We start from the raw sequence: 53342 nt of genomic DNA on the forward strand, positions 1-53342 counted from the left end.
ATGACGGAGAATAAAGGGGGGGATTATAAAGGCAGATTTAGGATCCGTAATGGTGAGAAGAAGGAATCTATGGATAACAATGGTTTGACTAAAATGTTTGTGCCGAAGGAGCTGCGTTTAGCTAAACTCCTTGCAGAATGCTTTTGGGGCAACAAGAATACAATGAAGAAGGATTCAATTGTGTTGGAGGTGAAGGATGGCAACGATGATTGGCGAGATAGAGATACACGGTCACCGCCAGTTTGTGTTGGGACACCTCCACAGATATGGAGCCTTAAAAAGGTGGAAGAAGTGCAAAAGACCAAGGAGGAGGAGGAACAGGAACCATTGTGGGATCAAATGGATATAGCCCTTAGAGAATCAGAAGCTGAATCCATGGTAATTCTGCTCTTTAAGAACATTTAAATTTGAATATTCCATTTTAATTTGTGAACTATAGGACTAGTGCTTAAGGTGATTTTGATTTTTAATTTAAACTGTTTATATTAAACTTTGATCTAAATGATATGTATAAGATAATCAAATCAATGATATTTTTAGGGAGAAATCAGTGATTAACTTAGTGTATTACTATCTGCAGATTGGAAATTTAGGGACAAATGACATGGGAAATCCATCCACTCTTTGTGAACACGACACTCGTTTCGACGATCAGATTGGTGTATACTGCAGATGGTGTGGTGTGGTTGTCACTGAGATCAAATATGTCTCACAACTGGTGGTAAGCACAGTTTCATATTGATTTATGTAAAATAACTTGGTGAATGTTTTGATTATGACATTTATTAGAGAAGTTTGAACAAACCGCTATTGTTCCACAATACGCGATTCAATGCTAAGTGTTGTCTAACTGCGGCTAAAGCGGAGGCATAGCATAATTTGAAGAAATCTCTATTTTTTGCAACCCGCGATTGACAAACTGATTCACATGCATTATTTTGTTTTTCTCAAGATGTGTAAAAACTGAAGAGCAAAATAGTAGTAGTTCAGTATGTTTGATTTTTTCTGTTTTTTCTCAGGTTATTTAAAAATTAATGAGTAAAACAGAAATTGATTTCTATGAGATTCATACAGTTGGCATTAATTTGAGTTTGCTTTGATTTCATTATGGCATCATGCTCTCAATAATTCTCCTGCAGTAGTAGAGAAGTATCTTAGTTATTACTATGTTAGCTGTGATTTGACGCTGCAATATTTTGATAAGAGGCACTAACTTTTGCATACTCATGTTGTTCATGACATAGATGGATAGATTTCCCTCTGAAGGTTCTGGAAAAAAGGCTTCATTTGATGATTCAGTAAATGTTTCACACTTTGATGGCTCTCAGTTCAATGTTTCTGATGGTGAATCAGAGACTAATTTCTCTCATAATGACGGCACTGTTTGGGACCTAATTCCTGATGATGTGAAAGAATCCTTGTATCCTCATCAAAAAGAAGGCTTTGAGTTCATTTGGAAAAACTTGACAGGACACGTCGATCTTCACAAGTTGAGTAAAACCGGTCCGCGCAGGGAGGGTGGCTGCATTATCTCCCATGCTCCCGGAACCGGGAAGACAAGGTTGACTATAATGTTTCTCATGTCATATCTGAAAGTGTTTCCTAAATGCTTGCCAGTTATTGTTGCTCCCGCGAGTTTGTTACTTACTTGGGAAGATGAGTTTAAGAAATGGGACGTTGGAGTTCCATTTCACAATTTGAACAATCTCAAATTATCCGGTAAAGAGCATGATGATGCTGTTGATTTTGTTAATTGGTCTAATAAGCGGCTGAGTAAGGATACAACACGGATGGTGAAACTGATTTCGTGGTACAAAGAAAAGAGCATTCTGGGAATCAGTTACAATTTGTACGAGAAGCTAGCCGGAGAAGGGAGATCTAGACGCAGGAAAAAGAGAAAACATGCAAATGTGGAGAAGAGGAAAGAAAATGGTGATATGAGAAATGCTTTACTTGAATCTCCTGGTTTGTTAGTGCTAGATGAAGGACACATACCGAGAAATGAAAGAAGTCTTATTTGGAAGGTGTTGTCGAAAATTCAAACCCGCAAGCGGATCATCCTTTCCGGAACTCCTTTCCAGAACAATTTCTTGGAACTGTACAACATTTTGAGCTTAGTGAAACCTTCGTTTCCTAACACGATACCGCATGAGCTGAAAAAGTTTTGCCTGAAGCAGGAATATAAAAAAGCATCTGAAGAATGGAGTTGGGAAGCCGATATTTCAACAGGTAACCCTTCTGATGATAAGATCAAACAATTAAAATTGCTTATGGATCCCTTTGTTCATGTTCACAAAGGTGCGATCCTTCAAAAGAAGCTCCCGGGGATAAGAAGTTGTAAGCTGACTTTGAAGCCGGACAGTTTGCAGAAGCAAATTCTTGACAGCATTCAAAGTCGTCAGAACGCGTTGATCTTTGAGCGTAAGCTGACAATGACATCAATCCATCCGTCTCTTTTCCTCGAATGTGATCTTTTGAAAGAAGAGGAATCTGTTGTCGACAAGGACCAGCTAGAAAAGCTTCGATTGAATCCATATGTAGGTGTGAAAACCAAATTTCTGGTTGAATTTGTTAGACTTTGTGATGCTGTTAAAGAGAAAGTTCTTGTGTTCAGCCAATTAATCCGTCCCTTATGCTTAATCATAGACCAATTATTGCACACGTCTTTAAACTGGACAATGGGGAAGGAAATCCTCTTCATGCATGGAGAGGTTGGTCTGAAAGACAGACAATCCTTAATCCATGGCTTCAATGATGCTAACAGCCAAGCAAAGATTCTCCTTGCATCGACGAATGCTTGTTCCGAAGGAATTAGCTTGGTTGGAGCTTCAAGGGTTGTACTACTTGATGTCGTTTGGAATCCATCAGTCGATCGACAGGCTATCAGTAGAGCATATAGGATTGGCCAGAAAAAGGTTGTATACACTTACCATCTGCTCACTGAAGGGACTGCCGAGAAAATAAAACATCGCAAACAGGCCGAAAAGCACAGGTTATCTGAACTGGTTTTTTCGGCTAAAAATGCTGATAAAGATAAGTCAAAGAGTTGTGCTGTTAACTTTGAAGATAGAATTCTTGATCAGTTGAAACAGCACGAAACATTCAAAGACGTGTTTGTTACAGTTCAGTCGAAGGAGCGAGATTTGGTTGAGAGTTTCGGCTCTTGATTAAACTTTAGATGATAAAAAAAACAGCGAAATTTGACTCATGAATTATAACTTTTCTATCTTAACCTACAAACAGTGGTTAAATGTTTGAATACCAATCTATGTAAGAATTAGGCAGTGTCAAATGTCCATGTATGCCATGTTAGGAGACATTTTGAAGGTTGTAGCTCATATCAAGTCCCTACTGCACTGTAATGTTTCTTATGTTATTTATTAATGAAATGGTCTTTCACTTCAAAAACAAAAAAAAAAAAAAAAAAAGGACAGTTCTGATGAATCATGTAAACAAAAAATACAGTTTATCTTATACCATTTTGATTAGCTTTAATTGTCATTATTTTGTTATATTCAGTTCATGCTTCTAATGCATCTTTTTATTTGGTTACTCAGATTCTTCAACATTCATCACTATGCAAGTTTTAAAGCAGGCTAGTTAAATTAAAGAAAAATGGTTACATAATTAAACAGATTGTAATTTCTTTTGGTCTCACTGCTTACATTTATTACTTACCTGCAAATAATGTGATTTTCTTGCTAGGACTTGTGACTTAGGAAATAGATTTATGTGACAGTAACATCAAAATATTGTCATTGTTCCTAATGCACGTCAGTTATGCTTTGATTAAAAATTTCTTAACTATAGTTGGAGTTTAATTGGTTTACACTTTGGGGTAGTATGGCGCATTAAAACTCCCGCATATGTATGGTCTGGGAAGGGGTCTCATCAATTAATAATTATACTTTGAGGTAAATTGGTTTACACTTTGAAGAAAGAAAATTGATAATTACTAAATTATTTTTAAAATTATGTTTACTAGTTGAATAGAAATTCACTCTTGAAGTGTTTAGATAGAAAATTCATGGTGGCTAAAATTTTATTGGAACACTTAACTTATGATCTGAAATCTTATAGTAAATTGGAACAATCACAGATTCACAGTCCTTTTTCTCTACTTTTATCAATTTATACAATTTAATCTTTAGAATAAGCATAAATTGTTTCAAAAATTTTAACATACCCTCCTTGCAACCAACATTAATTGAAAATTGTTAAATAATGTAAATGTTGAACTTTAGTGAAAAGTTTCAATTAAAGAACCTCTCAAAAAAAATTCAATTAAAGAAATACATATATTAATGCTTGTACCAAGTAATTATCTGAACTACTCTAGTAATGAAGGTAGCTAGTAGCTAGTAGCTAGTGATTGTGATGCATTGACAATTTGGCTTAATGAGCATAAGTGCCTATTTGGTAGAGTTAGAATTTCAATGGAAATCCATTTTGAGGGGATTTGCTGCTACATTCATTTTGTTTGTATTTCAGTATGGTGTTGATATTGATATGAGAGGACTCTCTTTCTATCACACCAAATATAGGTAGCAATTGAGTGGATTTGGATAGTGTAAATTGTGATTTGTGAAGGCAATCCCATCAGTCAGTTTTAGTACATCAATCAATAGTATTTTCACTATTAGGGGGATCAACTTTATATAAAATCAGTTTAATGGATGTTGGTACCGTACAATACAAATATGTTGATACATAAACTTTTTAAAATTTAGGATGCAACAAGGTTAAAATAGGTTATCGAAATTTTATGCATGTAAAATATTTGAAAAAAAATATATTGATTATTCCTCATTACTATATAATCATAAAAATTACAATTTACAAAAAATAATACATGTGATAAAATAAAAAATTGAAGTTTTCGTATAAATTATATTTTATTTTCATTCATATATTATGATATTAACAAATGCATCTTCTCTAAAAAAAAATACATCTATAAGTTAGAATTTCTCCTATAAAGGAACTCAAACCAAAACAAATATAGTTTAATGTCGATTGATTGAATTTTCTCTCTTGTTATTTTCACCCACAAAAAAACATAATTTTTAATTGGTTAATCGAAAAACAATTATAATGATTCATATCTTAAATTGAATCATTCCTGGATAGTATCATATAAGTATTTGTGTATCTGTCGAGTATCCTATAAATATCCGATAAAATATACTTTTTAAAAGTAAATAATTAATTTCGATACTTTATGGGTACGTATCCATAAGTATCAATAGAATATCGGTATCCATACATATCCGATACGAGTACGTCTCCATATTTAAAGTATCCGAGCTTCATAGATATGAATCATATTGGCAATGTAAAATAGTTTTACAACCATTGTATTGTCATGTAAGCCTATTTTATAATCAATTTAAATTTATAAATAATCTATTTTTATTGGATGTTAGTGTAAAACTAGTTACACTTACAATGTTCATTCTTGATATGTGCAGCCACGAAGTTGTGGCTATACACAATCCAAATGCAAATTGAGATCATGCCTTGTCATTAGGAGTTTTTTTTATTTATTTATTCCTAAAGTGGCCTTGACATTAGAAGTTGATTGCGGGGTAAATGACGGGAACCACTTTGGTGCCATTAATGGCACCAATGTCACCATACCATTACATCTCCACCACACACACACACATCACACACACATTCCCACACACATTCACACACATCAACGGCCATGATTTCTCCAATGGCACCTAAGCTAAGTCACTGAAGTATTTCCCGTAAATGATAGAATACCGTTTTATTATCCCTGTAAGTTTAGCTCAGTTGGAAGGAGAATGCATAATATATGCAAGGTGCAGGGTTTGAACCCGGACACCACCAAAAAAAAAAAGAATACCGTTTTATTTAGTTGATTTACATTTTAGGCAATATTACATCCGTTGTCATTTTAAGTCCAGTTTTTTTTTTTTGGATTAGTCCTTCAAGTTTTTATTTTTTTCGAATTGATCATTTATGTTACATTATACTTTTGCTGCTAGCCTTTTTAACAAGTTTCGTTGAAATAAAACATGTGTGACATTTTAATATCGAGAAAACTTTCATAAACATGTCATATATGTTCATATCCTTTCTCCTATCACATCTGATTTAAATCTAAATTTTCAAATCCAAAAACTTAATAATCAAAGTATCTCATTCTTCGCAAAAATATATTCGCTTGGCATGAATCATTAAAATTTACGAACTTAAAACAATAAGTCATTTATTTCTGATATAAGATGTGATGAATGAACACCTAAATGTTGTTCATATCTAATTGTGCCAGAAAACTTATGGTTCACACAATCATAAAACATAACATCAAAACTACTAGACAAAAAAAAAGATAGCTAAAGGCTAACATTGCAAACAAAATGTATCATAAAAGATTAATTTGGGACAAATAAAACTTAAAGGATAAATCATAAATAAGTGTTAAAACTTTTTTAGGTTAAATATGTTTTTGGTCCTATAAATATGTTAACTTTTCGTTTTAATCCTTCTAAATTTTTTCTTCAAATTTTAGTCCCTCAAAAGTTTTTCATCTTCACTTTTGGTCCCTCTTTTAAAGTAAACTCATATATAGAATTCATATTTTTTAATAAAATTTTGCAGAAAATGCATAATATTATAAGAATCTATCCAAAAAATTTTTTTTTTTAACAAAACATGAATTAAATATGAATTTTTATATTTTTGACAGTTAAAAATTCATATTTAATTTATGTTTTGTTAAAAAATTCTAATTTTTTTTGGGAGAGATTTTTACATTATTTTACACGTTTATGCACAATTTCATTAAAAAAATATATAAATTAACTTAAAAATAGGAACCAAAAGTAACGATTGAAATTTTTTTAGAGACTTAGGCTTTGTTTGGAAGAGAAGAGAAAGTTTAAGGACAGAAAGTAAGAGGAAAGAATGTTTAAGGAATGAAAGTGAATAGAAAGTAAGTGGAAAGTGAGATGATTATTTAGTTGTTTGTTATAAAAGAAAGTGGAAAGAATGTTAAAGGAAAGATGCATCTATATTTTTTAAATGACATAAATACCCCTACATTGAAAATTGATGTTATATTTTTTTTGGTTGGTGTGATATTATAGGCCAAATACCTCCCTGGGTCCTTTAAGTTTCATGTTTGTAACAGATAGGTCCTTTAAGTTTTTTAGGTAACAGCTAGGTCCTTTAAGTTTCTAAAGTTTCAGATAGGTCCTTAACGGAGTTGATATGAAGGACCTATCTGAAACAAACTCGAAACTTAAAGGACCTATCTGAAACCTTAGAAACTTAAAGGACCTATCTGTTACCTAAAAAACTTAAAGGACCTATCTGTTACAAACGTGAAACTTAAAGGACCCAGGGAGGTATTTGGCCGATATTATATAAAGTAACATATATAAATAAAAAAACTAATAATAAATTTTATTTACGGTAGTGTACTGTATATAAATTATTTATAAATAATAGAAATTTGAAGAAACATGTGAGTCGTGACAAGCAAATTAATGAAGGGACAGAACAAGCACATGCCACTGTAATTTTTAATTTCAACTGATGGCCATTTTGTAATTTTACAACTTGCAAACTAGTCACCCAACTTTCTTCGCTGTCATGAGCGGAAAGTTTTGGCACGTGGGCCCCATCAAAATTAAACTTTGTTTCCATTCTAACAATGCAACCATGCAAGGGAAAGAATGTTTTTCTACAACCTTTCTTTCTTCTTTGCTTTCTTTCCTTATTGTTTCTGCAGTTCCAAACATACCCTTAGGGTCTATTTGGATGTGGAGAGAAAGTAAAAGGAAAGATAGTATAGGGAATGAAAAGTAAAGGAAAGAAAGTGAGTTGAAAGTGAATAGAAAGTGAGATGATTTGTTGGGTTGTTTGGTAAAAGTGAAAGTGAGAGGAAAGTTAGAAGAAAGAAAGATGTATATTTGTTAAATGACAAAACTATCCCTGTAAAAACATGGAATATGCGAATATAGATTTCATTATTGATTAAATAATATAATATTTTTATTAATATACCTATTACATAAATAAATGAATATATTAATAAATAGAAATAAATATATAATTTATACATGTTTTTGATTTGCCATTTAAAAACATAATGCTTTTGATTTGCTGTTAGCAAAGTATGGTCATATTCATTAAAAAAAATAGAAAATGGTAAGGCTATGTTAGACTTTCGGCCTTTCTGTACCTTTCCATAACATATGGTGCGGAAACAAATTTGTGCATGGACCCCACCAAAAACAATTTTTCCTTGTATAATGCATCCAAACTATGGAAGCCCGAATTTCAAAAAACTTTTGGTCCTTGCATCTATCTTTCCCTCTTCTTTCTTTGGTTCCAAACATACCCTTAAAGTTGAAGGAAAATTTTAAAAAGTCTAAAATGAAAAATTGATATATTTATAAAGACCAAAAACATATTTAACCCAACTTTTTTTATTGAACAAGATATATGTTAAACTTGTAGGATTGCGTGTGTAATTTTACCAACATATATGTCTCATCAAATCTTTTATTAAATAATAATATTCACGGATTTAACTTGTTTGTATTCTCAATATAAAATATTTTACCTATATATGTGTTATCATATTCTTGTATAAAAATATCTTTTTTTTCGACAAATTGTATGAAAATACATAACGTGTCACATTGTTAATATTCACTAGTTCACTAGAAACCAAAAGATCAATAATTATGTGTCCAATCTGCTCCTATCATATATCATTTTGGGTTAACATTTTCTTATAAATAAATCAAAAATACCCTCTCAAATAAAAATATGAGCATACCAAAAGACAATGAAAACATTAGTCAATTAAATATGTAGTGATGCGTACGCGCAGAAGAAATCACAATGATTAAAGTCAATGATATAACTTCTTGTTAAATTCATCTGCAACTTATCAAATCTCATGAAAAAAAAGGTAAACGAAGACTCTCTTGGACCCATTTATACACTTTCTTTGCAATTTCAATTATAATGACACTACTATAACGAAGTTTCCTAGAACAATATCTTGGACCCATTTGTTCATAAATTAACATCAATATTATTTAATTGTTGTTGTTCTTTTCAACAAGTAATCTCAAAGGGTCTCTTTCTTTCTCAAACCTCTTCTTCTTTGAGCTCTCTGATTCAAAAATATTTGTATTTCTATATTTTCTTCTTTGTTCATACAAACATGCTTCCTTTATAGCTATTTCGTTTCTGCTCTCTTCAACCATTTCATGCTATTCAGAGTAGTAAAGTAGTTGGCTTTCGATCATTACATACAGGTTAGTTGAAATCTTATCTTAATCATTTTATATATTATTTCTATGTTGTTCTTTCAATAATATTTTATATTTAGGGTGACGAATGAGAGAATATCTTCCTTGAACACAAGCGTAACACATCATCCTTGGACACAACAAATAAAAACCTAACATATGTCATGTATAATAAGGAAAAGGCAAAACACCGATAGAAAAATGTTCTACATGCTACATATGTTTTAGGATATGAACCTATAGAATCAGACATTAGTTCTAATGACGAACTTTATGAATATTGCACTGAGACAAATTCAGATGTCGAAGAAAATACTTGGTAAAGGAAATCCGAGTGCCACATTCATAAAAATAGTGTTAGGAAATAAAAAAATCCTGGCCTATATAGATACAGGTGCAACTCTTTGCTTTGGTAAAAAAATTATCTCTAGAAATTGGGAAAGATTAGCAAAATCGAAGGAAATTATAGTTGCAGACAGGTCAAAACATCAAATATGGTTTAACCTTAGAGATGTTTCTATAGAAATTGAAGGGTATAAGTTTTTTATTCCAACAATTTATCTCCATGATTCAGGACTAGATTTAATCATAGGAAATAACTTTTTAAAAGTAATATGAACCATTTACTCAAAGAAGAGATACTATATCATTTCATTGGAAAGACTTATGAAATCCTAAGAATAGTAAAATAGTAACCACTAAAATGGTTACTAGAAACGAAATCCTAAATCTTATCAAGGGAAACCTTAAGGAATTAAGAATTATTTGGGAAGAAAGAAATTTCCATATTAGCATAGATGAAAGATTAGATGAAGTCTGTTCAGATAACCCTCTAGACAGCCTTAAAAACACTAATCATGAATTAATAGTTATTAAACTTAAAAATCATAACGATGAAATAAATGTTCCAAATAGAATTCCATATTCTATTAGAGATGTTGAAGAATTTCAACAAGAATGTAAAGATTTACTTGATAAGGAACTTATCAGACCATCATCAAGTCCACACTCTGCACCAGCTTTTTATGTCGAAAATCACAACGAGATAAAAAGGGGTAAGAGGAGAATGATGATCAATTATAAGAAGCTTAACTCAGCAACAGTTGGAGATTCTTATAAGTTACCAAGAAAAGATTTTATTTTAGAAAAAATAAAAGGATGTAATTGGTTTTCTTCCTTGGATGCAAAGTCTGGTTATTACCAGCTCAGACTAGCTGAAGAAACAAAACCATTAACAGCTTTTTCATGCCCTCAAGGTCATTATGAATGGAATGTTCTTCCAATTGGTTTAAAGCAAGCACCTTCAATATATCAAAGATTTATGGATAATTCTCTTAGAGGACTCGAACACATATGTCTTGCATATAGTGATGACATTTTAATTTTTACTAAGGGAAATAAAGAAAAACATTTGAAAGATGTTGAAACTGTTTTAAACAGAATCAAAGAAAAAGGTATAGTAATTTCTAAAAAGAAGTCTAAACTTTTACAAAAAGGAGTTGAGTACTTAGGCCTAATTTTAAAAGAAAATGGCGAACTCAATTTAGCTCCACATACTTAAGAAAAGATCCAAGTTTTTCCTGATCAATTAGTGGACAGAAAACAAATTCAAAGATTCTTATGATGTTTGAATTACATTGCTAATGAAGGATTTTTCAAAGATTTAGCAAAAGAAAGATTTTACAGAAAAAGATATCTGAAAAGGTCTTTTGGAAATGGACTGAGGCAGATACTGAAGTTGTTAAAACTATAAAAGAAAAAACAAAAGTTTTACCCAGCCTATACAATCCAACAGAAAAAGATTTTCTAGTTGTTGAGATTGATGCTGATAAAACCACTTGGGGTGGATGTATGAGAGCTTTACCAAATGGTAAAAAAAACTAGGTCTTAATGACTATGGTTACGTTGTCAGCGAAACCTGGCAGCAAAAGTCTGATATCTCGAAAGAACAATCAGATATATCTGATTCATCAGATAATAAATTGGTTTCGATAGATTCCAAACTAGATTATTCTAGTATAAAAATCCACATTGTGGATAAAAAGTTATTGCTCTGTAAATACATTTCAGGATCTTTTACAGATACTGAGACAAGATACCATATTTCTGAACTGGAAACACTATCTTGTGTTAAAGTCTTAGAAAAACATCAAATTGAATTACTTCCATCAAGATTTTTATTACGAACAGATTCCAAGTATCTTACAGGTTTCTGGAAATACAAAATTAAAGCTGACCATAGACAAGGTAGACTAATTAGATGGCAAATGAAGTTACAACCATTCCAACCATACACTCAATACATAAAATCTGAACAAAACAGTTTTGCAGATACACTCACTCGAGAATGGAGCAAACAATAAGGATGCTTCAAAACAACTTAAAACAGAAGGACGAACAGATCCTGGCTGCAGCTTTAAAGCTCAAAACTCTCACTGCTGAGAGGGGGGGATATGGTAAAAATGATCGAAATCTGACAAAGATCATGAAAAATGAAACTTCATCAGAAGAAACAACTGATTCCAATTTATTGAAATCCTGGGCAGATAAAGTAGAAGAAGATGATTCAAAAAAACGAATCAGAAGTTCAAAACGTTGTCGTCGATCCTATTGATGAACAACTTGGTAAAAGGGTATATGTTATCTTTGATGGTCCAATGGCAGGTATCTACCAAAAATGGGCAATATCAAAAACTTTCATTGAAGGCAAGAAAGTTAGACACAAATCCTACTCAACAATGGAGGAAGCAAAGGCAGCATTCAGCGCAGCCTACAAAGAAGTTACAATGGCCAAAAATATTCAAGAATCATCCAACATGAAAACAAAGAAAAAAGTATCAGTTGAAACAATTCTCAGCCTAGAACGGATGAGAAAGAAAGAAAGAACATTTGCTGACTTCATCAACAAATGGAAATGGCTAAACAACTATTCCGAAGAATTTGCTAAGGAATGTTTTTACCCAGTAAACAACAACTAGTTTACAAAGAAAAATTTCTTGTTAGTTATATCCGTCTCAGATTGAAGAAGTGATGATGGTTGCAGAGAAAAAGGAACGGTTACTTAACAAGGAAGAATTATGTGAACAAAAGGGGAAGAAGGTATTTCTATTTGGTAAAAAAAAAGTGAAAAGATGGACAAAAATAAAAAATCAAAGTCGACATCAGTTCTTTTTTTTCAATAACTCGTATTTGTCAATTGTGTCAGTTGAACTTTTAATTGTTGTGTTATTTATTTGGATAACTCAGTGTACCCCCTGTTATGTAATTGAATCTAAACTTGTTTATTGTTGATGAATTTGCTTGTTTATTGACTTTTTCCAGTTTAGTAACAATTGTGTAGTCAAGCGGTATTCCAAAAGTTCATAAGGAGGTAGTGACTTGAAATTCAAAGGCGAAGTGTACGGCATATGTGATAGGTAGTCACAACTCCCAGAAATCCAACACTGTAAGGTTCATAGCCAAATTTTATTTTTCAATTTACTTATATAGAGTGTTCCGTGCAACTACATTTCTAGAATTTGCATTGTTTCTTTATTGTTGATTGGTCTTTGTCATTTACACACTGAGGCGAAAGTGTTTGGTCCTGTGAGCCTTTTCAAGCCTACCATGATATTATATTGATTGAATTTATTCTTTTTGAAAACCAATTTGAGCCGGTAGGTTTAAATCTTTTTGTTCGGTGACAAGCTACATATTGAGCCTAGAGACTTTTAGGATTTGACCCAAAATTGTTATATTTGAGTTAGGCTATGTAGGGTGTTGCTAAACAATAAGTTTGGGGTTGATATTCGAATTTGCAACCAACTAAGTTTGGGGTGGAGGTACTAGAGAAAAAAGAACAAAGCATTAAAAATACACACAAAAAATGGTGTATCAAAAAAAAAAGAGAAAAAAATAGAATGAAAAGAAAAAGGGGACAAACAATGAAAAATCTGAGTAATTTCAAACTCGATTGTCCCGATATATACAAATAATCTCTAGTACCTATACAATTGTTGTTTCAAAGGGTGAATGAGGGATTGAATCTTTGCTTTAATTTCTGTAGGAGTGCCTAACTCAAATTTTATGTAGCCTACTTATCAAAATATTATCACACCTTTACCTAAGCCCCGTTTTAACCCTGAAAGACCTCAAAGTGTGTAATGACATTGATTTTGATTGACATTTAGAAACTTTTCAAGCGTATGGTAAGATGTAGACCTGCACGTTGATTGAGTGTGAACCCTTGTCATATTGTTGCGTGGAGTTGTGAATGGTGGATGCATGAAAGTCAAACTAGCTCATCATTGGCTAGAGGGAGATGAACTTTTGGGTACTACTACTTGATTAGGTAATTGTTATTTAACTGTCAATTGTCAATGTTACAAGTGAATTCCTTGAGGACAAGGAATGATTCAAGTTTGGGGTTGTGATGACAGTCCGTCATATCAGTGATAATGCATTTTCTTTTTCTTTGCGTGTAATAATTGTTTTCTCTTTTTAGCTGGCATAAGACAGAGACATGTGAACTACTTGTAGTCTCGTCTGCCTATAAATAAGAGCATTTAGCTCATTTGTAAGATAAGAGTTAATGAATTGAAGTATTCTCTTCGTAGAAAGTTTATATTCTTTCTCTTCCTAAGTTTAATTACTTAGTAGGATTCTCGAGCTTCGCTATGGAGGAATCAGATTCTTGAGGTAATACTCTGGAAGGATCACTCAAATCAAAATATAATCATTCAGAAGATTATATCTAACTACAACAAAACCAAAAATATCAACAAAATCTCAAAGAAGATCAAATCAGGTATGAATATATCTTTATTAAATTTTAAATTTATTTTTTGACATAATAAACATTATAGAATATGACTGAGGTTTCGTACTTTGAAGGAACATCTAGTTATTATGCTGATGGCATAATAGACAATAAGATAGAATAAGCAGATTTATCTTTAACTGCCGAAGAAAACTTCAAAAGAAAGTTTAGTAAATTCAAAGAACTTTTTTCAAGAAAAAATATTTTGAAATTTGAAATAATGATCAGAGAAGAAACAATTCAAATTGAAACTACTCAAGGAAACATAGTCATATCTACCATAGATAAGACTCAAATTGAAAAAAGACTTGAAACATTTTTTGAAAAAGAAAAAAGAAAAATTGGTTATATTCATATATATTCAAATTTTAATCAAAAGTACTTTTATGAAAGGTATTGATTCACCTCTAGAAATAGCCCTAGAAGACTCTAGGATTTTAGACAAAAAACAAGCAATAATTGCACAAGGAAAGTGTAATTTAAAATTGTAATGCCCCGGATTTTGATCCAAGACATTACGCCTAAATCTTTTTCATTTTTAGAAAATCACTACTACTTTTGTTTCTTTAAGAAAAATAAGACTATATTTTTTTTTCCTTCAATCAATCGGTAATAAATTCTTAATAAAACCTATACGAAATTCTTAACATAATTTAAGTAAAATTCTTAAAATAATTATCCTTCAAAATTTCTTCTAAAGTTCCAATTTAATCGAAAACCCGATTTTTGTCCCCGCGTACGCTTTCATCCCACAACAAACTTCACATATCATCTTTGGTACCTGCAACATTATATTAGTGTAAGGGTCAATTTCCTTATCCAAATTGGTTCATACTCAAAGCACAAGAACAATGCCACAAAATAGATAGTATCAAAACTTCTCAATCAAAAAGAAATAAGAAAAATACATTTAAGTCTTTAAGGTAAGGTTCATACACATTTCTATTGTATATATATAACAGTTTAATCACTTATCAACACACAAATGTATATCAGACCCAATGCAATGCAATGATGTGTAAAATGCATGCTCTTAAATACTACATGATCCGGATATAATTCCCGCCACTAAGGCATCTACACAGAATATAATTGCAATTCCCGCCACTAAGGCATCCACATAGAATATAATTGCAATTCCCGCCACTAAGGCACCACACAGATGCATATGACATGCATGATCATGAAAATGCAAACTAAAACCTGCCACTAAGCAGGGCCGGCCCTAGGGCATAGGCCGCGAGTGCGACGGCCTAGGGCCCTTGCCGGTAGGGGGCCCAAAAAATTTTTTAAGTTGGGGGGTGTATATAGAAATATTTGGATTTTGGGGGGTATATATAGCAAAATTCTCTGAAAAGGCCCAAACTTTGACATGACACAAGAATGGGCTGAAATCTGTTAAATGTTTTTGACCCTTTTAGTGAGCTTTGCTATATATATCCCATGCAGCACAAATTTTTTAATATACACCCACCTATAAAAAAATTTGGTTGTTCTTAATAATATGCTCGAAAATTTATTATCGAAGAAATTGGTGATATTTTTTTGGGCCCTTTGTTCCTAATAATGTGCTTCACTAATATTAAAAATATCGACGCTATTTATTATCCAAGAAATTGGGATAATTTTCATAACAAAGGAAATTCTATTTTAGTTGAAAATAGGGTGTTAAAATTTCAGTCTACTTCGTATGTGCTATTTTTTTCTACTTCTACGATATTTTATTTTGTTTTGGTGTATATAGAGTATTTAATTTATTTTCAGATGTTGTCTAAAAAACATTTATTTGGTAGTGAAAAGCGAAATAAAAAAACGAAATGAAGAGCTAAAAAAACACAACAATGAGTTGAAAAAAATTATGATGTATTATGTAAGGACCCTTTTTTCATATTATGCCTAAGGCCCGTAAAACTCTAGGAACGGCCCTGCCACTAAGGCACCACACAAAATATAATTATAACCCGCCACTAAGGCACCACACAAAATATCCACTAAGGCATCACACAAATATATAATATTAACCCGCCACTAAGGCAATTACAACCAAATATTAACGCATCATCAAACACACAACCAACAGTCAATCATTTCACAAACTCACATTTTCATCTTTCTCTTTCCTTTAATTCATCAAAAATCTAACATTTCTTTTCCAACATCACAAAAACATATAAAGCATAATAATATAAAATATATCAATTCACACCACATTATCATACAAAACTTTCATATAAAACATGATTAAGAATAATCACTCATAATTAATAATAATCACTTTTAAGAAGGATTAATTTTACCATGAAAGTACGTTTTAATTATTTTTCTTTTTAAAAGACAAGAATTGTTACCTCTACTTAATAACACAGCCTAGCACTTAGTATGGACGTATGGGGAAAAAACCCTTACCTTATATAAATCCCTTTCTAGTGCATCTACGAGTTCCAAATTTGTGGCTGCAATACACACGTGATTTCCCTCGCTAGATATATATATATATATATATATATATATATATATATATATATATATATATATATATATATATATATATATATATATGACGATCCAACGGGTGACAACAAGGGATCATGTGTCGTGATGCAACTCCACCAAAGTCAACACAATTTGACAGCCAACAAAAGTGAAATTGCAATTCTACGTATAGAAGCAAGTTTAGGAAGACAAAAATGGAATAAAATTGTACTTTTATGGAATGAGACAATGAATGAAATAGAAGAATAGAAAGTCTTAACAACTTACACGAGTTTGACAACGAAGGAATGATAGGAACTAATTGATGAACATAGGAAATATTTCTAAGGTCCAATAATGAGCAGAGAATGCGATGAAGAAGTGATAATCAAAGGAGACTGCAGGTGGTTTGTAGCCGTGAGAGTTTTGAATTAGACAACCGAACCATGGGGGCAGAGAAGAAAACGTGAGGCAAGTACCAACATAATTATGAAGAAGAGGCAGTAGATACTAGATAGCCATGGAGAACGTGCCAGAGAAAATTAATCTGAGGAACTAAGCCACTAAATAGGGGTAGTTGGTTTTAGAAACCAAAAGGTACTTAGTGATTTGCCAAAAACCATTCACGTGTTGTAAAACACCAAAGAATAATTCAATATTGACTTGGCTCCTCCCACCATCATCTCTAAGTTTAACAAAATAATTTCAAAATCTTATAAATAAATTAAATTAATTAAAATAACTAATACCTTGTCATATACTATAAACAATTGAATAATAAGAAAATTAATATAGAATTAATTCATCAAAGAAATAACCAAACAAATAATGACTATCTTATTATTGTCTCACCAAATTAATTAGTAAAAATGAAATAGATGGAATCAAATTCAATTAATAAACCAAAGTAAGGAATGCCAAGATTTTGTGAAGTTTCTCGCACATAAAATAAACTATTGAACAACTAAGTGTCAACTCAAGAAAATCATTTAAAAAAAAAGTACATATATAAAATATTGGGATGTTACATTATTACCCCCTTAAAATAGTTTCGTCCTCGAAACTAGAAAGTGAAAAGAAAAAAAATAGATTTAAAAAAACATTTGCCGTACAACCATTCAACATTTTTTTAAAAAAAAAAATTAAATTATCAACCAAAATACTTTCAGATGATATTCAAAAGAAAAATAATTAATGTAAAATAGTCATTCATCTAAACATCGACAAGTAAGAAAATTTTAGAATTGAGTAAAATAAAATATCATGTTTCCGCTGCGCACTATGATATCAACTAGTTGGTCAATCTATCATAGGGTACATACTATCCTACCCATACTATTCACTAAGACTAGCACTCAAAGTTCACTGAGTTTCTATTATTCTTTGACACTCTTGGCTTACTCTCATCCAGAAAATAACAAGACTTATAACAACTAAGGTCAATATTTTCACAAACTGATACCTAAAACAGACACTTTTTGATAACGGATGACATTAGGACAAAGTTCAAGTGGTGGTGGAACAAGCACACACCATCTCTTGAAGATGGGAGATGAGTCATCTAAGTCCTACAATTTATTTGAGTCAGAAAAGATATTTGTGGTATAGTCTTAGCTCTAGGATCTTCCAAAAGTAACATCTAACTTGCAATTAATAATGTCATACCAAAAATTTAAGCCACTAATATAAAAGAATCAAACACCTCTCAAAATATAAAAGAATCAAACAATTTATAGCAACACGTTGGATGCATGCAACACACAAGATACACATATTTTTTTAATAGAACCCACAAGTTACACAATCATATCACCTTACTTTTTTTTTTTTAACTCTTTCATTTAAACCACACTCAAAATTAAATCAATTCAGGACATACATTTACACAAAATCACTTTTTTTTCTCAACCAGTCGATACAAAATTTTACTTAATAGGAAAATGAATTAATTTAATTACCTTAACTTCATAAACTTATTTCATCAACCTTACAAAAAAAAAACAACTAGTTCTACGATGACATCTTAAAAATATAGCCAATTTCAAGAGAGAAATAACCAAAACATATAAACAACATTGATAAGAAGATTTCATGACAACAACACTCCAAAAGAAAGCACATTTCTAAAGTCAAGAACAACAACAACATTTCTGACTATAACAACTCTTCTACAGTCCACATCAACTGTTTTTAAGGAACACCAAAACAAGCAACCTCTTAAATGAAAAGGAAAAACATACAAACCCTTCAGTAGGAAAAAAAAAATCATATAGAAACTAGCAAGCTTTAGTGACATTCAAGAGCAGTTGTTTTAAACAAATTCAAAAACACTCATTTACACCAAAATATAAATTCTTACATTTTCATCTCACAAATAAATCTATACAAACTTTAAATTAACAAGAAATGAGTTAATTTAATAATTCTAACTTCATACATTTATTTCACTATCTTTCACAAAAACAAATCCAAAAAGTACCATAAAGAAAAAAATATAGAGAACACGGCATATATTAAAACAGAATGCACGACAATAAAACATAACTAAGAAAAGAAATACATATATCTATTAGAGAGAAGCCATATAATTCTTCCAAAATTCAACCTTAAAACTTCAGCATAAAAATAATAGATACTTTAACATAGATAACAAAATAGAAAATACGACACATTTTAAAACGATAAACAGGAAGAATAACAACAACAATTATCCAGCAAGGGCAACAACTTTCGCCGCAAAAGCAACAATTTTACATTAAACAGAAACAACAAAAACAGAAAAGAGTTTTAGTGATAGACACCAGAAAACAAAAATACACACTAAAATGGTTTTAGTGACAGACAATAAAAACAGAATACATATAGAGCGACAGACAAGAAACAAATTATAATAATAAGAACAAATACAAAGAAAAATTGATAGGCTAATTCTATAAAAATCATTTATAAGGTATCATCATCTAAATCCTCTTTAGTTCATAGATTATGATCATCATTATTTGTAAGAGCTATTTCTACAATAAATTAGTCACTTGTCTATGTTTCATAAAAATTGTTTCTTTTCTACTAAAAACATACTTAGGCACCGAATACCATTGTGGAAGAAAAAAAAAACATGACTTTAAAATTCAAAAGGATGGTATATAATGATTTTTTTTATTTTTTTTATCAATGGAGAAATCAAACATTCACCTTAAGAAATAACTGATGAATCAAAAGAGATTTTGAAATCTCAGAACGAAAAGAGCTAAGTAAATTACAAAGCTCAGTAGAAGGGTTGTCTCTACAGCTCGAAAAATTAGACAAAAGAATTTAAATTTGTCTATGAAAAAAGTCTTACGTACTCTGCTCTCTGCTCAAACTCTGGTATCAGAGCCAACCTCGATCTAAGGATGAATTTTTTAACAGTAAATAGTGATTCTACGTGGCACATTTCTATTAGGCCACATAGACAACTTAAACAAAAAAGTTATATGATTGGCACATGGGTAAATGAATATGTGTTGTTAAATTCCTATTGGTTGTGCCTAAAAAATAGGTGTTGGGTCCGTGCCCAGGCAAGAGTTTCTCGACGAATGATTCTTTTACACTTAATTAAATTACACAATGATATTATTTTATTATATTTTTCTTAACATTTCTATTTCAACAAAACATTTTTCTTAAGAGAAATGATATTTGAACATCTATTTAGTACAACTTTTGTGACAACTTTTTCTCACATACTCACATTACCTTTAACTTTATCTCTCTATTGTTATGGTTTCCGTGCCAATACTACTTTTTTCTTTGTAAATTATAGGTCTCAAATAAGTTGTCACCAAATAGGTTGTTCAAATAGCACTCCTCTTTTCTTAATACATAAATATTTACATGATAACTTATATAATTGTATAACCATCAAGGGTCCATAACCCAGGTGAATTAGGGGCCGTTTGGTGCATAGGATAGGAAGATAGGATATGATAAGACTATCATATCTTGTTTCAATCTGCTGTTTGGTGCACCAACAAGAAAGGATAACTTAAACCTGTTTTTAATCCTACCCTACTCCTCCTTTTTTTATTTTTATCCTTAGTTTTTGGTGGGTTAGCAACCTGATAGCATAAACTATCAAACACGCGTACCATCTATTTTCACAATTAGGGGTGTAACGGTTCGGTTTGGATTGGTTTTCAGTCAAAAAAATGTCCGAACGGATGAAACCTTCACCGGTTTGGATTGGTTCGGTTTTCACTATTTTTCAGAAAAGAAACCGAACCAAACTAATCGGTTTGGTTCGGTTTGGATTGGTTCGGTTGATCGGTTTATTTAAAAATACAATTAAAAAAAATTCATATTTTCCCAAAATATTTCATAGAACTTTATATAATTGTATTTCATATTTTGTATTTTCATGTTCTCTATTTTTCAAACAACTTTTTATAACTAACCTTATTCAATATTTCATACATATGATCCAAGATTCATTCATCCATCATTCTTCAAAAACAACTTCATCAAACTCAAATATTTCACATGATCCATACGTGCATCATTCATCAACAAACACAAAAATCAGTTTAGAATTGACTAGTGTTAATCTCTAATATTTTTAAATCTTTAAAGCTTATAAAATTATTTCTGAACCAACAAATAAAAAGTTATGCATACATGTGTGAAAATTTTCTAGAGATGCACTTTTTATTGAGGTTTTATTTCAATTTTTATCAATACACATCAGTGACATCACACACGATCAAAATTTTACGCAAATCACAAATTGCTTTCTTTTTTGAATGGCTTTTTATAATCTTTACTAAACAATGACATACAACGTAACATGTATAAATCAATGGCATAGAAAATAAACATGGAAAACAATGAAATATAATGAGTATAAATCAATGGTATAAACATGATCAAATTAACCAAGAGATAAACGATCTCAGTGGTGACCGGTGGCGATGAACAATGGGGTTGGTGTGGTTGATGACTAGGGTTTCTTTTTTAGTAGAAATGAGTCTCACTGATGAGATGAGATGAAGATGAGAGAAAGTCAATGGATTAAAAAATAGTTTATGTTTAATTTTGGGCATAACCATAAGTTTGTGTGAGGTGGATAATATTAGTAAAATAAGGAGTGTGATTATCATCGGATTGGTTCATCGGTTTCACGGATCTCAAAATGAAAAACCATGAACCAAACCAAACTAGATCGGTTTCGATTGGTTCGGATCGGTTTCAAACCGAACCAAACAAGGTCGAATATTTTTTCACAATACCCCCTTCGACACCCAGTGCTTCTACTTTTCTTCTACATTATTGTATCCAAGCATAAATCATTTCTCTCAAAATCAATTCTGTCAAAATCAGTTTTGTCAGAATCGCTTCTATTCAAAGTTGAATCAAACACACTAAAGGTTGTTCATATCTAATTGTGCAAGAAAACTTGTGGTTCACACAATCATAAATATAACATAAAAACTACAACACAAAAAAAAGATAACTTAAAGGTTAACATTGCAAACAAAATGTATCATAAAAGATTAATTTAGGACAATAAAACTTAGGATAAATCAGAAATAAATGTTAAACTTTTTTATTGAACAAGATATATGTTAAACTTATATGATTGCGTGTGTAATTTTACCTACATAGATATTACACAGTGATCCTGAGATCACTTAGTTGTCCATTACTTGTTGCGCAAGTTATAGCAGCTAGGGTTTATATGCTCTATTGTATGCACATGATATCTTACTATACTCCTAGCTACTTGTATATATACTAGTTGTAACCCTCATTTTATCAATAACAAATCATTTTACTCTCATTTCTCTTCTTTCCTAATATGGTATCATGCGCCTTTTCTCCATAGGAGAAAGGTTGTTACGATCCAATAACGGTTTTGTAACCGTTTTTCTCCGCTGCACTTTCTTCTCCGATCATCATTTTGATCGTTGATTCTTGTTCTTTCCGGTGTTGATTCTTGTTTTCCATCGTGATTCTTGCTTCTTGTGGTTGTTTCAACCTTGTTACGCCGTTGATTTTCACAGTTGCACCAATTTCTTGCTTTTCTTCATCTTCTTCATTGAAGCTTTTTCATACTCTGTTTTTCTGCAACTTGAATTCTTCTCTGAATTTCCATGGCGCCTCGTAATTCATCTCCTGATACTGAATCTGTCTACTTCGTTCATCCTAGTGAGAATCCTAATTCTCTTTCTATTACTCCTAAGCTTACTAGTTCCAACTACATTGCATGGATCCGCACTGTTGAGCGTTCTTTAGGAACGAAGAACAAATTAGGTTTCATCAATGGTTCAATTCCAATGCCCGATGAAGATGATTTGAACCGTTCAGCTTGGGAACGTTGTAATCATCTGGTTCAATCTTGGCTTATCAATTCGGTGTCAGAATCTATTGCACCAACTATTGTGTTTTGTGACACTGCTCTTGAGGTATGGCTTGATCTGAAAGAAAGATTTTCCAAAGTTGATCGTATTCGTATTGCAAATTTGCGTTCATCAATTAACAACTTGAAGCAAGGTTCTAAGAGCGTTTTAGAGTATTTCACTGAAATGAAATCTCTTTGGGAAGAGTTATCTTCACATAGACCAATCCCTAACTGTGTTTGTGTTCATCCCTGTCGTTGTGTTGCTTCAAGAACTGCTAAGTATCATAGAAATGAAGATCAAATAATGCAGTTTTTAACTGGTTTGAATGATCAGTTTTCTGTGGTGAGAACTCAAGTTCTTCTTCTTGATCCTCTTCCTTCTTTGAACAAGGTTTACTCTTTGGTTGTTCAAGAGGAGAGTAATCATGCTTCTCTCACTTCATTAAGTGTTTCTGAAGATTCCTCTGTTCAAATTAATGCTTCTGAATCAAGGAAACCTCAAGGGCGTGGTAAAGGTTCCTATGGTAATAAACCAACTAGGTTTTGTACTTTCTGCAACCGTACAAATCATACTGTGGATTTTTGCTACATGAAGCATGGTTACCCCAATGTTAACAATAGATCCATGCCTCGTGCCAATGCAAATGCTGCTTGTCAAGAAGATATGGAAACTAGTACTTCATCTTCTTCTGGTTCAGGTGCTTCTGCAAGTTCTTCATCTGCTGGTTTTTCTCAAGAGCAGCTTGCTCAGCTTGTATCCATGCTACAACAATCCAACTTAGTTGTTTCAGCATCTCCTCCTTCACAAGCTACTTCAAATCATGTCACTTCCACCAGTATTGCAACACCTGATGCTTCTGCAGGTATATCTGCTTCTGTTTCTTCTTCCACAAGTAAACCTTCCTTTTGGCTCATTGACTCAGGTGCAAATGAGCATATTTGTTGTGATCTTTCATATTTCAGTTCATTTTATAGAATCAAACCTATGTATGTCTCTTTACCTAATGGTAATTTGGTATTAGCCTATCATGCTGGCACTGTCTCTTTCAATCCCAAGTTTACATTGCATCATGTTCTTTATTCACCTCATTTTAAACTCAACCTTATTTCTGTAGCCAAAGTATGTGAATCATTGTCTTGTTTCTTTCAATTTTATCTTGACAAATGTATCATACAGGACACACAGTCTTTGAAGATGATTGGTTTGGCTAAACAAGTGGATGGCTTGTACAAGTTTTATCCTTCATGCAAGGCTTCAAATATTGAGTCACCTTCTGTTTCTAGTGTTTCTTGCAATGTTATTTTACCTTTCAGTTGTAATAAAAATTATCACTTTGTACCTAATGATGCCTTGTGGCACTTTAGACTTGGTCATTTGTCTAATCAAAGACTTTCCAAAATGTCTCTTTTGTATCCTGATATTACTTTCAATAATAAAGATACTTGTGATCTTTGTCATTTTGCCAAGCATAAGCATTTACCTTTTATCTCTAGTTCTTCATATGCTTCTATCAATTTTGAACTTATACATTTAGACATTTGGGGTCCTTTATCTGTCACTTCTGTGCATGGACATAGGTACTTTCTTACCATTTTAGATGACCATAGCAGATTCCTTTGGGTTATTCTTCTTAAAACCAAATCTGAAGTATCTAGTCATGTCCAGAACTTCATTCTCATGATTAAAAATCATTTTCATACAACCCCCAAGTTCATAAGATCTGATAATGGCCCTGAATTCAATTTACCTTCATTTTATGCATCTCATGGTATTATTCATCAAAAATCTTGTGTTGAAACCCCACAACAAAATGGTAGGGTTGAGAGAAAACATCAACATATTTTAAATGTTGGAAGAGCCTTATTGTATCAATCCAAACTTCCACCCTCATTTTGGTCTTATGCTATTCACCATGCAGTTTTCCTTATTAATAGAGTTCCCACACCTATCTTACAAAATCACTCCCCTTATTTCATGCTTCATCATAAACTTCCTAACATTTCTTTGTTCAAAGTTTTTGGATGCCTTTGTTATGCTTCCACCTTACAATCTCATAGAACAAAGTTACAACCTAGAGCTAGAAAATCCATTTTCTTGGGTTACAAGGCAGGTTATAAAGGCTTCACATTATATGATCTCCATTCCAGAGAAATTTTTGTCTCTAGACATGTGACCTTCCATGAAAATCATATCCCTTATCCTCATTCACCTTCTTCTACTTCACCTGATTGGGAGTATTTCTCCTATCACTCTCCTTCTCCTTCTGTTGACACTTCTCCTTCACAACCTCCCATTTTTGATGACATTATTTCTCCACCTACTACTACTTCTTCTTCACAGCCTCCTCCTATTGTTGAATCTGTCCCTTCCTCTTCAACTGTTGCTCCTTTTGTTCCCAGACATTCCACCAGAAATATTACCACTCCCTCTTATTTGCAAGATTATGTTTGCAATAACATTCATGCATCCACATATCCTATTTCACATTATGTTTCTCATCACATGTTATCTAATACTCATTCTTCTTTTGTTATGTCCCTTCACTCTCAATCTGAGCCCACATCATATGCTGAAGCAAGTAAATTTGATTGTTGGAAGAATGCTATGCAAGCTGAACTTCAAGCTCTTGAGAAAACTGGTACTTGGAAACTTGTGGATTTACCTCCAAATGTCAAGCCTATTGGTTGCAGATGGATATATAAAATCAAGTTTCATGCTGATGGTTCCATTGAGAGATACAAAGCTAGGCTTGTTGCCAAAGGATACAATCAGATTGAAGGTTTGGATTACTTTGACACATATTCTCCAGTTGCCAAGCTTACAACTGTGAGACTGGTCATTGCTTTATCTTCAATTCATAACTGGCACATTCATCAGCTTGATGTTAATAATGCCTTTCTTCATGGTGAACTTCAAGAAGATGTATACATGATAGTTCCACCTGGTATTAAGACTGATAAACCAAATCAAGTTTGTAAACTGCAGAAGTCCTAGTATGGTTTGAAACAGGCCAGTAGGAAGTGGTATGAAAGATTAACTTCCACTCTCATGCAACATGATTATATTCAGGCAGCCTCTGATCATTCCTTGTTTGTGAAGAAAACATCATCCTCATTTACTATTCTTTTAGTTTATGTGGATGACATCATACTTGCAGGCAACTCTCTTCAGGAATTCACTCACATCAAATGTGTTTTGGATTCATTGTTTAAAATCAAGGATTTGGGTCAGTTAAAATACTTCTTAGGCATTGAAGTTGCACATTCCAAATCAGGGATTTCTCTGTGTCAGAGAAAGTATTGCTTGGACTTACTTGATGATTCAGGTACTATAGGTTCCAAACCTGTATCCACTCCTTCAGATTCATCAGTTAAGCTTCATCATGATTCTGGTCCTCTCTATGATGATATTCCTGCCTATAGAAGATTGGTAGGTAGACTGTTATATCTTAACACTACCAGGCCAGACATTACTTTCATCACCCAGCAACTGAGCCAATTTCTCTCTAAACCAACTCAAGCTCATCACCATGCAGCTCTCAGAGTCTTAAAATACCTTAAGGGGTGTCCAAGCAATGGTTTGTTTTTTCCCAGAAACACTTCTCTTGCCCTCCAAGGTTTTTCAGATGCAGATTGGGCTGGCTGTCTTGACACTAGAAAATCAATTTCTGGTCAGCGTTTCTTTTTAGGAAGCTCTCTCATTTCATGGAGGACAAAGAAGCAGATCACTGTATCCAGATCTTCTTCTGAGGCTGAATATAGAGCTCTTGCATCTGCTACTTGTGAGCTTCAGTGGATTCTGTACCTTCTCAGAGATTTGCATGTCTCTTGTACCAAGCTTCCTGTGCTTTATTATGACAATCAGAGTGCCATTCACATTGCCTCTAACCCTGTGTTTCATGAGAGGACTAAACATTTAGAGATTGATTGTCATTTGATTAGAGAAAAGCTTCATTCTGGTATACTCAAGTTGCTTCCAGTTTCTTCTCAAGACCAAGTTGCTGATTTCTTCACTAAAGCATTGCTTCCCAAGACGTTTCATGCTTTATTATCCAAGTTGGGCTTGATAAACATTTATCAACCTCCAACTTGTGGGGGGATATTACACAGTGATCCTGAGATCACTTAGTTGTCCATTACTTGTTGCGCAAGTTATAGCAGCTAGGGTTTATATGCTCTATTGTATGCACATGATATCTTACTATACTCCTAGCTACTTGTATATATACTAGTTGTAACCCTCATTTTATCAATAACAAATCATTTTACTCTCATTTCTCTTCTTTCCTAATAATAGATGTCTCATGAAATCTTTTATTAAATAATATTCACGGATTTAACTTGTTTGTATTCTCAATATAAAATATTTTACCTATATCTGTGTTATCATATTCTTGTATGAAAATATATTTTTTTTTGGACAAATTGTATGAAAATACATAACGTGGCACATTTGTTAATATTCACTAGTAATTTAAAAACCAAAAGATCAATAATTGTGTGTGCAATCTGCTCCTATCATATCATTTTGGGTAACATTTTCTTATAAATAAATCAAAAATACCCGCTCAAATAAAAAAATATGAGCATACCAAAAACAATGAAACATTAGTCAATTAAATATGTAGTGATGCGTACGCGCAGAAGAAATCACAATGATCAAAGTCAATGATATAACTTCTGGTTAAATTCATCTGCAACTTACTCAAATTCAAATCTCATGAAAAAAAAGGTAAACGAAGACTCTCTTGGACCCATTCATACACTTTCTTTGCAATTTCAATTATAATGACACTACTTTAACGAAGTTTCCTAGAACAATATCTTGGACCCATTTGTTCATAAATTAACATCAATATTATTTAATAGTTGTTGTTCTTTTCAACAAGTAAAATCTCAAAGGGTCTCTTTCTTTCTCCAACCTCTTCTTTTTTGAGCTCTCTGATTCAAAAATATTTGTATTTCTATATTTTCTTCTTTGTTATTACAAACATGCTTCGTTTACAGCCATTTCGTTTCTGCTCTCTTCAACCATTTCATGCTATTCAGAGTAGAAAAGTAGCTGGCTTTCGATCATTACATACAGGTTAGTTGAAATCTTATCTTAATCATTTTATATATTATTTCTTTGTTGTTTTTTCAATAATATTTTATATTTAGGACAGGGTGACGAATGATTCTTTGTTGTTCTTTCAATAATATTTTATATTACACAATGATATTATTTTATTATATTTTTCTTAACATTTTTATTTCAACAAAACATTTTCCTTAACTTATATTAATTAGGGGATTTTTTTTATCATGTGCAAATTTATAGTACCTGTTAAAAGTTTAAAATAGAAATCTCATATTGGAACTTGTATATTTGATCTTAAATTTGAAAATTTTGAATAAATAATTGATGTTTTCCAAAACAATTAGTTGTTTTAAAATGTATAATATTGCATACGTTAGAGAAACCCAATAATTACACCATGATAACCATGATTGTATAACCATACGGGTCCATAACTCGGTGAATTAGAGTTCAAATCTTGGCTAAAAAGACATGCACATTTAATGTTTTATACATCTCAATAATGTTCTATTAATTTCAATAAAGTAGAGCTTTTAACCTATTCGTGGTTCTTTACTCAAAAAAAAAAAAAAACATATTCGTGGTTCCTTAAAAAAAAGCCTATTCGTGGTTAAAAACGAAGAGTGATAATTTATCTTTCAATCTTCAATTTTGGTGGCAATAGTCCGCTTCAATGTATAGGTTTAGTCACTTAGCTCGAGCCTAAAGCACCTGGTTGATTTTTTTTTTTTTTTTTATGATGATGTATGTTGCTATTTTTAGATTCCTATCCTATCAGTATTGTGTTGTATATTTCTTTGTAGGTTTTAATACATTCCATTTTCACTTTTTAAAATAAATTATTGCCAACCTCCCTAAAAAAATAACATTGCCAACCTATATTAATATATCTTACGTGGTTCTATAACATTTATCAAGTAATAGTAAATAATGAAGAAAGCGACTCTAATATTAATATTTCTGATTTATTATTATTCTATAAAAAATGTTCCCTGCATTTTAATATACATTTTCCTTGTTGAAATTTGAAGTAAACATTGATCCTTCGCACGAAATTTCTTAAATTCATTTAAAATTTTCCATTGCCTTCTTATTATACTAAACAAACACATGACCCATATATATATAAAACTTTCGCTAAGACTCTCTTTATATACAGTGAAAATGAATTTAAGAGGAAACGAAAGTTTGGAAAACCAACACCCAATTATGTACCAGAATATCATTGTGATGAGGCATGGTGAACGTATCGATAACTTTGTACCCTCATGGACATCCACTGCTGCGCGGCCGTGGGATCCTCCGTTGACCCAACCGGGCCAGGTTCGAGCATTTCAAATAGGGCAAAGTATCCGACAAAGTCTTGGTCTTCCAATACATCGGCTAATTGTCTCCCCATTTCTCCGTTGCATCCAGACTGCTGCCGAACTCGTTATTGCTCTCTCTGCCGTTAACGATGTTCGTGAAAGTGACATTAGTGACAATATTCTCATTGATCCTTCAAAAGTAAAGGTCAGATATTGTTTCATTTTTGCTAAGGAAAGTGATTAAAATTTCTAGTTAGAAATAAAAAATTAAAGCCTTTCCTGGGGGGATTAGTTAATTGGTCAAATCAATTATACAAAATCAATTCATTCAGAAACAATTTTTTATTACCACATAATCAAACAAACACTATAGTTTTTAATTAATTTGCTAAATCTTTTTTCCTCGCTTCCACAATTGCAGGTCTCTCTTGAGTATGGATTATGTGAAATGATAAACAGTATAGCTATACGTCTCAATGTTGCTCCTAAAGATGGAAATTTGAGTTTTGATATATCAGAACTTGCAGCCATGCTCCCAGCTGGGACAGTGGATAATAATGTAGAAATGGTCTATAAAGAGGTACATATGATTATGAATATGATTTCATCTTAATTTTATTATTATGAAATTTGTCATAGATAAATATGCCTGTAATTAAATATTATTGGGGCTAATGAAAACTTATTTTGCTTGATAAACCTCAGCTACCTAAGTGGGAAGAATCAGTTTTGCAAGCTAGGGCAAGATATCAACAAACAATTAAGAACCTTGCAGATAAATATCCTACTGAGAACTTGTTGTTTGTTACACATGGTAAAAATTATTCATTTCTTGTCCATTTAACTTTTTAGAGAAATCCATGTTGATTTTTAAGGTGTAAATATCTTTATATGGTATGTTTGGTTGTACGCTGAAGCGTTAATTCTCGCGTTTCGATGTCATTCTACCGTGAAAATATAGAAGCCACAAATTGTTATATCAGGCTTAAGGTGTGTTGAGTGGACACCTACTGCTAAAACAAACGTAGCCATAATTGAAAACATGATTTTAAATTATGGTCCAGAGTCGCAATGAAAAGAATTTTGAGGACCCCACAATGACATCGAAATTGCAATCTCAACCGCGTGTTCATGTGTTTTTTTACAACATAGCAACCAAAAACACAACCACAATTTGAAACTATGATTGATAGTGTACTTTTGGCTAATTTTTTATTATCGCTGTTGAGATACTCTTGTAATTTGTAATTTTTGGATTTCTTCTCTGGTAAACCTTGTGTCGGAAGGATAGTCGTTTGGTTTTATATATCATTTTGATTTTTTTTTTTTTTTTAAAAATGATTGATAGTGTACTTTTTTAGTTGTGATGATTTTTTTTGTTAAAGAATGTTATTTGTTAAATGAATGGTTAAGAAACTTTGTATTTAGTCTGAGATTTGTAATTAAATTGAACCTGTTCTTGCATTTAGTATGAGATTTGTAATTAAATTGAACCTGTTTCAGGTGAAGGAATTGAAGTGGCTCTTTCTTCATTCAAAAAAGATGTCGTGGTAGATAAAGTGCAATATTGTGGTTATATACAACTTAGACGTCCTATTTTCGAAAGAGATCACTCCCTTATTGGTGGAAATTTTAATGTATTAACTCATAGTGGTCAAAGTGGGGTGACCTATATTTCCTCATAAAGCTTCTGAGTGATATCAAGCAAAGTTCAAAACCATATCAAGTTTATAATCTTTTATTTTATTGTGTAACTAAATTAGATTGGAATATGGAATCAAAGTGGGACTTCAATTGTAAGATAGTTTTAATAATATTTTGTATAAAAAATATTTTATCGCTTTGACAAACAATCGATTCAGGTATAATTCAATTGTTTGACAAGAAATGAAAGAGTTAAAAGGTAAAGTGACATTAATAGTCATTTCAAAATTGTCCTTGAAGAGAATTAAACTCAAAATCTTATTTTACAAGACTCAATTTTACGGGCGAGCTATCACTTCAAATATTTATTTTGCTGTAAATAGGGATGACAAAAAAATCAGCACATGCGAAATCTGTGAATAAAATCTGTCACGGTCATCTGACATAACTTAATCAATATTATTGATAAAATAAACGGATATCCGCACCTATGTATATTCATACCCATTATCAAACTATATAAATAACCTTATTACTCTTTCAACTTCTGTATAAAAACCTTATTATACAATATTATTAAACGACACTTCAATTATCCTCTAAAACAAATCAATAATGTTACTCTATATTTATGTTTTTTTAACCACAGAACTTTGTTTTTGTTAGTAGTGATTAATTTTTTTTTGTTAGAAATGAAATGAATGCATATTACTATGCGTGAATGTGATGAATTTTTGTTGTTAAATTTTAGATAATTATAATTTTTTAACAAAAATCATTTTTCTTAAATGTTATCTATGGATATATGTATGTATCCATAAACACTTCAAAATCCATGGATTTTTTTTTTTGCGTGTATGAGAATTCAGGTAGTCATAGTAATAATGGCAAAGAAAATGCTAACATATGCTTTAGGTGCATAAATTAGCCTATCAAAGATAGAAATTATGTGTTTAAAATTGTGTCAATTTATTTTATAAATTGTGAAAATTACTCTTACTCGTTAATATTTATGTAAGGTTTACTCTAACTAGTGTCATCGGGCCATTAGCTAAAGAAACAAAACGATGTAAGTTTTACATTAAAAACAATATTTTCTACTATTTTAAATATTTTATTACACAAGTTTTAAAAAATTATTTCTATTACTTGTTTTCTTACTAGTTAACATGTCAGATGTCACACAAGCAGAGACTAATTTGGTCGAAAATGACAAAATTTCTAATCACCAAATTGATTGATTTGAAGAAAATGGGAACCCTGATTTGTAGAAAATGGGTGTTATACAACAGCTCTTTCTTCCCTAAATCTATAAAAATGGAATCCGAATTTTACAATTTGCCATCTAGACTCCAAAATCCCTAAAATTTCTTCCATTAATTAATGGCAACGTTCTTCCCCAATTCTAAAAACTTCAAAACCTGATTTTTTTTTGATTGAATCCGAAATCCAAAAATTCCCAAAATTTCTTCAAACTTTGGTGTTCAGGTTGAATATGAAATGATGGGTGGTGGACGTATGGGCAAAACTAATTATTCATCTTCAAGCTCTATGTTTAATGGTGATGTGAGAGTACTTGAATGTTGGTGTTCCATAATTTAAGTTTAGGTTGATTAAGTATTAAGTATTTGATAGTCATTTGTTTGTTTAAGTTGTTTAACATGCTACTGTATTGTACTAGGTGTGTGTAATGTGGTAATGAAAAGAGGTTGAAGATGAATGAATGCAACATTTCTGTTGAAATATTTCAATCAAATTAGTCCTTAAATTATTTGCATACTAGATTTAATTAGTCTTTATTCGAATTTATTTATTTAATACGCAAATTTTATTCGAATTCACGCTAAGTTTAATTAGTCTTTATTCGAATTTATTTATTTAATACACAACTTTTATTCGAATTCACTTTATTCAAATTTATTTATTCAATACACAATCAAAAAATAAATGCAAATATAAACAAAAATAAAGGAACAAAAATAATAGACATAAAATCTCATTTATTCAACGGGGTAAAAAGAAATCAACCTAAAAAGAAATCCACTTGGGGTAATATATGTTTCTTGTCTTATGTGAAAAAAACTTTCGATGTCAACCTTCTTTGCAATGTGTTGCCATCACCATTGACCGTTCATACAACCCCTTAAATTTTCAAAGAGGTCTCTTTCTATGAAAGAGAATGTGAGAAATGGTGAATGTTGAAAGACTATTTATATGGGATTGTAAGACATAGGTTTTAACTATACTTAATGCAGTCAAAAAACTATAAAACCTTATAAAAAACGTGCGAAATTCATTAAAAAACCTTGATCACCTTCCAAAAAAACGTATTTTTTGTTAATGAACCACCGGTCAACTCGCGGAAGTTAACTCACACCACCGACCAAAGACACGTGTGTGTGAGTTAACTCATGGGTATTATAATCATTTCTGTTGGAAATAAGCATTTTATTTGGGTAAAGAGCAGAATTCTTGTTCCTTTTCTTTCTTTGTTTCTTTGATCCTTTTTTTCTCTCTCTCAAGAGGCAATGATGACGATAGTTTCGGAGTATGGATCGGGATGGATCAATCGTCGTGGAAGAATACTTGCCGATGGCGTGGCATTCACTGAGATTTAATCAAATTGCAGTCATTCATGGCAGTACTTTTTCTCAACGATTGATCTCATCTTTGTTCCAGATCTGAGCCTCTGAACTTGAATTAACTTTGTTTTGTAATTATCTTAATACGATGTTGATCAGAGTCATATGGAGTGAAGACGTAAATTTCTTTTTGGATTCAATTCATTCAATTTTTACTCTTTCATTTCATATGTCATCTAACCAACAAACTGTTAACTATTATTCTTTATTTTGTATCCGATTTAAAAACTGAAAGTGTGTGCTGTTTCTCAACGATCGATCCCATCTTTGTTCCAGATCTGAGCCCTTGAACTGAATTAATGCGATGTTGGGTAGAGTTATATGGAATCAAAGATGTGAATTTCTTTTTGAATTCTATTCATTCAATTTTTACTCTTTGGTTCCATACATCGTCTAACCAACAAATTGTTAACTGTTATTCTTTCGTTTGTATCCGATTTAAGAACTGACTAATCCAGAGATCTGTTCTACTGTCCATTGGCAGATCATTGAAGTCAGAGCAGCAACATAGACTAGCCCAACACAATAATCTTTGATACTCCAAGGATTCAAATCTGAGATCTATAGAGCATTGGTCAAACCCTTCAGTTTTTATTTTCTTATATTAATTTTTTATTTTTATTATTATTATTATTTTTTTTACTTTTCCGTTCTTGTGTTATTTATTGAGTAAACCACTAAATTAGTTTTTATTGTTGTAAGCTATTTTCAAATTAGTTCAGACTCTTTTAATATTTTAAACTAGTTTATGTGTTTGTCAAAAAAATTTCAATTAGGTCTCTTTCTACTGTCTACGATGACCTAATTGAGAATCTTTTGATAAAGTCTAATTTGAAATATTTGTAGAGTAGAAATTTGAGAGTGATTTATAAAGATAGGGACCAATTTGATCGTTTAGGTATTATTTGTTTTTTTTGTGATTGTTCTTGGAAATATTGGTTTCGTGGTTAAGCATGTGTTAATCATGTTCCTACTCCAATTTGAAAGTTGCTTTATTTGATGTGTTTGAAACATATACAACCAATTGATAATTTAATTTGAACTTTGCAAGAAATAAAAGCTTTGTGATGGCAGTTTCAAGCATTATAACATTATGGCTTTGTATTGTTGTTGTGAGATGAGCTCTCAGTTTCACTTTACTATGAAGGTGTAGTTGCTTGATGATGTTACTGCACAACATCGGAAACTAGGAAAAATTCTGGTTATATCCTTTGAGGACAAAGATTATAGCTTTCATGCTGCCAACGATTGCAACAAAGATGATAGCAATGATGGATTTGCTTTTTTGTATGGATTATATTCAAATTTCTTTTAATTGTTTAACATCTCTATATTACTGACACTTGTGATGAAGGTATTTCTGTTGTCCGACATGTGTTGGTGTTCGACACCAACACATGTGATCACATTGAATTTTGTCATTTTCTCAAATTATTTTTAGTGTCGATGTGTTAGGCTCATTGCTTCATAGTTTAACATTTTTGTTAAGATAAGATTATTCTGATGAAAATGGTTCATGATTCATTGTAGCCTGATAAGTAGTGTATATATATATATTTCAATTAGATATTTTTAGTGGTTAACTTGAATGTGATTCTTAGTTTCCTATTTGTCTTGTAAATTTTCGCATTTGTTATACTGATTTGGATAGAATAGAAATTCTTTTACAACCATTATGATTTAGCCTGGATTTGTTTATATCAATTGGTTTTAATGAATATTCTCACAATCCAAACAAAAACACATTCTCTGTGTTGTCCCAACAACTGTGTTTGGAGAACTTGTGCGATGTGCATTCTATAGTAGATTTAAATATAATAAAATGCTAACAGAGTTGACACAATATGCCCTTGCAAATGACGATGGTGGAGGAGTAGGTGCAGCTGCAGGCTTAACTTTGGTCAGGTTAATCACCGGAGGGCAGAGGAAAAGGTCGATCAACGATGTTTCAAACTGTAGAAGTACAGGAGCTGGTGGTTCAATTCAGCTGGAACAGTACTCAGAAGATCACTAAGATTAGTCGTAAGACAGAAGACACATGGTTTGGATCGCTACATGGGATTCCTGCAAATTGTAAAATGGTACGTAGAGTTTCAACTTTTGCTTTTGAAAAAGAAGTCGTAGTTATTGGTACAATGAGTAGAAATATTATATTATATTATAGTTGCTTTGATCAAATAAGAAAACTAAGCATAATGGTGTTACTTACTCGGTAAATCTGCTTGCAGTGCAGGAAAATCGGCCACAATGCCACCAACCTTTGCAGTTTCAAGGTAAGTAGCAATCACAACATTAGGATTTTGAGGTCTCCACAATGACATTGTTACTGCAATTTCGACCGCGTTGGCAGCATTTTTTACATCAAGGTTCGCAACGTAACTGCAACCACGGCCACAATTTGAAACTATGATTAATAGTGCACTTTTTTAGTTGTGATATTTGTTAAATGAATCAGCGAGGAACCTTGTATTTAGTATGTGATTTGAATTATACCTTTGCAGGTGAAGGAAAGTATGTTGTGGCTCTTTCTTCATTTCGAAAGGATTTTGTGGTAAATAAAGTGCAAAATTATGGCTCGCTCTTATCTGTTCTTTTTGATATCTTTCTTTCTTTGATCCTCTTTTTCTCTCTCTCTCAAGAGGCAATGATGATATTGGTTTTGGAGTGTGGATCAAGATGGATCGATCGTCGTGGAAGAATATTTGCTGATGGCGTGGCATACACTGAGATTGAATCAAATTGCAGTCATTCATGGCAGTGCTCCCATCTTTGTTCCAAATCTGAGCCTCTGAACTGAATTAATGCAATGTTGCTTAGAGATATATGGAATGAAAGATGTGAATTTCTTTTTGGATTCTATCCATTCAATTTTCTCTCTTTCGTTCCATACATCATCTAACCAACAAACTGTTAATCTGGAGTCCAGTTCAACCATCCGTTGGCAGATTCAATTGAAGTCAGAGCAGCAACATTTAAGTTATTTATAGACTATCCCAACACAATAATCTCTGATACCCGAAGGATTCAAATCCGAGATCTAGAGAGCAGTGCACTGCAGCAGCAACATATCTTATTTGATTATCAGTGTCGACGTGTCAAAGGTCAATGCTTCATAGTTTAACATTTTCGTCAAGATAAGATTATTCTGATGAAAATGGTTCATGATTCATTGTAGCATGATAAATAGTGTGTGTGTATATATATATATATATATATATATATATATATATATATATATATATATATAGAATATATACTATGAGAATGATCATCTTATATGAGAATGATGAGAATAATTATCAACCGTTTGATCAAAAATAGATGATGGAGATTAAATGTTCTATTTCTAACATCACATGTGCCTTTCCAAAGTGTATCCTTTGTTGAGAACTGTTCAGCTTCTCATCTTCGTTGATCCAAAAACCACACAGCAGAGCTTTAGTCCCACTCCCACCCACCGTTTGTGCTGACACCCTTCACCATCAAAATTGTGCTGCTTTTTTTCTTTTTTAATATTACAAATTGATCTATTGATAACAACTAATCAATATAATCGATCTATATTGATAAAAAACCAATTTCAATCTTTTTTCACCTTAAATCAATCTTTCATCATGAATTAAACAAACAAACAATTAACAGTGATTTCATCTTTCAAATCTATTTCAATTTGTGTACTCCTATGATGTTGAATTGATTTTGTAATTTGGGGTTTTTTATGATTTTTTTGTTCAGAGGTTCCATAATTAACATTGAAATAAAAAATCAATTTGACATGTATTGCGAAAAACTGATGGGAATCAACTTGTGAAGGTTCATCCACGTTATTTTTCTTGATGGAGGAAAGAATTTGTTGTTGTGTGAGGAGATAAACATGGTGAGAATAGTAATGATGAAGAAGATAGAGTTTTAATTAGGTATGCGTGAGTTTTAATGGGGTGCTTTAATATCAGCCGTCTATTTTTGATCTAACGATTGATAATTATTCTCATCATTCTCATATAAGATGGTCATTCTCATAGTATATATCCTCATATATATATATATATATATATATATATATATATATATATATATATATATATATATTTCAATTACATATTTTTAGTGGTTCACTTGAATGTGATTCTATGTTTCTTATTTGTCCTGTCAATTTTCGCATTTGTCATACTCAACTGGATAGAGTAGAATTTCTTGCACAACCTTTATGATTTAGCCTGGATTTGTTTATATCAATTGGTTTCAATGAATATTCTCACAATCCAAACAAAAACACATTCTTTTTATGTTATCCCAGTAATTTTGTTTGGAGAACTTGTGCCATATGCATTCTATATACAAATCTATATAATCAAATGCTAATGAAGTCGACACCATATGCCCTTGCACATAAAGAGGGTGGAGGAGTAGGTGTAGCTGCTGCAGGCTCAGCTTTAGTCAGGTTAATCACTGTAGGAAGAGGTGGATTAACGTTTGCAACCTATAAAAGTATAGGAGCTTATGTTGGTGGTTTCAATTCAGCTGGAACAATACTCATAAGATCACCAGGATTGCGAGTAAGACAGCAGGCGCATGGTTCAGATCACTACATGGGCTTCCTGCAAATTGTAAATCGGTACATGAATTTCAGCTTTTGCATTTGAAAAATAATGTTACTTACTCATAACTCTGCTTGCAGTGGCTGGAAATTCGGTCACAATGCCACCAACCTTGGCAGTTTCAAGTTAAGTAGCAATCACGACATTAGGATTTTGAGGTCTCTGCAATGATGTTGTTAGTGCAATTTCGACCGCATTGGCAGCATTTTTTACATCAAGGTTCGCAACGTAACCGCAATCCTGGCCAGTTTGAAACCATGATTAATAGTGCACTTTTTTAGCTGTGGTGGTATTTGTTAAATGAATCAACGAAACAACGAATTATTTAGTATGTGATTTGAATTAATCCTTTGCAGGTGAAGGAAAAGTATGCTGCGTCTCTTTCTTCATATAGAAAGGATTGTGGTAAGTGCAAAATTGTGGTTGTGTACAACTTAGATGTCTTACCTTCAAAAGAGATCACTCCCTTATTGGTGGGATGGCCAATGTACCAAGTCATGGTGGTCAAAGTAGGGTTACTTATATTTCCTCACAAGGCCTTTGAGTAAAGTTATCAATCAACCGACCTTCAAAACCATACCAAGTTCATCGAGTTCAGTTTTGCTCCCATTTATTTTATTCCATTTATTGTCCATTTATGAGAGAGATAGACAAAAGAGATAAATTAATGATTATACCTATAGGTTTTATTGATGTTATGTTTGTAACTTTGATTTATGTTTATACTGAACCTGACAGAATTGGAAAACAAGGACCATTAATACTACACCGAGTGTTGGTCTGGAATTTGATAGCGCAGACACGGCTTGGTAATTTTGGAGCAAGTTGGTTACATAATTTGATATTACGTAATGATAACAATTCGGTGAAAAGAAATTACAATTAATAAGGACGACACATATTTTGCAATGAAAATCAACATTATTAATCATTTTCTTAATAACTATGTAAAACTCAAATAAGACACCTAATGCGAGACAAAGTGAGTAATATGTGAATGTGTCTCGACATAAACTTCCAAAGTTGAGATGTCAACGTTCACGAATTCTAATGCAACTCGCACAAGTATACACACGTACATGTTTTTTGATTTGTTCAATGATGAGTTTTCCTTATTCTTAGCTGCTTGTATACAAGAAAATAATTCTTAGCTGCTTGTATACAAGAAAAGAATGTGTCTAAAGTTTATTTGAATATGTTATCACCATGTTTCAGTGGCGGAGCCAGGATTTTTCTAGAGCCTGAGCGAAATTTTTATCCCGAATTCATATATGACATAATATATATATATATATATATATATATATATATATATATATATATATAAAGTCATAAATAGAAATAAAAGAGGTTCATTATTTTTTCAACAAAAGTACAATTTGAAATAAGAGAGAAGAAATATAACCTGACAATGGCGTGCTAAATAAAATTAGGAGGTAAATGCCCTTTCCGCGATCTCTTCTAGTCTTGAACGACCCTGAACCGGTATTTCTTCATCCATATTTGGCACCGAAATACCTTTAGCAACACAAAATTCTTGTACTTCAACAAAACGGTCTTCGCGGTGTGAATTAATCAAAACGTTTCACAAAACGTATTAAAACTATTTATATTATCATATAATGTATAATAACTTAGATCAATACTTTTTTCCATAATTATAACATGTTTAAAGTAAATAGAATAATAAAAATAGACTACATTTAGTAAAGATAGAATGTTTGACAGATTGAAAAGAAATTAACTAATAAATAACTACTCATAGCATATCTTTAAACAAAGTTCATGATCAATTAACTACATTTAGTTCTCATCATAAATTTTTATGAATAAAAAAGAGGCATTAAAGTGCCAAAAATGGTGTAAAAAATAATAAAAATGGTGAAGAAATAAATAAAAACAAAATTGGCTCAGCTGGATTAAATCTGGACCACTTGATCCATCAAGGGGTCCAAACTTAATCACTAAAGGGCTCATCACAGCCACAAGATCTAAATCAAAGAGTTAAAAAAACAAGGGAGCACAGTATACGATGGGCAGACGTGCGTGTGAACATTCAGCAAATAGGACAAAAAAGTTGTGGGACCCGCGTGAGTCAATGGAAGAGAAAGAGAGTCCACTCTTTCTTCTTCCTCTAGCCACGTGAATGAACAACACAAAAACCATCAAAGCTTCAAATTTTTTAAAACCTCAAATATTCATCAAATCTCACAAACTAAAATACCATTTTGCTTGGATTTTCACGCTGATCATGAATCTAAGCTTATATTTCACAGTGAATGTTTGTATAGAGAGAAAAGCAGAAGCATGAAGCATGGAGTCGCGACTAATGGGTTGGGCTTGTTGCAAGTAAAGCAGAAGCAGAGCCTGGGCACATGATGTTATACTCATCGCTAGTCAATATTCCCTCCGGTCCTATTTACAAGATAAAATTGACTTTTTAGAATCTAAACGAAATACATAAATTATTTAATGTATCTAAAAAATTAATTGTCTCTTGTAAATAGGACCGGAGGGAGTACATCTTAAAGAGATATGAAACACAAGAAAGGGATTAACAAGCCATTAACGGTAAAAGAGCAGTGTCGAGCTTATGCCTAAGAAAAGAATCAGAGAAACAAGTGAAAACCTACACCAACTCAAAGACCAGGGGTTTATAAACTAATCAGTTGCATCTACTTTTTTTTTTTTTACTTTAATTGCATTAAGGCTCAACTGTATGTTTAGTCCTTTATGTTTATTTTAGGCTTCAAGTTCATACCTTATATTTTAAAAATTTCAGTTTGGTCCCTTATATTTTTAAAGTTTTAAATTTGTCTAAAACACTATTCAATTGGAATAAGTTAACCCCTTCTGTAACTTGATTGTTTAGAGAATTGGGTTGAGAATATGGCTAATGAAACCCTTCTATAACTTGATTGTTTAGAGAATTGGGTTGAGAATATGGGTAATGAAACATTTTTTAATTTATTTTGTTTTATTAAACTCAATATTATATGACAATTCTAAAACATTGGGACTAACATTTGAAAAATCTGACTAAACATTTAATGTTTTAATCTGACTAACCGATTTTTAATGTGCCAAACATGACTAACTGATTTCAAATTTGACTAACTTATTTCTTTTTATTAAAAAAATATGAAGATTATAAATGAGTTGACTAAAAAGTAAGGACTAATTTCATGGATGAAATTTTTTGGAGAAACCAAAATTCTAAAGAATATTTTAGGGGGATTAAAATCAAATGTTAGTATATTTAAGGGGACCATTTATTTATTGAGAATTGCTCTTTACCCAAAAGTTTTCGCTCATTCCCAAGTGAAAAGACCAAAATACCCATGCGTGAGTTAACTCACGCTAGTGTTAAATTTGCATGAGTTAACTTACGCTGCGTGACTTAAGTCACGCAGAAAAACACTAAAACCTAGCGTGAGTTAACTCACGCTGGTTTTGTTTCATCTATATTCCAGCGTTTTCACACATTGTGTGGCTAGGAAAATGTGTGATTGCTATTGATTCCACTAAAAAGTAGTGGTGGGACAGCAGCATGGCATGTCATTGATTAATAAGAGAGTAGCTCAAATAGAGCTTTACACAGTACAATTAATGCGCCATGTACATCTGCCATTGATTAATCATTATCCTCTTCACATGGCTCCACATTATTTATGTATAAGTCCAAAAGGTCAAACATCAGTTTTAACATAGTACAATCAATAACCATCACACATTTTCCTAGCCACACAATGTGTGAAAAAGTTGGAGTATGGATGAAACAAAACCAGAGTGAGTTAACTCACGCTGAGTTTTAGTGTGTGTTTTTTCTGTGCGACTTAAGTCACGTAGCATGAGTTAACTCACGCAGGGGTATTTTGGTCTTTTCACTTGGGAATGAGCAAAAACTTTTGGTTAAAGAGCAGTTCTCTTACGTATTTAACTCTTTTCTTTTCAGGGTAATTGAAAGACATATTTAGTTTGAACATTTCTTTTGCAATTCAGTGGTCATTCTTATTTACTACTCCATCCGTTTCATAATACTTGTCGCTTTTGAAGAAATTACAGATACCAAAAAATCAAATAAATTTTGTTATTTTTGATGAAATTCTTTGTGTTTTTTCTATAATACCATTTATTATTTATTCTATTATTTCTCTCTCTCTCTCTCTCTCTCTCTCTCTCTCTCTCTCTCTAATAAATAAGTAAGGGTATTATTGACAAATCAATAATTAATGTTCCATTGAAATTTGAAAGTAACAAGTAAAGTGAAACAAAATTATTCTCTAAAAGCGAATATGTATTGTGAAACAGAGGGAGTATTAAGTTAGTTGCTATTTTGTGTAGCTTTTATGTAGTTAGAAGCAGCTCTAATGAATGAAAGATACTTAGCTCATTATGTTCAAAAGGAGTTACAATGATTCCATGAGTTGTTCTCATACCATCCACCATGAACTTTAGAAAATCAATAACTTACAAAATGACAATTTTAACCTTCTATCAAAAAAAAAGAATAAAGAGGTTTGGAGAAAATTTTATTAAAGTTATTAGGCTACATTATGTCTTGTGAAATTTTGACGACAAAGGATTGAAAGACTTTTCAGAAAACCTTGTAAAAACAGAGGAAACTTTGACGAAACTGTCTTAAAAATAGCTCAGAAAATTTCAGTCATTTTCTTTTAATTCGGAAAGACTTATAGAAAAAAGTGTGTGCATACATCCTATGTTAATTGAAGCATGTAAATTGTTAAGAAATTAAAATAAGTTCTAAGGGAACCATGGTTTGGCCAATTAAGGCTTGAATTAAAATCTAAAATAAAGGTAAATGACCTAGGACTGTGAGATATAAGATTCGTCGAGGAAATCAAGGGGTATCGTTGGGACTCTTGAAAATTAGTTATACTCATGTAGCGTGGGTTGTCATGCGCATTAAAAACTCCGTTGAGGTAATAACACTATCTCGAAACACCATATTTACATAAATTCCTTGTTGGTTTATATGCTTACCTCTGTGTTGTTTGTGAATAAACATGTTGAGTGAATATGTTTTCCCGTTCGCGGATCTGTATGCTATCAATATGATTATGATATGTTATATATTTTGCTTTCATATGATTGGAATTAATATATTAAATGCATGATGAACTGTGAAAAATATGATACATATGATTTTGTTGAAATATATGTATGCTCAATCATGTTGTTACGTTTGCTTATGTTAGATTGATATGTAAGTTGTTGCATTAAGCATATACGTGCAATCATATGCTCATGCATACAATAGTTATGTGGTAGCCTCAAATAGGATCCGTTGGGTGAGGTAGCCTCAAACAGGGACCCATCTTATTCCTACGGGAATTTTGAGTCGGTGATAGCCTCGAATAGGGGTTACTAGTGATGCCCTCATATATGGAGAACAATGATGAATCCGAGATGGAAAACATATATTAGTAAGTATTGCCCTAGGACCCTCTACAAAGTGGATTATATTCCAGAATCATTTGCATGTGACAACCTCGAATAGGGGTCACAATGACGACTTTGTAAATGAGTCACACTCATGTAGAGTCTGCATTGATAGGCTGATATTGCATCATTGTATCTTGTTTGAGAAATGTTTATCTTGATGCTATTTATCATATGTCTCTATGCTATGCATGCTTTTGTAATTATGTTTTTTGTGATCGTGACCCTCTACTTTACCCATGTAAATTTGGGTGTGGGTACCCCAAACATTCTTAATGTGCTTAGTTGTGGAAATTGTGATGACACTGAAAACGTGGTGAGAAGGTGAACTTGTTGGCAATTGGAGACAATCGTGCTTGACGCCACGCCATTAGTGGGTCTCAATACCCTCTCATCCCAGTTTTGCATTAAGGATTAGCTTAGTCTTATACTCGTAGACTCTTATATGTTTAGTGTCTCTACTTTGGAAATTGCACTGCTGTAAATGGTATTGCCATGATAAAAAAAAATATGCGTACACCATTTTGTGATTCATAAAGTGTATGATTAGGTTTAAAAAGTCCTTGTTGAAAAATGATTTATAAAACATGATAAATGTTTTAGATAATTGTTTTTGGATGATTTTGCAATAAATTATTTACCCTGATTTAAAGTAAAGACGATCATGAATAATACAATGCAAGATCTTGAATCATTTTTTTATTTAAAAAAAAGCACGTCCACTTTGAAAATCAGGGTTTTACACAACCTATAATGGCAAAACATGGTTGTGAACCTGTGAACGGAATGCAAAGCTTTAATGAGGGAAGCCTAAATATTTAGTAATTCAACTAATCTTAGTGTTGCTTTCACCCCTAAATAAATAATATCAATTCTAATTTACTTAAATAACTTACCACTTAGAAATATATCATAAAAACAACTCATTGATCAATAAATAAAATAATTCATCAAAAATAAATAATTATTTTTAAACATTGTGAAACCGGATAAAATATTATAATGATGAAATAGATTAGAATAGAATTCTTATTAGTTTATCAAAATTTCATAGCTTAAATTCCATATATAAGATAAATATACTTTAGGTTACAATGATTTGATTAAAAGGAGGATGCTACAATTTTTTTCAATTCTTTACACATAAAGTAAGTTATTGAATAAACAACAAGTCAAGAAAATTACTTTTTTTTTAATAAGATAAGAAGTAGTTTAGGCATCAAGGAGCGTCAGAAACATCTCAACTAGGTTGGCACCCAACCGAAGCTCCCATCCTCTACTGCCTACTCCATATATATTATTAAAAAAGGGAAAATAGATATACAAGAGGGGGGACTAGGCCAAAACCCTGAGAAAAAGATGCAGAAAACAGAAAAACAACGAAAATCCTAGGGAAAATGATAGTAAGGCAAGCTATTCCTATCCCTAAAGAAATCTAAAGACAAAAAGACGACATATCGTGTCAAACCAAACAAAGCAGTTACCCTCTTGATAAATATGTGAACATCTTCATTTGGGAGGTGACGGGGGCGGACCCTTAGAGCGGGTTAGGTACGTCGCCTTAACTGCTTTTTTTCTTCTGTGCCTTCGTCAAATAGGGAAAAAACAGAACTTATGCTGTGGCACTGTTCGCTAATAAATCTTTCACCAAAATCATTTCCTCATGTAATACCGGATCCACCGGGTCGTCGGGACCTGCCATTATCTTCTGAATATCTGGTTCAGAAGCCAACGTATGGATCGGTTGAACATCATGTACTAGAGATTGTGGCCTTTCTATTTAATCAGAAACATTATGCAACGACATATGAAAGGTAGTCCCAGACTATTCCATATGTTGTGGGGATGTCTCAACAAGCTGACTCTCTAAATGCGCATCTAAATTATTTGCAGGAATAACTTGCTCCTTCTCAATTGGTTGCGTAAGATTAGTGCTAAGAACCTCCACACTCCTTGCTGAATGGCGGAAATCTGAAGGGCCTTCTCTGCATGTGCTTTTTGTTGTTGCTGGGGAGCCGCAACTTCAAAAGTCTTAGATGATCCAATGCCTTTTGGATTATCTCGTGGCTTCCACCCTTACGTGTACCGTTTCTGCGAGTTTACCGGCTTCTTCCCTTTCTCAACTGGATTATATTTTTGTTTGCTTTTTTTTTTTTCCTTTCTGGATGTAACCATCGACAAGACATTACATTGTGGTCAATGCTTTTACAATGAGTGCAAAAATCCAGTAGCCCCTCGTATTCAATCTCCACCGGGAATGAAAAACCTTCCCGTTCCACCATAACTTCATAAAAAATGTCTTAGGAAAGATCTAAATCCACCAATACCCTGGCATAATGTCCTATTCTTAGTAACATTATCAATTAATAACGGTGTCCCGACAACCCCTGCTATCTCATACAGAGTTCTCTCCATCCAATATTCCTGCGGCAATTCCCACAATTGTATCCATACCTGAGCATGCGTCTGTCTCTAAGTACGTGCATTAAAATCTTTCGTCCATTTGAAAACACCCATCACCCACGACTTCAAATTGACCGTACCTAAAGCCCAAACTACTCGGAAGTCATCATAAGTGGCAAAAGAAAACTCATAGTACCCACGCCCCAGCGGAGTCATATCCCATTGTCCAACTGTTTTCCACAGCTTCTGCAACTTTGCAACAATGTCATTGGAGGAATATGGCTTATCTACCTTATTCAATATAAGTCTGCCCCGAAGGTTAAACTTGCAAGCTTCTACCCCTCGGACATATGTCTCATGTGTAATCTTAATCGAAAGAGTTCCCCCACGGATGAAAGGGGTGGCAAGCGGTTCAACGAATTGTACATGTGACACCATGACAGCCCATGCAAAAGAGAAAGGCTTTGGTGGAGCAACCGCAGCTGTGAAGGAAGGAGTAACATGCGCCGATGAGGAATCAACCACCAGAACTGAAAATTCCGAGTGCCAATCGAAGTCCATTGCTAGGTCGCAACAGTAAAAAAAATAATGGTTTCAATCGAAGCTTGGAAAAATCCAAAAATCACCGCCGTGAGAAACTATTACGATCCAAAAAACAGTGGAATTTTGAAGACGCCGCCAACAATTTTAATTCACGATGCAAATTGAATCACACCAAACAAGATAAATCCAAATTTGAATCAATAGATGCAACACTTGAATCACGTAAATCAGCAACTCACATGCTTACCGGGAAACTTCCCGGTAGGCATATGAGTGAGGACAAAGCATGCTGAAAAGACTCGTGTTGGTTTGTGGGTTTCGTCGGCAATCCTGTAAGCAGTCTGGGATGTTACAACATCCACTTTCATTTCTTCTCTAAGGAATTGTTCATGAATAACGATTTCCAATTGTCCACAATTTAGGATCAAATTGGAAAATAGGGTGGTGAACCACTTAAAAGCATCATTAGTTAAGTAACTAGGGAATTATATCATCCAATTCATCATTTTCAATATCACCACATTCAATTTAATACCTATCCACATGCTCTACTATGGATTCTCCAAATTCACAAAAAAATTAGTAAATTTGGGAATAGAGACAAAAATTTAGTCTATTTACATATCCCACATTAAGGCCCTTACGACCATAATTTCAACCTGGTGCCCCCAATGTTTTGTCTAACTTCGTGAACAACATTATCTGCATTTTGATTCTGATATGAAAATGGTCATATTATAAGGATCTATCCTTGGAACTTGAACAATTGGTGTATTTGAATTCTCCTGATGGTTTTCTTCATCCACCTTAAACAGTTGGTGAATTTACGAGTTGGTTAATGTTACTTTCATCAGACGCTCTAAACACATTTGTTATTTGTCCCATTTGTTTGGTTAATGCCTGATAAGAGGCAGTAGTATTTTAAATCATGGGGTTTTTAGTTGACAGGTTTACATATAACAAGATTTAAGTTATAGATGAAAGAGACGTGAAGAATTTTTATTTTGGTAGCCTATTTGATATGCTTTAACTTTCAGCCGCTTCTTCTCTTAAACTCCTCTTTTAATCGAAATATAAATTTAAATTTGGATGTAGCAGCCATATGTACCAACATACTTAGAGTATTCACTATGATCAAGCTCTATAGTGACTTGAGTTTGTAGATTGCTAATTTCTTGTGTACTTTTATAGTTCTATGATTCTGACACTTTTATAATCACATGCCTAATTATCTTGTGAGTTCTTTGATTGTGCAATTTGTATGCACCAGTGGAATGATACTCTACTTGCATGATACTCTCATTTTCATCATCTAATTTTATTCTTCTGCCATAAAGTATGTTTTTGAATCATAATAACCCGAATACTCTAATGATTCACACTAGGCTCCCTACCATGCAAATCTTCTTCTAGTATTTCATTGCATAATTCTCAGTAGGACACATTTTTAGGTTTTATGCAGTTGTGATCACTACTTCCCCAAAAATTTATGAGGCTTATTCTTCTACTTTTACATAATTATTGTCATATGAAGCACCTTTGTTCTAAACTTTAACCCATACAATGGCCCAATTCATTAACCCATGGACCTGCTAAACCCCCGTAAATGCACTTGAAGGAAGCTCATATATGCACCTTACCGCACAAGAGCACTTCCCTTGGAACAATCTTGACCGTCTAACCCATTGATAGCTTCCATAGGTGCTCTATGTTACATTTCCAAAGGGAAGTTGTGACAATACTTGTCTACATAAGCGTGGAATCAATCTCAATACCCATGTACCATCACATTGATACAATTTCTCCTCATTGATAGATACAGACTTGAGCGTTTGAAAAATTACCTATTTTGCGCGTGTCTTCTCCCACCGTTGAAAGACAACCTTCGCTGGGGTTTTTAGTGTATTCTTGTCGTAATTTTTGAGTAAAAGTAGTTAGTTTATTTGTGTTTTAGTTAAGTTTTCGTTCAAAAGTCCTGAAAGAGCAACGATGGGGAAAAGACCTTGAAACATGTCAAAGTCACCCAAGCCATAAAACTATGTAACCATACTATGCTTATTACAAGTTTCTGTCATTTTGATTATTGGGGTATAGTCGTTACAGACATTTCAGTGATTAGAAATGGACAAGGAATGAAGGAAAACATGAAGATCAACTACTACATACTTCGCGTCACGTGCTACGATTCACACGTAATGGCATTGAAGGAATCATAAGTGTTTCATCAATTCCTCACTCACGTCGCAGACACTAAGTTTTGCATCGTGATATATATATATATATATATATATATATATATATATATATATATATATATATATATATATATACGAATTTAGAGGTGGTTAGTTGCTGACTACATTGCATCACAAACTAAAAACTGGCATCACAAAAACTAGAAAAACCACACATTGAGAAAGTCACTTACTGAAGATGTAAAGGTCATATAGTAATAATATTTGGGTTATTGGCCTGGTTTGGACGACCCAAATAGAGCATTAGGTTTCGTAGAAATTGTCATAATACTCTAATAAATACAAGAGGCAAGCAACACAAGAAGACACCCACCAAAAGAGAATTAAAGAAACACAAATTAGGGTTTTGGAGAAACCTCAAGAGGAGAGAGTAGCGGCAAAGGATAGGAGAAAGAATCAAGGAAGAACACCATCTTGGTTATTTTAATTATTCTTCTCTCTATGCCTAGCTAAATTATCGTTGATTATATTAAGTATAAGATCTTCTCTATAATTGCTTTTTCATGTAACTTTAATGATTCTATGAATATTCAGTCGATTACTCTGCTATTTCATTTAGTTAATCAATTCTTAATACTTTCTATGTGATCACTCTGCTATCGTTTGTACCAAGTCAACCTCCTCCTGTACACCTATTATAACACTCTTAAGCACTAACTCAAGGATTCATTAAGTCTCAACTTCAAGGATATATGTCTGAGGCATTTATTGATTGCTTGATATATTACCAACTCGTTGGCATCTTTCACAAGTTTTTACCACAGAATGGACATCCTTGAAGAGAGTAGACCATAAATAACCTGTCTGAAGCACTTTGGCTGTTGTCTTGTCCACTCCAAAATTTCCTACATATGCTGAAGAATAACAATATTGAATAATTTGTGGAATTTCTTCTTTAGAGGCACATCTTCTTAGAATTTGATCCTTGCACTCCCTTGCTTTGTGTCTGAAGGCCCTCTTTTGATGATACTCTAAGTCTGGAGGAACCATTCCACACACCAAATAATTCACAATGTCAGCATACCACGGCGCTGCATCTCATTGGATCTTTAAATCTCCTTTAACCTTTGAAGATACATCGTTAGCAGTCAGAGCTATAGCTTGCAGCAGCTGTTCATCTGGAAATGATTATGAGATGGGACTCTACATCTTGCAATTTAAGCCCTCAAGTAACCTTGATAAATGATCTACAATCTGATTATCTACACCTTTTTGGTCCTTGATCTCTAGATCAAATTCTTGCAGTACCAACACCCAAATAATTAACCTTGGCTTAGCATACTTCTTTGCCCTTAGATACCTTATTGCACCATGATTGGTATACACAATAACTTTGGTCCCCAGAAGACAGGATCTGAATTTGTCAAACGCAAACACTAATGCCAGTAATTCCTTCTCAATGGTGGTGTTGTTGATTGAGCTGGCCTCAATCACTGTTCTGTTGGCATAATAAATTGGGTGAAAGAATTTGTTATGCCTTTGACCTAATACATCACCCACAACATCATTCCTTTCATAACACATAATCTCAAATAGCTTTAGCCAATCAGGTGGAGTGATTATGGTTGCTGAAACTAATGCTTTCTTCAAAGTTTCAAAAGCTACAACACATACATCATCAACTTCAAAAGCTATATTGTGTTGTAGCAATTAACACTAGGGCTTATAAATCTGAGATTTTTTTTTAATAAACCTTATGTAAAAACCAACATATCCTAGAAAACTTCTAACACTTTTCACATTTGTAGGAGGAGGTGACTTCTCAATAACATCAATATTAGCTTTGTCTACCTCCAAAATTTTCTTGGATATTCTGTGTCCCTATACTATTCATTCTTGTACCATAAAATGGCACTTTTGCCAATTCAATATTAGATGATTCTCCTTGCAACTTTCAAGATTTTGCTCAAGTTTATGAAGGAATTTATGAAATGTTTCCCCAAAGACTGAGGAATCATCCAGAAACACTTGCATAGACTTTTCAATAAAATCATAGACTAATGACATGATGCATCTTTGAAAAGTTGTTGGAGCATTACACAGTCCTAATTGCATTCTTCTAAAAGTAAAGGTGCCATAAGGACATATAAATGTGGTGTTCTGTTGGTCCTTTGAAGCTATAACTATCTGGTTATATCCAGAGTAGCGTTCCAAGAAGTAATAAAATTCCTGCCCAGCCAATCTATCAAGCATATGGTCCAAGGTTCTAAATAACGGTCGCGGTCGCGATCGCGGTCGTGTTAAGGTTGTCGCGATTTCAGCTGTAACGGACGCTGCGATACAAATAACGGTCTTCGCGGTGTGAATTAATCAAAACGTTTCACAAAACGTATTAAAACTATTTATATTATCATATAATGTATAATAACTTAGATTAATACTTTTTTCCATAATTATAACATAATAAATATACAATCAAAGTTCAAAGTTCTAACATCAAAGTCCCAATTTTTTTTCTAAAATTTCATCTAATATTTGTTACCTAAATACTCAAATTAAGTGGTTGAATTAAGAATGTCAATTTAAAATTACCTTGAACTTAGATAAGAGATGAATGCACACTTTTTTTGTTTGAGTTTAATAAATAAATATATGAATAAACAAATAAACCATCTAAAAGTAATTATTATTATTAATTTATTATTATTGAATGAAGAGTGTGTGTATTGGTAAGTTAGTCTATGTTTAATTCATACTAATACTGTGTTGTGTTGTATGTTTCTGAGGCCATATGTTTTTAAGCCCAATACAACACCCGGCCCAGTTTGTAAGTGATAGATTAACCCTAACCTTACTCCCTTCCTCATACACTGCCGCTGATTCTCATTCTCTTTCTCTCAGTATTGTTCTTCTCCATTCTATTTGTCTCTCCATGTCTAATTTTTCCTTTTCATCTCACTCTTTCTCTTTTTCCATAACCAACTTCACCCTCTACGTGATTCAAAAGCTAACCAAAAAAAAGCTATAAGTTCAAGTCTGTAACAGAGTCAGTAACGGCGTTTCGCGGCCGTAACGGTGTTCCGTAACGGCCGTAACGGCGATTTTGCTGTGATTTTTTTTCTCAAAGTGAAAAGGTCCAAAAACGGTCACGGTGGCTGCCGATACCGATTTGTAACGGCCGCAATCCCGGTACCGGTCCGTTTTTTGAAACCTTGATATGGTCTATGAAATGCAAATTAAAATGATACTTCCTGGTGGATTTGTTGAGCTTTCTGTAGTTCATACATACCCTCCAACTAGTAACAGTTTTGGTCGGAACCATTTCATCATTATCATTCTTGAACACAATTACTCCTCCTTTCTTGGGTACATATTGCACTGGACTAACCCACACATTATCTGAGATTTGATATATGATTCCTCCATCCAACCACTTGATAATTTCTTTTTTCACTACTTCCTTCATGATTGGATTCGATCTTCTTTGAACTTCAATGTTATTCTTTGATTCTTATTCAAGTATAATCCTATGCATGCAAATAGATGGGCTAATTCCTTTTATATCAGCCATATACAAGGCTATAGCTCTGTAATGCTTCCTCAACACATACAAAAGCAACTTGTCCTGAGTGGAATCAAGAAGTGAAGAGATGATAATAGGAAGAATATCATTCTCCCCCAGATACACATATTTTAAATAAGGAGGAAGCTACTTGAGCTCTAAAGTTGGTGGTTCTTCAATTGATGGTAGATGAGTCTTTAAATCATCATTTGTCAGCTCAAGTGATTCATACATTTTATCATGTAGCCTAGCAGTACGAGGCTCTGGCTCAAATTCATCAGCAAGTTCTTCTTCTACCTGATCCAAGTCTTTAAGTTACTCTTCTTCAAAGTTTTATATTTTTGAACCAAGTGATCTACAGTTTTTATCATGGACACTTCTTGTATAGTTTAATATGGAAATTCCATGGATCTTGGTATGTTGAACTTTACTTGCTGTTCATTCACTATCATGGTCAGTTATCATTTGAACACATCAATAAGAGTCCTTCTAGTTGCTAAGAAAGGTCTCCCCATAAGGATAGGAATATCTTCATCAGTTTCAAAACCAAGTATGAAACTGTCTGCATGAAATAAAACTTATCTACTTGCACAATTACATCATCAATACTTCCTTCTAGATGAACTAATAACCTATCACCAAGTTATAGATTGACAGTAGTAGGCTTGGGTTGGCCAATTCCCAATTTCTTGAAAATGGACTTGGGCATCATATTGATGTTAGCCCCTAAATTACAAAGCGCATTCTCGCACTAAAATCCACCTGTAAAACAAGGAATATTGAACCTACCTGGATCCTTCATCTTCGTTAGCATCTTGTGCTGAATCAACATGCTGCTTTCAATAGTCATGGTTGCAAACTCAAAGCCTCCTAGCCTTTTTCTCCTTGTAATGATATCCTTCTTAAACTTAGCATAATTAGGAATTTGTTGCAGATCTTCAAGTAAATGAATTT

The 53342-nt window shown here is 32.7% G+C and overlaps 2 protein-coding genes and 2 long non-coding RNA genes across 13 annotated transcripts in view; all 4 read left to right on the forward strand.

Moving 5' to 3' along the window:
• The window catches only part of LOC146906465 (SNF2 domain-containing protein CLASSY 4-like), a 5130-nt gene extending 1629 nt beyond the window's left edge, over positions 1-3501 (forward strand). The window contains exons 1-3 of the mRNA XM_085725292.1: positions 1-378; positions 581-721; positions 1245-3501. The exon at positions 1-378 is cut by the window's left edge and continues 1629 nt beyond it. Coding sequence (XP_085581418.1) covers positions 1-378; positions 581-721; positions 1245-3167 — 2442 coding nt within the window. The 3' untranslated portion in view covers positions 3168-3501. The remainder of the gene's footprint in view (positions 379-580; positions 722-1244) is intronic.
• A 5341-nt stretch (positions 3502-8842) lies between these two features.
• On the forward strand, positions 8843-31138 carry LOC146906466 (uncharacterized). 8 transcript variants are annotated; one of them, XM_085722491.1, is made up of 8 exons: positions 8843-8959; positions 9233-9311; positions 11637-14091; positions 27959-28037; positions 29191-29543; positions 29760-29918; positions 30044-30152; positions 30842-31138. In XM_085722491.1, exons 5-8 carry the CDS (start codon positions 29196-29198, stop codon positions 31021-31023), a joined length of 798 nt encoding a protein of 265 aa, XP_085578617.1. In that variant the 5' UTR covers positions 8843-8959; positions 9233-9311; positions 11637-14091; positions 27959-28037; positions 29191-29195; the 3' UTR covers positions 31024-31138. The 8 variants fall into 8 exon arrangements, with proteins under 8 accessions (XP_085578617.1, XP_085578620.1, XP_085578619.1 ...); XM_085722494.1 differs by having other exon boundaries at positions 8932-9128; positions 13944-14091; XM_085722493.1 differs by having other exon boundaries at positions 8932-8959; positions 13944-14091.
• A 2277-nt stretch (positions 31139-33415) lies between these two features.
• On the forward strand, positions 33416-36851 carry LOC146906467 (uncharacterized). Of its 3 annotated transcripts, none has more exons than XR_015017833.1 (4): positions 33416-35705; positions 35853-35897; positions 36126-36175; positions 36264-36851. It is a non-coding gene; the product is annotated as an uncharacterized LOC146906467 (long non-coding RNA). The 3 variants fall into 3 exon arrangements; XR_015017835.1 differs by having other exon boundaries at positions 33417-35705; positions 35853-35990; XR_015017834.1 differs by lacking the exon at positions 36264-36851 and having other exon boundaries at positions 33418-35705; positions 35853-35990; positions 36126-36200.
• A 20-nt stretch (positions 36852-36871) lies between these two features.
• LOC146906468 (uncharacterized) lies at positions 36872-38988 on the forward strand. Its single transcript, XR_015017837.1, has 2 exons — positions 36872-38441; positions 38579-38988. It is a non-coding gene; the product is annotated as an uncharacterized LOC146906468 (long non-coding RNA).
• The last annotated feature ends 14354 nt before the right edge of the window (positions 38989-53342 follow it).

This window comes from Medicago sativa, chromosome 7, assembly GCF_051527215.1.
Source record: "Medicago sativa cultivar Bolivia chromosome 7, Bolivia_mono, whole genome shotgun sequence".
Lineage (NCBI taxonomy): Eukaryota > Viridiplantae > Streptophyta > Magnoliopsida > Fabales > Fabaceae > Medicago > Medicago sativa.

Excerpts from the sequence above, each read along its gene's own strand:
- LOC146906466 (XM_085722489.1), top strand. The coding sequence starts at position 27,944 with ATGCTTCGTTTACAGCCATTTCGTTTCTGCTCTCTTCAACCATTTCAT. Across the intron at positions 29,544-29,759 it reads TTGATCCTTCAAAAGTAAAG|GTCTCTCTTGAGTATGGATT; the intron begins GTCAGATATTGT and ends CCACAATTGCAG. Across the intron at positions 29,919-30,043 it reads TAGAAATGGTCTATAAAGAG|CTACCTAAGTGGGAAGAATC; the intron begins GTACATATGATT and ends GATAAACCTCAG.